A 72,089-nucleotide genomic window follows, 5' to 3' on the forward strand; every position below is an offset into this window, starting at 1 on the left:
TGTCTGACAAAAGCCTGGATTTTTGTAAGGAAAACTCCCCTAATTGGGGAGGGGGTGCCCCTAAGGCGGAAAGAATATTTCAAACTGTTTGAACTACATCACTACATCGCGATGTAAGGATGGCGATGCATCACGATGGAGAAATTCCTACATCGCCCTGCCCCTACTTCGAATATAAAAGTGCTACTTCCTCAGCAGACATTGGGTTCTGGAAAAAAAAATCATGTGCCACTTCTATGCACAGTTAGATCGATATATGCTCGGGAGAAAATTACTGAGAAGTTTCTTCTTCATTGCATCGCATGAAAAAATTCCAGAAAAAAAGGAATTGTATCCAACTTATACCACAAATTTCAAAGAAAAAGTACAATAAAATGGACAACTTTAAGTTAGTACATATTTGTTCTAAAATTAGATACAAAAAATAAAATTAGATAATCTTAAGAAAAAACTTACCTTTTTCTTTTTCCAATTAATTATTTGTTTTATTAATTTTGCTTGTATAGAGAATGTTTATTTGGCCAAATTTATGTTTAATACAGGAACTTTATTATTGCATGCAATTCATACTTCATACTTTGAAAACAATTCTCTGCCAAAATTGCAAAAGGTATTTGAAAATATAAATCTTAAAAAAATGCAGATGTGAAATAAATCTTTTGGTAAAATTAATTTAGTGTAATGTTTGTTAAATAATTATAAAAATATACCTTTGCTTTTTACCCCTAAGTTTTTATTTCCAAACATGTGTAACATGAAATCAATGTATAATATACGAACATTTCGAATATTGTTATAATTATGAAAAAGTCTTCGTCTGTCCTTGTTCCGATTATCTCCGTGATGTTGGATCCATCCTAAAAAAGTTTTAAAAAGGGAATATATACATAATAAGTAAAGGTTTAAGTCCATGGGTGTATGCCCTCATGCACATGGATCTTTCTTCTATTTCGAGGAAAGTTTTACGATTAAATTCAGCAGTTTATTTCTGAAATAAAACATGTTTTTACGATTTCTTTCAAAATCTGATTTTTTTTTTCATAATTTAAAAAGCTACGATTCGCTTGTGAATTTGAAAAGCATCTGATTTATTTTTCATATTTTTCAAAATATATGATTATTTCGATGCTGACAGCTTTTTTTCAAGCAGATTGCAAGAGTGAGTTATTTTTACAGCGGATGAACAAAATTTTTATTTAGGCAGCTAGACTCTCAGTTAGTTTCTGAAATTATTTTCTGAATAATATTCTAGAATTAGAGTTTCTTCAATTTATCGAGAATCAGCATTATTTAGCCATTAAACGAGTTAATTCTTTTGCACATCAAGTCGTGAATTTTCATTTTTTTGAGCTATAAAAAAATCAAGGGTGCAAAAATTGCTGATCTATAATTTTTTTTAAATTTATTTTTTATTTTAACCGATAGCCAAAATGCACCGTTTTTTTCCGATTTTCGTGTTCCGTTTTCTTCACGAATGTTTTCGGAAGTACTCCCTCCTACCCAAATTAGTTCCAATAAAGTACTTATGAATTAAGTAGTACTGAAACTGGTGATTATGATTTTATTTTCACTTTTTTTAGAGATTTTATTGTGCTATGTTATCAATAAACAACATTTACTTACTGAGCTTTACCTCTTTAAACCACTATCAAATTAAAGTCAAAAACCCAGGGCTCCAACACTCGAAGCCACGCTCCATTTCATAAATTAACTAGTAATTAAAGCTATCTTCTAGCTGATAGTTAGGGATTTAGTAGGAAAAAAACTGATTTTTCTGCTATACTGGGGGTAGAGTACTTACAAAATGGGGCGTAGCTTAAGGGCGTGTGTACTTCGGATTTTTTTTAACTCAGCTAGTAATGATTTTAAGAGGGAATGCTTGCCAAGTAAAGTTGTTAGTTGATAGTATAGTACCTTGAAATCTTTAAAAAATATTCGAACAAAATCATAAAATCATCAGAATCAATCACTAGTACAAAAATATTCAAACGTAGCTCTATTTACTAGTTTGGGACGGAGACGAAGGGAGTATCACCTTTTAACTAAGCATGTTTGATTTTCAAAATATGCAATTTTCACGCAGTAAATAATAAAAAAAACGCCAAGGGAGAAGAGCTGCCAAAGATAGGGGAAACCCAATAACAAAGTGCATTTTCTTGTTTGTTTGTGTCTTGAGAACTAATTGACTGATATCAATGGATTTTTTTTCAAAGGTATATAATGAAAATAGGGACTAGTGTGGTGAGCAAAGCTTGTTACATATATAAAGCCTAACATAAATTTTCATTATCCTTTTAATTTTTCATAGATTTTCCTTATCCTTTCAATTTTTCAATTGAAGTTCGGGTAAATTTTGCAGCAAAATCACAACTCCAACTGAAAGATTTGGATTTATTGGAAGTTCATCTATAAAACGCTTCTTAGTCTGATTTAATGTAGACCGGGATTTCTCACTTTTTGTTGACAATATCTTGAGGCGGCAAATATGGCAATAAAATTAATGCTGCATTTATTTTGGCTGTAGAAACTATGTATAATGGAAAAATTCATAATTGTAACAAATCATGTAACACAAATTGACATAGAAAAACTTAGTGCATGAAGTGGGAAAATAAACAAAAAATGCTTATTATTGTTATTACAATTTTCAAACATGCTATACTATCTTTTCTTTTTTTCTTTTTAAATCGAGGTTAAACATTAAAACTTCACTTCAATAATTTATTTTAATTTGCGAAAAAATTGAAAAAATATTGAAAATAGTCTGCTGAAATATAAAGCACAAAGACTTCTTCATGGAAAATAATATTTTCTCTATTTTAAAATGATTTTATCAAATTAATATTTACTTTACTTCATGTTTTATGCAAGTAAAAAAAAAAGGCTTCACAAATAATGAACATAAGCACTTATTGCTAGAAACATCTGCCGCAGGGAAAGAGATTATATAAACAACGTGGGGTAAACTGGTAAGCATATTGGGGGATTGGTATATAGTATTTGTTTAAGAAAATAAAAATGCAGAATGAAACAAATTTGAACTATTAAACTAAAAAATACACTTCGTTTAACAGAATTATTTTTGTAAAATTCATGGAGAAGAATGAAAACACATAACCATGTAATATATTCCATGTTGAAATTAAAAGCATCAAAGTTCTATGCCTTTTATAAAAGCGCTGTGTTTATCATCTGTGTTAGTTAAGCTACGGTGGAGGTTTTTTTTTTTTTTTTTGTAAGTTTAAATTCGTACAAACTCTTTAGTCATGTTTATTTTTTTTAACGAAATAAAGGAAGTACGCTTTTGGAAACAAATGTCAACGAACCAACATTTTCCTTTAAATAAAAAAAAAAACAACGCTAGCTAAGCCTAACGTGGAGGTGACTCAAAGTTAACACACAGAATTCTAAACCTAATCGAACCGTTCGTTTTCAATTTTAATGTGTTTTAAATACAGCTATAAACACAACACTAAACAAAAATGTAACAATACATAAAGGAAGGCACATTGCACTTACAAATTTCAATAAATACTAACCTTTTTTATGAATCCTTTAGAATAATTGAGATAAGATAATTTAACGAGCAAGTACAAGATTGAAACGAAAACTCCCAGAATGCACTGCAATGTGACGAAATCGGGGACGAAATAATTTCATGAAAAATTTGAGATTTCTGGTTTCGTCAAATATCACATGATTTGGTGACGAAAGGATCGTCGAAAATAACGAAATAGTGCTCGAGGATTGCCGAATAGTCAAAATTGAGCGTTTCATTTTTGACAGTGAAGGAGCTCAAGGCTATGGGAAGGAGTAGTTCTCATGACACTAGTGATAGTAATAGTAGCCATCCTTTGTACTTTGGCGAGGCAACCCTCAGCCGTAATGGTACAGGTTTTACCCCACCAGGCAATTGCCCCATACGTAACCGTAGGTACAATTACTCTAGTATAAACCCAGTGAGCGATTTTTAGAGAAAACCCCCAATTAATACCAATTGCTCGTCTACAAGACCAAAAGATTCTCTTGGCCTTATCGGTAATTTGCTTAAGGTGAGAATTCCATGTCAAAATTTTGTCAAAGATCACACCCAGGTACTTGACCTCACCAGAGTAGGCAAGAGGCGAACCAAAGAACTTAATTATCTTCAAGTCTTTGAGACGTTTACGAGCGAAGGGAACCAAATAAGTCTTATTCGGATTGACCGTAAGACCTGCCTCCAAACGCCACTTTTCAATTTCCTTAAGGGCAGACCCCATGAGATTTGTAACAGTTTCATGGAACCTACCCCTAATAACAAGGGCTATGTCGTCCGCATAGCCAATGCAGTGCAGATCTCTGCGACGAATTCTTTACAGAAGTTCATCAACCACCAGGCACCAAAGCAAAGGGGAGAGAACGCCACCTTGTGGGCAGCCACGGCAGTTACCAACCATCATAGTTCTGCCCAGCATGCAAGCTTTTGCCATACGGGTTGTTAGCAGACTATTAACCCAGGTACATATCATGGGATCAATTCCCTTGTGTGCGAGAGAATCGTTAATAGTCTCAGTAGGGACCTTATCAAAAGCTCCCTCAATGTCAAGGAAAGCAGCGAGAGCTACTTCTTGTCCATTTACTGCATTATCCAGAGCTGTTGTTAGCTCATAAAGTGCAGTCTCAGTGGACCTTCCAGGCTGTATAAGCATGCTGGCACTTAGAAAGAGGGTTGGTTTTCAAAACACAATCCCTGAAGTACCTATCAATCAGTTTCTCCAGAGTTTTTAGAAGAAAAGTGGTAAGACTGATGGGTCTAAAAGGCTTTCGCCACATTGTAGTTTGGCTTACCAGGCTTGGGTATAAAAATTACTTTGCAAGTTTTCCAAGCATAAGGCACATAGCCAAAAACAAGACAGGACCTGTAGATTAGGGTGCGTCTTATAATGCACTTTTTGAAAAATTTTTGAATTTCTTATGGGGCACCCCTTTAATTGCTTCCTTTTGATGAAAAAACACTCACTTAAAAGTTTCATAGAATTTGAACAAAATTTAGAGGTTGCTACCAGCGATTAAAATTACATTCATTGCGAAAAAAGAGAGAAAAAAAATATTCCCAATTTTTCTATTGCAATATTTGACATCAACATGAATTTGGGTTGGTTAAGGTAGAAACATAACCCAAATACTTATTTCCTATGCATACAAAAAAATAAGCACTTCATGGTTGCTATGCTGTGTAAAAAATCATGCAAAAGTTCCACTACGCCATTTATATCATTGGTTTACAATTTCACTCTTTTACATTCACCAATATTGTAATTGTTTCCCCTTTGTTTCTAGTAATGTGAAATATACAAGCCTTTTTCTGATTGCTACTCATCGTCCAAACTATTTGATAATATCTCTTCAAAAAAAAAACTTGATGAAAAGACCTTAATGGTGAAAAATCTGAATGTTAGTAATGAAATCCTCTATTTTTTTCCTTTGGTTTTAGTTCTACAACATCTGATGTTCAGTGTTTCATTGGAGGAGTTATTCTTTTAGGTCTCTTTAAGAAAGAGATCAATCTGGAGTTTGTCTCTTCAGAAATGACACGTAGATGTCAAATAAAATTTTTTGAAGCAAGTTTCTTTCTTGTAAGTGAAAATGTTTTTCAACAACAAAAGATAAAATCTAGATAAAATTTATTGCATATTCTTGTTCTTCAGAATCAAAGTACATTCAGTTACAATAGAGGCAAAATAATAATAATAATAATAATTTCACTACAGTTAATTCAGATTCTTCATGATTTTCTTTCTTTCAAAATTTCTTCTTTTCACGGCAAGTTCTGTAGCCATTTTAAAAGAGATTAATTTGCTACCAATTTCGCCTTGTCCTCCTAGTTTCCTTTCAGTTAGAAGTAATTTCTCACCCGGAAGTGAAATCTTGCGTAAAGTATCGTCAGCAAGAGCTAGGGCAAGCAAATAATCTAATGATGGATTCCAATAATGTTGTTTTTGATTATTGAAATAGAACTCTTTTAATTTTCTTTTTGAGTTCCTAACTGATAACTTATGTTTTTTTGAGATGCTAACCAACAGTTAGTAAAGAGGTTGAGAGTTGATTGTAGCTACAATTAATAAACGTGATTTAATAAAATATAAAATAATTTCAAACTCAGTAACAATCTAATTTATTAGCAATTAAAATTAATGAGAGAAAGATAACATAAATAAATATTATAATAAAAGATGCAAAAAAAAAAAAAAAAAAAAAAAAAATTTAAATTTTGCAACAATGGTAGCAACCTCTAAATTTAATTCAATTTTTATTTTTATGATACGTGAATTTTTTTTTCATCCAAAGGAACAAAATGAGAGGGTGCCTCATAAAAAATATCATCTTCAAAAATAAGACGCACCCCTACTATAGATCCTACAAAGATGTGGTGTGATAATATCCACACCCTTCTGCAGAAGAGCAGGTATAAGTATCATCCGGTCCAGCAGATTTAAAAGGCTCGAATGAATTAATGGCCCACTCAATTTTACCATGGGGTCACAATTTCACTCGCTAGTTTCCACCTTTCCTTACTACCACGTAAGGGGTGTAGCGGAATATCAGGATGACTTTCGTCATCTTTAATTATAGAGCCAGGAAAGTGTACCCTAAACATCTCTGTTAGAGTACTTTCCCTATCATCAGTAAAGGAACAATCTTCCTTTTCAATGGAACCCAGTTGACAAAAATTGTCTCTAGAGAGTATTTTCGTGAGATTATATAGCAACGCGAGAGACGCTGTCCAAATGGCAACAGAACTGTCTCCAGTTATCCTGTTTACTGGTTCTTATAGTCTTATTGTAATTATTGCGAGCTTCATGGTACAAAGACCAATCGCCCGTCTTCTTGGCTTTATTAAAAAGTCTTCTGCAATTTTTTCTCAATCCACTAAGATTTTTACACCACCAAGAAACTCGTCTTGGTAAACTAGTGGAGATTGCATAGCAATTATGTTGATAAGATTAAAGTATAGAATGTTGAAGTGAATTAACTGCTAGTTCCAAATCTAACAACGAAGTAAGTTTGAAATACTTACCTGATAGGAATCCCAAGATGTTCGTTTGGGATTCCGTTCCTCCTGCAGTACGCTTAGTGCAGAACCTGAAAAAGTCATAAGGATTAGTCTATGGTCAGATAGGGTAATCCGGTCTGACACCTGCCAATCACTTACGCAGTTCAGTGCTCTATCATTACATATCGTTAGATCAATGACTTCACATCTGTTTCGGGTAATAAAAGTAGGTTTATTACCTCTGTTGAGGATATTTAGGTTGTTACCTAACAGGTATTTTAAAAGTTCCTCACCTCTCTTGTTGCAATCACTGCTTCCCCACACAATGTGGTTAGCGTCGCAGCCAATAATGAACTTCAGCCTTGCCTGCACACAGAATTTTACAAAATTCCCGGCTGAGATCGCTAAAGGAATCTCATCCTCATAGGGTAGATAAGCCGACATGAAACATGCCGAAGCACCATCTTCATTAAATACTCGGATGGCGACATTATCACCGTCAAGAAACCGGTAGGCAGAGAGCATTCAGGCGCTTGTTAACAACTGCGCAGGCTCTCGATCTACTACAAGTCAGATCATAGAAGAGATTACCACAGCTACCCAGACCGAGGATTTTCCTGTGGTTAACCCAGGGTTCCTGTACTAGGGCGATGTCAATTCTTCCTTCAGCCAAGTCTTTACTGAGAAGAGCAGTAGCAGACTGGCAATGATGAAGGTTAAGCTGCGCAACTATGATGCCAGGCATCTCCATTGCAGAGAGCGGGGACCCGCTAAGGGGCAGTTTCTTTGTTAGGATGAGTATCCTGTAAGAGGGTCTCATCCGTTAACGTGACATCGGAATCTGCATCCGAAACGTCAAGATTTTCCATAAAGTTCGTAATCGAACTTGTAGTGGATTTAGGAGAGTTAGAACCATTATCTTTGCTCTCAATACTTACGGTAGGAGTGGATTCAGATGGTGTCCCCATCCACCGAAGTTTCCACCCCTTCCATCTTTGCAGGATCTTGAACATTGCTCCCAGCAGGAGTTTCAACTGCCTCGTAATTATCCTTGGGCTCCAATGAAACATCGGAGTCCTTGGATGAGGCAGTTTCTGCACCAGGAGCATTTTGTGTGTTGGGATCGTGCAGGATCTTACACAGACCCTTGCCAAAACCGCCAACAAACAATTCCAGGTTGGACTTCTTAATGAACTCGGCTGAACCAGAGTCCACATCGAAGATCCACCTGACATAATTGTCCTTAACGACTGTTTTGTCTCTAGCCCTCCAGCTGCTCGTGTTGAGGCCGGGGTTGAGACGAGCAAGTCGTTTCAAGACTTTATCTTGCTCCAGGTGTAGATATCCCTTGTCTTAAAGGCGATCTTCACCTGTTTCACAAGGTCTTTAAAGGGCAGCACTGCAAGTTCAGAGTCACCTGCAGTGCGCCCATTGAAGTGCAAATGTACCCAATCTGCAGCAAAGTCATTGGTGCACTGGATAACCAGCGCACCATTTGAAAGACAGACAGCTGCAAATTGAGGTACGTTGTCGTTGGGGGGGGGGGGGGGGGATATCATCAATGATTGCATCGATGTCCCTTTGGATACCAATGGCATCATCCGGGGAAAGTTGATCCCCCGGGTAACCTTTTTTGGTGACAGCCAACTTAATGGCAGATGTAGCCTGGCTACAGGAGACTCTAGGTCTCTTGACTTGGGCTACATTAGATGGTGAAGGGGTGGAACCCTCCGATAGGACCCTCTTTGTAGATGGGGTGCCCTGCTGTCCATGTTCCAGGCGCTGTTGAAACTTGATGGCTCTCTGGTGGTTTCTTCGTTGCCGGCTGGACAGTTTTTTGGAGGTACCGGATGGGCCAGTACTTCAGTGTTCATTGTTGTTGCAGGAGGTTCCTGAAAAACAGTTTTATTAGTGTTGTCTGCTGACCCCTTTTTAGGAGCAGAGACAGTTTCTGTGAGGGTTGGCTGCGTCCGGATATCCCTGGACGAGTCAACTTTTTGTTTTGGGCGGTTTTCACCGCCAGGTTTTTGTTTATTTTTGTGTTTACCCGTGTTTAGGGAAACGGAGGGTAGGTAAACGGTCACCGCCCGAATTGACCCTCTCTACAGGCGGAAGGCAGAATTCAACGTGGTTTGCCAAGCCACGAGGGACCGTTTGTGACAACCTATAGCCCTGGTTGCCATATGGTAAGCCATATTTCCATCGGCGCGGTTCCATACCTTAGATTTGGGTTGCCTTTCCTGGTTGGTCGAGAACCTTTCGGCTCTACTGACCAGCACCAGTTATGCCATGGAACTTTTGACACCCTCCTCTTTTCTCATCCAGGCTTGGGACCGGCAATGGCAGAGTTATCAATATTTAAGAAAAATGTCACAATTTTGCTTTATTTGCAACAATTTTTTTGACTGAAGGTGAAGCTGTTGTGTTGGGCAGTCGTGGAATGCCAACTTTAATCGATGCACGTGTCGGGAGAAGTTATAAGAATGCTGATTATTTAAGAAGTCAAAAACTCCGTTACAATTCGCATGGATTGCAGAAAATCATGCACCCGGAAAAGTTCAATCTCTGCAGCAACGTGAGGATTTAATTCCAAGGCCAAATACTTCAAGAGTAAGTCCTCCTCGTACTGTAGCGCGATTAAGTGAATTTGAATCCAGCTCTTGTTTTCAAAAACGCTGCTTATTTTGTGGCTGTGAAGCGGATGAGAAGGCTGTTGCCATGGGTGTAAGACCTTCCGTCTCAGGACGGATTTCCGTCTTGGACAAAATTTTCGAGACAGAGGTCGGGACGAAAAGAAATTCGATGACTTTCCATCAGTTTTTACTCAAAAAAGAAAAATTGAGTGTTAGAAAAATATGCTTAAAAATTACTGTACCGTTCCATAACCAGGAATTTACATCGACATTCTCTCGATTTTCAGATATGGACTTGTTTTGTTTGCAACGTGCTTTTGGAGGAGTGGCTATTAGACTCGCGCCGTTTAACTTGTTTTAGGTTGCTCTGTTATTTCTAACTCACTGCATTGCAGACCGCGGAGTTGCTATCACTATTCTCTCTGATTTATCGAATTTACCGTCTCTATTTGAAAATTTAGCCTTTTCTCTTTCTATTTTCGATCATCCTTTCGTTTTTTTTTTTTTTTTTTTTTTTTTTCATTTGCGTTTTTTTTTTTTTTTTTTGCAAAAAAATCTTAGAGTTGAATCTGAGTCACCGATTGAGAGTGATTGCTGACGGGATGAGGGATGAAATGTTTATGCCACAGCAAAAGGCGTCCACGTACCAGGCAAAAAGGGAACTCAGGGACTTCATAGATTTTGATGAAAATGGGAATTTTGGAAAGAATGGGGGGGGGGGGGGATTTCAAGCTAGTTTGAAACATTGATGGGCAGTGGCGGATTGGTTGAAAAAATCGGCCCTGGCATTAGGAGATGTAGCGGCCCCATAGTTCTCATAGATATTAAATTTTACGTAACGATTGGGATATCACTTAAATATGAGGAAATTATTCTTAACGACTAAATATGTTTTATTTAAACGAAATTCAACAGATAGGGATACTTCTGCGCTTTAATGGTGAACAAATTGATACAGTATTAGCTAAACTTATTTTGGGGAGAAATTTGTGATTGTAATTGTCCATTTAAGTATTTTTACAATGCCCGGAACTTGATTGAATATTTCCGTAATGATAACACTGCTTGTTTAGTATGTCCTTTTCTGCAGTCATAACAAGTAACTTAATTGCCCTGTTTTATGAAACTGATCGAGCGATGTTTCATGGGTAAAAGACTAGGGCCGTCTTAGAACGTAATGGGTCCCTCGACACAAACACACATTATTAGTCCCTGTCATAAACATTCCCTTTTTTATACTGCCATACCCTGACGACCCTCCGACTCGATATGAGGCCAAAAACCTGGTGGGAGGGGTCGGGTACGAGTTTGGCAGCCCCTTATTTATTTATTTATTTTTTCAAACGCATGTATCAATACAAAGAGAGAAAGTGAATTTAGCTTTCGGGCTTCTGGGAGTCATTAAAGTATTAGCATTATAAACTTAATGGAAAGATTAACATTGGGTCTGAAAAAGGGGGGTCCAGAGGACCTCTCCCCCGGGAAAATTTTCGAAATTGTTGTCGTAAAAACTCAATTTTAGGCAATATTTGGTGATGTCAGGGGAGCGTAGGTTCATGGTTTCTCCTGCAATTTTTCGGAAGTGGAAATCCAAAAACAGAATTTCAAAATAATCTTCGAGTATATGCTATGAAAAGCGGTTCCGGGGGCTCTGCTCTGAAATTTTTAAAAAAATTTTAGCTCTGAAACCGCAGTTTTAGAAGATCTTTGTCGATTTTAAGTCGAGATAGATTCCGAGGCCATCCACCAGAAAATTTTCAAATTGAAGTCTTAAAAGCTTTTTTTGGTAAGGACTAGGGCACCGACAGTTACTCGAAGTTAAGTTCCAAAAACGAAATTTTTGCTGACTTTCAGTTATGTTAGGAAAAAGGAGTTTTTCAGGAGGCTCACCCCGGAAAATTTTCGAAATTGAAGCACTAAAAACGAGATTTAAAACGTTCTTCATTGATGATGCCGAGAGAGAGAAAGGGATGGGGCACTTTCCCAGAAAATTTTTGATACTGTTAATTTAAAAACACAGTTTTAGACCATCTTTGGGAATGTTAAAAAAATGGGAGAGGTTCGAGTGCAAATTTTCGAAACTGGAATTCCATGTTACGGCGGGAGTGGATTCGGATGTTCTCTTAGGAAGTTATTCAAAATTGAAGCCCAATAATTTAAATTTTACACGATATTATGAGGGAAGGGAAAGGTTCTGGGTACCCACAGGAATTTTTTCAACATTGGTTTTTATCAACTTATTTTCTTTTTAAACTGAGGACTGAGGGGCTCGAAACCGTGAGTTTGTACAGCGTACAGAATACTTTATGTTTCGTCAATAAATGTTTGAAACTCACATTTCGGCATCTTTTGGCCTTCGATTTGATAATCTTAATAATGTAGAGTCTTTCATGCTCCACAATGGTATTTTAAAATTGCATTTTTTAAAATAATTTTGCGGAAAAAAATATTTTGTCACTTTTATTCCAATTGTTATAAACAGGGTGCTGAGAGCAAAAAAGGGAAAAAAATGACATAGGTCAAATTTTTTTCACAGGCCCCCTTCTACACCTTTAGCCATTAGGATAGTTTACTCTCTGCACGAGTTCAATTCCGAGCCGGGACCCTATTCTCCAACTAAACTGACATGACCTCACGTCAAGGGCGCCCATATAGGGGGGCAAGGGGGGCTCCTGCCCCCCTTTGAGATTAGAACTTTCTTGCTTTTAGTACTTTTTTCTTTGAAAAATATAAAAACATTTCTTTTCTAGTCATTAATGACTAAGTTATTAAAAATGTTAAATTTTAATAACTCTAATTTGTGCTGAAATCGGTTTCCATGGGGAAAATATCCTGCTAAACCATGGGGAAAATATCTGAGCCCCCCCTTAAAATATTGCCTATGGGCGCCTATGCCTCACGTCGGCCCTTGTTGCAAGTTGCATTTTAGAGCAATTATGAATTGTCATTTATAAATAAAAGCGTCAAAGAAACAAGAGTATTTTAACTTTTTACGACCTATAAGGTTTCCCTGTTTTTTTTTTCACTTATTCATTTATTTTTTATTACACTACTAAAAATATATTGGCAGTCCCAGGGCCCGGCTAACTAAAAGTAAGACTCTAGGCCCTCATTAATTTGGAGCCCCCCCCCTGAAGACTATGCAGTGTTTGATTTATTTTTAAAGCACGAATGCACTTTTGGAGGCCTCTTTGTCTAATCACACAACTATGTATAAATCACTTATGTGCATTTATGAATCCCTTTTGGGTCCCCTCATAATCGTGACCAAGGAAATTCGTTACTGGCAGAATGATTAAAAATTCCCCTTTAAAGAAGTTTTTTTTCAATTAATAAGTCATAATTATTTACTTATTTTTTTTTAAATACATGTATTTTTCATATCATTGCAATGCTATGCATAATTCTTTGAAAAATGTGGAGCCCCATAGGAACCTGGGGCCCCAGACCTAGTCAGTCTGTGTGGTAATCAGGCACCCTTCTTGGTGACGGCCCTGCCTCCCTCCACCCGCAAGCTTTAGCCCATGCATAAAGAGAAGCTGAGGCTGTGTTTTGCGAATTTGCGTTATTCTAAACTCATGCGCAAAATTTACATTTTGCTGTTAGTAGACAGGCCCGAAATACTTTGCTGTTAGTTGATCGGCCCCAAGCATGACCGGCCCACCGGGCAAATGCCCGGTTGCCCGCCGGCTGTATCCGCCACTGGTGGACAACTGTTCCTGCATTTTTGACATGTTTCTTGTAAAATATTCTAAGACGTGAGGAATCACTAAATTCCAATGTCTTTCAATCTAACTCTCGCTAGAATGAAAATATAGGGGGGGGGGAGATGAGGAGGAGACGAGAAAAATAACGGCTGCACGAATTTGCGAAAAAACGCTGCTCTTGCAAAGAGGGTTAGTCCTCAAATCAACCCACGATACTGAGGCCCTAAAACGTTTGTATTTTGGACAATCTAAGAGGTGGAGGGGGTGGAGCTACTCAAGGGCTCCATAATAAAATATCGAAAAACTGAATTGAAAGTCATTTTTTGAAGCTAGGCGTGGTTCGGGATTTTTCCTCTGCAAAGTCTTAAAAATTAAAAAGTCAAAAATGTTTAGGCTGTCTTTAATGATGTAAAAGTTGGGAGGGAGAGGTTTTAAAAAAAATCGGAAACTGGAATTTTAAAAACATTAATTTAGGCAATCTTTGGTGCATTGATGAGAGATGGTTTTGGTGTTCTAACCTGAAAATGTTTTGCAGCTGATGTATTAAAAACTATTTGAGGCTATACTTAAATTTCTTAATAGAAAGGGAATTTGGGACTCTCTCCCGAAAAGTGTTTGTAAGTGAAGTCATAAAATTTTAGGCTGTCTTTGGCAATGTCAAGAGGGGGGGGGGGGGGGGCTCTCTTTAGGCGAAATTCCGAAACTGGAGTCGTAAAAGCGAGAACCTTTAGACCATCTTGGGGTTCGGGGTCCCCCTTCCCCCCCTCAAATCAAAGCTTAAGCATACAGAACTCAGCTTAAGATAACCTTTGAGGGTCTTAAGAAGAGGGAATTCACATAAAGACTTTCTTTCAATAAATTTTAGAACTTAAATTCTTAAAACTTCGGTGATGAAAAGTGGGAACCGCAAGTGTAAGTCAAATTTAGTGAACTTAGGGGAAGGAGAAGGAGTTCTGGGGGGGGGGGGGATCTCTTCCCCGAAAATTTCTCCATGCTGAATTATTGAAAGGCTATTTTGTCGTTTTTTGAGTGCGTTAAGAGCTAGGGAATTCGAGGGTCTTTCTCGGAACATTTTCTTAAAACTTTGGGTTGTCTTTGGCGATGTGAGGAGGGGAGTTGCTCTTACAATAGAATAATAAATCTGAAACGCAAACTTACACTGCCTTTAATAAACACAAAGAGAGCGGGGGGGGGGGGGTATTCCTCCGCCCAGCCCGAAATATTTCCGTTTCTGAAATTTTAAGAGCTCTGTTTAGGACTATCTTTGGATGACTTAAGGGGGAAGGGAGTAGGAAGTTTCTTTCAAAAGTTTCCGAAATTGAAGTATTAAAACTTTAGGCGGTCATAAGTCAGGTTTATAGGTAAGGGGGGTACTGTTCGTAGAAAAAAAAAAAAAAATAGAAACTAAAGCCTTAAAATTCAAATTTAGGATATTTGTGGTGAATTCAGAAAAAGGGGTTCGGGAGTTCTCTTCCGAAAATTTTTCGATGCTGAAGTATTTAAAGCGCCACTTTAGACTATATTTGAGTGTCTTAAGAGGGATGTGATTCGGGGGCCCTCCCTGGGGTGAGGATTCAGTTCCCCTATTGCTTTTTTTAAATTAATGAATATTTGAAATTGTACCTCGTTTAAAAAATGTATCTACCTCACTGAAGTGGTTTTTTTTATGGCTATTTTCACCACTTGCTATCTTATAAAAGAATTCTTTTTGAAATGAAGACTGTGTGGGGGAATGGTGCCAGTTTATTATAATTACTCGCGCATACCCTTCTCCCACCTTTCCTTCTTTTCTGGTTTGTTGGCGCTACCTTGAGTAAACTTTACGATAATAACTGAATTATGTTGCCAAAAGTGAAAATCTTATGTCCCAAGCGATTTTCTTGCTGCAATAAAAATGTTTACGATCGGCAAAAAACTAATGGCGGGGAGCCCCAAACGCTTTTACCCCTAACATTATCCAACATCGTCTAAAATTGCGTTTTTGGAACTTCAATTTCGAAATATTGCCGAAGGAGAGTTTCTGAACTCCAGCCCTTCGATAATGCATTCAAAATTTCCCTCTCAAACATTTTCATTTTGGGCGCCCCTGATGATTGGCAGTTATAAATAAGTATGAATTAATAAATTATTAATTGTGAAACACATATACTTACTGACGTAATTTAAAGACATCAAGAGAGAAAAATTGTTTCAGTAACAAGTTTTATAACTGAGCATTTTCTAAGTCATGGTCTTTACTAATTTTTCTGCGTGTGACTTCCTTCTAAGTTTTTTTCACTTTTGCAAAACCACGGGCGCCCCCCGGCTATAGCCCATCGGCCTTCGAACCTATATACTTTCGTTTTTTTTTGCACCTTCAAGCCTATGCACCCCTTTGGGAGTCAAGGTTGACGCCCTCTTGGAGGACCCAGTCTGGCTCTGGGCAAAGCTATATTTTTAAGAAATTAGTGTTCAAATCAAAGATATTGAAAATTATCGGCTTTGACCAGAAAAGGAAATTGACTTAATCATTACACCCCTTCCCTATCCTCCAATTGCGTTTTTTTTCTCTTGCCTAAAGGGCTGTTGCAATCTATTCTAGTTGAATTTTGCTTCTTCGTATATACTAGGGTGCCATTTTTTTTTTTCAACAAGCTGGTTATTAATTTGTTTTTTCTCCGTGATGTGCGCCCTTTCCGGCTTGCACTCCTAGGCCAGGGCCTATTGGGTAATCCGGGCCTGTGTAGAATACCAGTGGTGGATTCGGACTATTACTTTGAGAGTGGTCATTCGAAGTTTTTTTTAGCAAACTTTCTTTGGATGTTTGTCCTATTGGTTATCTCTCAAACAGTGCTGGATCATTGATTTCTCCAAAAAAGAGACGAGTGATTTTCGTTTATTTAAGGAACTTTTGTAACCTTTATCATTTTTTCAAATGTGATAGCTCTTAAATAGTTACATCCTTTATAATACAGGGTACAGTGCAGCGGGATTTCCCGTTTGTTCTAGATGCACTAGGTAGTTTTTTACATTAAATGTCTGAGGAAGATTTTTATCCTTTGAGTAGCTGAAGGAACAACAAATCATGCAATATATGAAGACCTTTCAAGGCGAGGAAAAATCTATATACATAAAAATGAATGTTTGTCTGTATGGTATGTCATCCATGAACTCAAAAACTACCGGCAGATTTGGCTGAAACTTTCACCGTTTGTTATTTTTGGTACTGGGAATGTTTATAGACCAGTTCGAAAAAAAGTCCGATCGATAGTTCCTTTTTTATTCCAATTTAAGTCACAATCCATTGGATAAATACGAATAAAATTATTGGCTGCAGAAATTAATTCGCGTGAAAGATCTCATTGATAAGAAGTTAGCTGTTGCCATTTTTCTTGAGTTTGAACAAATAAATTCTTTCTTTATTGCTTTGTGGCTTTTCATGCAACGGGGGGATTTAAAACTTTTTCTATTTGATATTTTTAGCGATTGATTGATCTTGCAAACTGCGTGAGTACAAAATTTGAGTATAGTCACGGCTTCACTTGATACCTGGACGGATTATTATGAAAATTGCTATATATATGTATTTTTCCACGGAGAAGGTGCATAATATGCTCATTGAAGCCACTCGCCACCAGGTGGCACTGCAGAGCAGCAACTTTTGCCCCGTTCAACAGATTGTCATGAAAATCAGTATAATGATGTATTTTTTTGTTGGCGTAGCAACGCGCGTCGGGTACAGCTAGTAGTTAATAAAACAACTGCTCAAAGGGCATTAGATAAATCAAGTTGTAATAAATGTACGCATTGTGGCACCAAGTATCTTAAAAATATTTTCTTCTTACATATTTTTTAAACAAAACGCTCCCACCACTTGATGGTTTATTGAAATTTCTTTTCAATTTACAAAATTTGAACAGAAAAAAGTCTGTCGGGTCCTCTAGTTTTAATATGTAAATAGTCTGAATATTGCGTAAAATGTTTAAATTTGCATAAAATTGAAAATAAGTGAAGGAGCTCATTTCTCTTGAGCTCCTATATGCAAATTAAGCTCTGGTTAAAGTATAAAAATGAAGTAAAGATAATTATTATCTTTGGTGTCTCAATTTAAATGAGCTGATGTGTGCATCACATGACTTCCTTTTACTCGACTTTAATGTCATTTCCCCATTACTGGCAATTTTAATGTGATTCAATAGTTTACTCTCTAAATATCACCAACAGTGGTCAAATTAAAACAGATTTAAAAATAATCGCTAAGTTGGCGACCAAAAAACTGGCCATATATTGGCAAGTGTCCGCAAAATTATGACGCTACTTGAGTTTGCATCGAAATTAACAATGATTTCCCCCCAAAAAGGGGCAAAAGACCCCTTTAGAAACACCCGAATGCAACCAAAAGGGGAGGTGCCCAACTAGACCCCACTAGGAGTCTACATACCAAATTTCAACTGTCTAGGACTTACCGTTCTTGAGTTATGCGACATACATACTCACATACATACGTACATACAGACGTCACGAGAAAATTTGTTGTAATTAACTCGGGAATCATCATTATGGGTTTTTCGCGTGACTATATGTTCTTAGGCACTTATCTACGTGTGGTCGAGTCGAAAAAAAAAAAAAAAAAAACTCAATATTCATTCGGGGGTGAGTAAAATGGAAATTAAGGTCGATTTTTCATTGGAAATCTTATCGCGAATACAATACTTCCTTTTTTGTAAAAGGAAGTAAAAAGAAACCTTCAAATAATAAAAAGTTTGCAGTTTGGGACAAGCCATGGTAATTAGTCACAACTGTTAAATTTTTTAATATTGAATTTTTTCCTTGCACTTTAACTAGTGCACAGCTTAGTGCATGAAGCAATGTATTTGTAAACAGTTTAGACATGCCAGGTTGACTAGCTTACATTGGCGCTGGTTATGAAAATTGGAAGGGGTGCTCTCACATCCAAGTCCAAAAAAAAATTCTTGGGAACTCCAGGATTGTTTTCGAAAATCAGTTTATTGAATAGATATTAAATGAAACGATCTCTGACCATTTTCATGTGGAACAGAAAAATACATAAAATGCAATTTAGCGTTGAGTAAAAAAGCCTATTTGATAAGTGAGAATAAATTTTATGTAAGGTGAGGATTTTTGGCTTTAGTGCAATTCAGGGTTCATACTCTATTTCGATTAAAAAATTCCATGACTTTTCCATGACTTCAATAAAAATGTTCATGACCTTGTTATACAAAGATTATAGCACTATTTCAAATAAAACTTGCCAATTTCTGGAAATGAGCATTAGCAAAACTTCTACATGAATGCCACTGCATCATTGAAGCACTTACTCACAAAGCGGAAAAAATATCAGTGTACACTTAAAAAACTAAACTACTCTTATTTGTCTTCATCATATAAATTTAAGTAAAGTAAAAATGCAGTGAATCAAATATGATTACAGACGTGCCGAGTACTCGGCCGAGTTACCAAGTACCAATTGTTTTAAGAAGAACCACCGACACACATGTGATGAATTTTGAACTTATTGGAATAGTAGTATAGGCCTCCTTGTCCATATAATAGTTTTTAAAACTAAATTCCTACTGAAATTTAATTACGCATTATATAAACAATTTTGTTTGTGTCAAAAATTTTACAAAATTATTTTTAAAATTAAAAATAAATAAAAGGTATGATTAATCAAGTTGGAATTAAAACAAATTACAGTGAAATCCCTCTAATGCAGACACTAACAGGACAATTTTTTTTTGTCCGCAATGGAGAGGTGTCCGCAGGACAGGGGTTTAATAATGTTATTTGCATTGGAACTGGGGAATTAAAAATTGTCCGCATAAGAGGGGTGTCCGTTAGGAGGGGTTTCACGGTATACCAATCAATTATAGTTCTAGTCTGCCAAACATAAATAATTTTTAAAAGCAGATAAAACAACGGTGCAGGGACACTGCAGACACGTGTTTCTGACCCCCCATTACAAGGAACGTCTTTTTCAGTGCATAACATGTGAGCTAAAGAATGTAAAGATATACGACAAAAAAATCCGACTTTTGTCGGATGCCTTTAAATCCACGAGCTCCCATTTTGTGCATTGAAAAAGAAATTCCTTGTAACACCAAAACATGTGTCTGCAGTGTTCCTGCACTGTGCTTTTAACGTTGTTTTATTTCCTTTTATTTTTTAAGCAAAGGTATTTTTATATTTTTTATAACTAATTTTTGTTTGTAGCAAAAATCCATTTTTAATATAAAAATTCCATATTTTCTATACTTACCTTTTTTGCATAATTTTTAATAAATAAGTTTTATTAACTTTGGGGACATTAAAATAAAGATTTATTCCATTGAAGCATTACAAACTTCATTTTTCTCAAAATTTAAATTTGACTTATAAATTTTAATTGTAAATGATTGCAGAATATAAGCTTGCTCTTTTTTTAAAATAAATTTTAGTATGTGTCTTGGACAATATTCAATTTTTTGCAACTACTCGGTATTGGCCGAGTACTGAGTACTCGGCAAATTGGCCGAGTAGTTATCGAGTACTCGGTACGTCTCTAAATATGATGATGCTTATATGTCAAATATGTTTGTTACAAACATGCAGAATAATAATGAATGGGACAAGATTAAATGAGTCATCACTAAGTTTCAATAAATTTGCTTCAAACGTTGCCTTTTAGTGTCAACAGTGCATTTAACCATCCACATAACTTGACAGTATTTTGGTTCTGTAAAGTAAAGCTACATAGTTTAGTTCTTTATGTTTCAAAACCAGATATTTATGTAAAAAAACCTTTCAGTAGTGAATAAAAATTCTGATCCAAAAGTACTTTCTTTGTTTATTAATTTGCACATTTTAAATTGCATATAAATTAATAGGTCCAGAAATTCCAGGACATAATGTTTGATTCCTGACATTGAACGTAGCAGTGGGGCGCATGGATTAGTTTAGCTTGCTGTATGTATGGGCACTAATGTTTAGAGTATTAGAATTCTCCTTTTTGTCTTCTATCGCCTGACTAAAGATCTTTATTCTCTAAAACCTTCAACAAATTAAGATAAACTCTGATAAATTTAGCAGTCAAGTTTTTAAGAGTGATGGAAACGAACTTTGATGCAATTGAATTGCGTTTTTTGAGTGGGCGTGGCTAAACCAGGAACGTGCAAGTTCGCTACTATACAGAATATAAAACATAAGAAATGTTGAAAATAATAGTAAATTAGAAATGAGCGATGATCAAGCAGTAAAATCACCTCGCAAAAAAAAAAAAAAAAAAAAAAGTTTTGAGTGGTTGCAGCAGAAGTGGATGTAATGAAATTTCAAAATTCAGGTTTGATTTTGGGATCGTTCAATTCTCCACTTTGAATAGCTTTTATGTGTTATATTGTTAAATCACTCACGATTTCTAATGCTCTTTTAGTTACTGTTACTTTCTCTTTGTCCAGGATATTTTTCCATGGCTTGAAATAAATTTCCATGACCTTCAGTGAAAATTTCAATTTTCCATGACTTTCCAGGATTTCCATGACCCATACGAACCCTGGCCATTACAATGGGGGGCAGGAAGAAAAATGCAAGCAGTTTTCTGTGGCAGCTGATCTTCAGTCTGCAGGTCATCTTTATTAAACGACTTATGTAAAATATTGCAAGGAAGACTTTCTATTAACATTTTCATTTTGTTTACGAAAAAGGTAAAAAAAAGATACTTTTAATTTTACAAAATGTATATTCGGCATCATTTCATATTGCAATGTCTTAGTAAAATTCAATTCAAACGAAGCATGAGATAGCAGGACATTGGTTCACAGAATATTTAAAAATAATTGATAATTGCCATTTTTCAAATCGCCATTTTTTTTCAGCATTCAGCAGGTTTGGAAAAATAAGTAAATTAAAAAAAAAAAAAAAAATTAAAAATAAAATAAAGACAAGCACTAGATATTAAGAAATTATTTAATTTGACTACAATTGAAGCAAAATAGAAATATTAAAAATATGAAGCTTAGGAATCTGTAGGTTTTCATTAGATCGCTCTCTTATTGATAGATTCCTATTTACAATTAGAAATATAATTTCTTTGAAAAATTATTTTCTCTTAAATATTGCTAACAATTTTTACAAGTGCAAATATATTCACCATATTACACAACAATACCGCAGGTTAAAATATCCCCGCCATTAAACAAATATGCTACAAGTTACGATGCAGTCAGCCACATGATTGCAGGGCAAAGAGACTAAGGAACGAAGTCTTGAAGAATCATTATCCTTTTCTTTTACAGGCAGCCAGTCACGTGACAGCCAATGTTATTGGTTTTATCTATTTACAAGCAAAGTTTATGTTTAGTTCAGTTTGTTATTCTGTCACTTTTATGCATCTGAAAGACAGGATCAACAATGAGCGACATTGTTGGAAAAGATTCCCGAATCCAACTGGATGTGGAGAACAGGTTGACTACGGCCAGCATCAGTCAAGTTTGTTCTATTTTGGGGCGGGGGAGGAGGAGGCAATCGTCTCGTGCTTTGCTTCTGTCGGTTCACTGTAAGAGATAAAAATTGGATCAATACATTGGAATTTGGGATGTCCAAAACAGATTTTAATACCGTATTACCCTGTACTATACGGTATGCCGCAAAATTCGGGAATCACCAGATTTTCAATGACACTTGCCTGGTCCTTTCCGGCAAGCCGGAAAAATTGAGGTTAGGAAAAAAAATACTATAAAAATATTACCGTATTACCCTGCACTATACGACATGCTGCAAAATTTGGGGGTCACCAGATTTTCAATGACACTTGCCTGGTCCTTTCCGGCAAGCTGGAAAAATTGAGGTTAGGGAAAAAAATACTATAAAAATATATGTTCAGCTTTAAATGAATATAAGTTGACTCCCGATACAACGCGATCCGACTTACGCGTCTATAACGCATTTTTTTAACCGGTAAAGAATTTTAGACCTAATGCAAATTCCTCGCCCGCAACACGCACGTTTTCTGAAGGGAATCGCAGTGTGTAAGTACAGTGAAACCTGCGTAAGTTGACCACTTTCGATGCACTACTTTAGTAGTCAACGTATAGAGGTTGAATTATATGATATAGATCTAATTCTATTGACAATAAAAAAAAAAGCTGGTCTTCAACTAATCACAAGTCACAAACCTTCATTAAAAAAAAAAGTGTCATTTTTAAAATTTTAAGCCTGGTTGTGCCATACCACTTCACTGCTGCTTCGCTGGGACTGATAATAACTCGGGGGGTGTTTGGGTAAACACGACATATGTATTCATTGCCGCTAACAAACCAGGGGGGGGGCATACGAAGGACTACCCACTTTGGGCCACCCTCCCCTATGCAATACATTTTTTTTTTTGAAAGAAGGTTATTTTCGGGATTTATTAATTTTTTCCCTTACAGTAATTTGCTGTCTGATTGCAACTTAATGGGGAAATTTACTTTTGTTTTGTTGCAAAATAAACCTCAAAACATCCGGCATGCCAGAAAATTCGAATTTCCCAGCATGCTGGTCAACCTCGCTTTTTTCCAGTATGCCGGGTAATATGGGGTAATATGGTACATTGTGAAACCGTGAAATATGAATGGGTGAGAACGAACAGCAGAAAGCTTAAATGGTAAAAATAGCAAATTAACAAAACAAACAAGACAAAATGGAACTCAGAGTCAAAATTTATTACACTATTCTTTGAGGAAAAACCGTTAAGCAATAAATTTCTCCAAAACTCCCATAACAACAAATTTATTATTATGGGAATAGTGATCCTGATTAATTGTTTTGATGTGTACGAGAGTGGCTGAGATTTTTGAGTTACAAAATTTAGAATAGTTATTTGAATTTTCTCATATAGAACGTTCAAAGCAGTAAAAGTATACCTGACTATTGTAAGATTTCTGACAATGGAAAACGTTTTAATAAACAGGGATGAGAGTGGTCAGAGAGCAAAAAGGATGAAATCCAAAAAAATTTCGTAAAAGGGATGATAACCAAAACTGCATCAAAATAGAACCTGAGAATTCAACAAAAAATGACTAATTTACCAGTTTTAAAGGTAATACCTATTTAATTAAGTGTAAGTAACAATTCTGTACAATAAGCTGCATTGTACCATTTCTTGCAAGAGTGTTTATTCTTAAATAAATCTGAATTTTGATAAAGAGGCAATAATTCCAAACCCTGAGTCCTTGAACAAAGGGTTGGAGGAGCCAGAGGTCAATCTTCGCTGCATCACACAATAGTGTCAATTTTTAAAATTGTTTAGAGAAAAATACATTTTTTTCATTAAAAACATTTGAGTTTACAGTGTTAAACAAGTGTGAAAACTAATTTTAAAAGTAGGTCTGTATGTAAAGGAAAAATCTGGTAGGACATACTTTTCATAGTAAGAATTGAAAATAAATATATATAGGTATATAAATGATTGGTTATCTTTTTCCTTGCATTGGAACCCAAAATTTGTTTTTAAAAACTTCCTAATACGATTTCGGAATCAAAAGAACAACTTACAACTGCTTTATTTAATCATGAAATCCCAAAACTTTTAACAGACTGTAAAGCCTAAACCATTTGAGATTCACCATAAATATTTTTCACACTTTCTTAAATACACACAAAAAAAGGTAACCACGCCAAATTTCAATAAAATTTGAGACTGTGGGTGCTAAGCCACATTTTTTGATCGACTTTTGCATTTTTTCTAAAATAATATTATTGAAATGATGAATAAAATAAGCAGATATAAGGTAACATACAGTAAAAAACCATCCAACATCAAAAATAATTGAAATACTAGCAGGATGCAAAAAGATTGAAATCTCAAACGAGGCGTGCAACTTTCGGCGCAGTACGTGTTTGACGTCGTTGGCATGATTCCAAAACATACGTTTTTAGCAGATATTGCAAAGGATGAAGATTCGAGGGGAAAAAGTAAGAAATCGAGGATTAAAAAAATAAGAAAAATTGTATTCTTTTCCGATTTTTGAGAAAAATAAGGCTTGAAAGAGGCAAAAAAAAAGGAGGAATAGGAGGAAAGGTTTTAAAAGCCAACAGAAAAAGCCGGAAAAATCTCATCCCTGAATAAAGATCTCGTTTCATTGCAGAATAAGAAATTGAAAGGATATTTCTTATTTTCAGAAGTGATATTAAGTGGAACAGGCAATGCCCCATTGGAAAAACCTTGAACCCATATTACAATTTATTACAGATAAAAGTAGTTAATTTGCATACCATTTTCTGTGTGAATAATTGTTTTAATATATTGTATACATGTTATTTTAAAAACAAAGTTCAAAAATAGAAAGGGTAATAATTTTTTATCCAAATAAATTAACCATGCTCCAGAAATGACACTTACGCATAATGACAAATATGGCTACCTATATTTTAATTAGACAAAAATCTAGATTCAGTAATAAATTAATGTTTTAGCAAAAACTGAACCATTTATTTATGATTTTATACTTTCTAACAATTAAATAACTTACAGCATTAATCAGATAAAAGATAATTTTATTTAAATTTAAGATAATTTTTGACAATAGTTTAAATTCCACCTTTTACAGCAATATTTACTGTATTGCTCTATCCAAAAATTTTAAATTTAACTGATTTGTCTAGTAAAAGACAATAAAACAGTTTCTTTAATAATAATAATAAAAACCCAGATGAACTTATAAACAAATTATAAAAATTTCACAACATGATGCTTTAGGATGAAAACTAATGTTTAAACTGAAGAAAGAAGCTTAAAATGTAATTATATTACACTTACATTTGCTAGGATAACTTTTCTGAATGTTCATGAACTTGTCAGGTTTTGGCAAATTTTGTGCTGGGCAAAACATAGATTTAAACCTTTCTTCAAAATCTGTTTAAAAATTAAGAATACATAATTAGCATAGTATCAGAATTGACCTTAAAAATTCACATAAAAAAAAACATCAGCTCTATGGTATAATAGGTAAAAAATAATGCTTTGATGATATGCCGGAATAACGATTAAATTGTCCGTCACACTTTTTTTCTCTTCCGACATCATTTTTTGCTTGGCCGTGAAAATTGTGATACTGAAAATGTTAAAATATTCCTGATTTTATGTTACCTTTTTCGGAAACTCTGCTTAATAATTTAACAAACAGATGAAAAGCCTTTTTCATCTACAGGACTGATACATACGTTTTCTTTTTTAAATTTTTTTTAGAAGACAAATTTGTTTTACAGCTGTTTGAAGGTACTCGGGCATTCTTTTTGTTACGTCTTAGTGTCCTTTGTCAGTGAAAGAAATTTTTTCCCACCGTCAAGTCTTCTTTTACAAGTATGGCCTCAACGCAAATTCTTTTGATTTGGATATAATATCCACTCCTGATGATGGTAATGAAGACAAAGAAGAAATAATAGAGGATGTTCCCACAGATGATCAAGTTATTCAAAGCATAAAAATTTAAAACAATTTTCATTTGCAAATGTCAACCAAAAAGCAAGTTTGCAAAAAAAAAAAGTTGTATAAATGAAATTGCATTGAAAAACAAAAAACAAAGTTACACATTTGGTCCATTAGTTAATTGGGTAAGTATCAATTTTTAAACAATATTATACCTGCCAACCCTGCAAGGAAAAAATCCTGGAGATTTTTTATGATCCCTTTTAGAGACCTTTAGTACAATCACATCTTTGCATTATATAATTCATTGAAACACAAAACGGAAGAATAAAAGTTAAATTAATGCTTAATACACAGTTAAAATTTACTTTTGATCTGACTTAATAAGCATTCATAATGTAGCTAAATTGGATAAGCTTTCAAACCATGGAGTACATACGTCTGGACAATCTTTACCAACACAATTTTAAAGGATTTTTTTTCACAAAATTCCTTAAACAAAGGGATTTTTGCAAAGATTTATAAAATTCAGTAGATTTTTAATTATGTAGAATTGGGAAATCGAGAGAAATGCTCAAAATCCAGAAAACAACTGGAAAAACCAGTAGAATGGTCAGGTATACGAAATGCTTAGATTTTCAACAATGCCCTAGATTTTAAAATTTCCCACTGCGTACATTTTTTATCACTAGTCGGACAGGATAAGTAAAATTGGAGTTCCACTGTACTTTTTTTTGCACATGTAAGATAGAGGAAAAATTATAACATAAAAAATAATTTCATGTTAAAGCACTGGCTTTTCTAGTTAGGTGAAATTCAATGCACAAGAATGCAAACTATAATGAAGTTTTTTTATATGAATGATTAAAATTTGCATAACATCAAATTGAGAAAAGTCGATTCTTACCAGCCGACTGTTTCATTGAAGATACCCTAGTTGGCGGCGTAGGTGCCATGTTAGTTGCTGGCATTGCTTTCAACTGTGATGGTGGAGCAGGGTGAGCAGGAAACTGGTGCTGTGGTGGTGGTGGAGGAGGAGGAGCCGGTGCCCTTGGAGGAGGCGGCCTGACTGGCGCCGATCTGCTATTCACCAATGCAGCTCGATTAGGAGGCGGGGGAGGAGCAATGTTCATTTTATTCCAGTGATTGCCTGGCGAGGAGTTTGTGCCCATTTGATTGAGATCATTTGGCGCACTATTGTTCCTTGGGGGCGGTGGGGGAGGCGGAGGTGGCCCTATGCTTTTGGCCACGGGCTTAGGGGCAACATTATTGGCAACAGACAGTTTCATGGAAGTAAATCGTGAATTGTGACTTTCCCCGGTTCCGAAGCTCTGCCTCCGGAGGATGTTCGGAGGCTTTGATGGTGGGGGAGGAGGCACAGATTGGGGTGGAGCAACGGGACTGCTTTTGGGGGGTGGGGGAGGTTTCACATTGGGAGGCGGGCGAGTAAGGCGAGGTCTCTGTCCGAGGTTCGTCTGAGATGCAGAGCGCTTGACTGTCGTATGCTTCACGGATGAGTCCGGTTGCACAGAGGGTTCGACTTTCGTGTTGGATCTGAAGACAGGTTTTTGACTGGCTGGTGGAGGAATCGGAGCAGGACCTTTGAAATTGACATCATTAGGAAAGTTTGGGTTTCCACCAGATGCATTGAAATTTTCTTTAATTTCTAAACTAGGAGTCCGATAATTTGCAACACGCGGCTTTGATACAGGACTAGGAGGTTGTGAACGACTTCCACTCAGTTGCCCGACCCGCAAATGATCCAAAGATGAAGCACTACTGCCAGACTTTATACTCTGAATAACTAGAGATGATGGTGCACTGTCACCTAGAAAGATATTTTGGTAAATAAAAATATTCAAACATGATAAAAACACTTAAGATCATATAATTAAAACCAATTGTCTTTATTTAAAACAAAATTTTCAATAGAATATTTAAGTTTCTTGAAGAGCACAATATAACTGTGATATGAGAATGTTTTCAGAAAAGTATTTGAAGTTCAAAAATCTTGTACAGCATATTATATATTTGATGCCAACATGGGAACAAGGGCAGGCAATTATATGAACTCCATTCGAAAATTTTTGCAACACGGTTTCATAACTCTTATTTAAGTCATTTATTTCTTTCCCGTATGAGAAACTCTACAAAAATGTTTTATAATATTTCCCTCCAACATAGTTCAGTAAAAAAGAATTGAATATTTGAAAATAAAGCAATTTTTTTTTTGAAATGGCAGGAGTTAATTGTTCATTTGCTTTAAGAAAAATCTACATTTCACCTGTTTTAAATTTAAAAGTGATGCAGTACTTGGAATTGAAGAAAATAGAAAATTGAAAATGGAAAGTTCCAATTAGTTACATTAATTTTGTTATTGGTACAGTTAAAAAACTTTTTACATTTCATTTTTTTTAGAACCAGAGTAGGTACATCCAAAAACACAACGCATTGGTGGTTTTGAAAATTCCCTTCTGAATCATCTTTGCACTTCAATGCTGGTTTCGGTATTCCGATAAAATTTTAGGACAAACTTCCTACATTTCTCGCCATACTGTGATTAATTAATCACATCTTCAATACGAAAAAGGCAGCATGTTAGGGACAGTTAAAGTGTGAGTACATTTTTTTCAGAAAACCTGAAGTTTTGAAGCACATTGTACAAATGAAGGTGTATCGTTTAAGGAGTAATATTTGCTTTCACATATAAAACTTGTTGTAAATAAATATGAGTGTAAAGCTTATAGAATTCTAAGCCCTGTTCTTTTCAATGTAATGATAAATGATTTAATGGGCACTACTTCAAGAATTGTCGCAGGCATAAATATTTTGCTGTTTACTGATGACATAGTAATGAGTGCCACCAGATCTGACTTACTGGCTTGGAAAGTGTACTTCAACAGACCTTAAATATCCTGAGCACCAGGACTTATGAAAACAACATGGTTCAATTGTTCTCCCTCAGTACAAAACACAACATCCAACTTCATTTGGACCCAAAATTAACTTGGAAGAAGCATATTGTTACAGCCATTGATAGAGGATATTCAAGATCAAGACTACTAAAACATTTAGCAGACGTTACTTGGGGCTCAACTCAAGATGTTTTGTGTACTGCCTATAAAAGCTATGGTTGACCTGTTATTGAATATGGAAATGAAGTTTTGATAACTGCCTTAGATTCTTTAAGACAACACGTTGTGATTGATTGCTGGGGGTGCTCTTAATGGAGCTCCAGACAGAGATAAAACCTTTCAGTCAAAGATGCCGATAAAGCACCATAAACCTTGTTGAAAAAATCCTGCACAGAAAAAATAACTTTCTACCTTATTATAGACCAACAAGTAAGAGATTAAAATCACATAAGTCTTTGAAAATGCTCATATCCATTTCTGTAGAATGAAACTATTTCAACTTATGAAAACGGGGAAAGTGTTGTGCTCCAACGGATTCCGAGTCATTGTGGCATTTTCAGAAATAAGCTGTGGATCAACTTGCTAAGGCTAGATCTCTGTTGGCCTTACCAGATCTGCATAACATTAAACGAATTGTTTTTAAAAAATTAAGAACATGATTTTTTCATATAGTGACACAGCTATGGATAGAGAGTGGAACTCCGTCATTCCTTGCTCAATAAAAGTAATAGAATCCAAAATTCATTGCTTTGATCTGTTGAAGTGGCTTATTTTTGTGTTATCATTGGACATGACTATTTGCAAAAACATCTGCATAGAATTGGAGTGAAGGATTCGTCCTGTTGTCCTCTGACTCGCTTGGGTGAGAATGACGGTGATCATCTCAGGAACTGCTTCATTATTTTAAAGTTTTTAAACAGCAACTCAAAGAGCGCTTAATTCCCATTTTTATACTTCATCAAATTGGGCTGCTCATTGATTAATGGCAGAAAAACCGCAGATAGGCGTAGGATTAAAAAAAAAAAGAAAAGAATATTGTGAAGGAAAGCAAAGCAGACCCAATTTGCATTTGAATTGCCCCATCCCCCCTCATTTTGATTTCCCAAATAAAAACAATAAGGAATGAAGCTATTAAGTTATAACTAAAAATTAAGCTGTATAAATATGTTTTACTTTGGAGTGTCTAATAAGGCTGAATATTCCGACAGATTATTGCAATTGCCTGAAAAAAATGGCCAGATACCACTGCATTTAAACATACAATACAATGAAAATGTAACTCATCTAATCTGTTCAACATAACTAAAGAAGTTCACTTCTGCATTCTCATTAAAATGAAGTTAAAAAGTTGTTTTGCATAAAATTGGGAATTTTACAATATCATATTAGCAAGTTCCATGACAAAACACAATTTATTTCAAAGCAAAATTCAAAAGTGAACACATATTAATTTTCAACAGTAAACCTTGCTGTTATGAAAAAAATATTTACCATTACGAGGAGTTGTAGGCCGCAATTTTGGAATGCCTTGGGCAAATAATCCCCCAGGAGGAATAATTGGGAATGGGCCATTAGATTTACTATCTACAGTTCTTTTATTTGAAGTACTTGAAGATGTTTTACCTAATTAAACACAAACAAAACATTAAAATAGCTGTAGTTGCTACTAAATAATAACAAAGAAATGGCAATAAAATAATCTTTCAGTAATTTAATATTGTTCGATTATGTTTTAATTAATTACTGTTCAATTAATTCACTATCAATAAACATGCACTTTTGATTTGAAAACTTTACAAAATTTTTTAATGAATTAAATAACAGTTATACGAGTAAAATAAACAGCAGAACTTTATTTATCCAGTCACCAGTAAGCATAATTTATGATAGCAAAAATGTAACTAAAGAACAGAAACATTGTTTTTTTTTTGATCTGTAAATAATTCAGCATCTGTGTGCACATGCTTCTCTTAAGTGCCACATGTGTTTGAAACAGGAGACGGTAGATCAATTCTTTGTTAAGAAATGATGGAAATTTTTTTATATCTTTAAGAATGTTATAAAATTTAAATGTAATTTTTGTTATAGAGCATGATTTTTTTATCGTAATGAATGGTAAGTCTGCTTATTTAAAAACTTTTTTGCTATTATTCCTACTACTCAGATTTTTGATTCTCCGAATAGCTTGAGGTCCCAGTTAGTCTGTATAAACAAACTGTATATTGTATACAAAATACCAACAGTCCAGTAATGCTATTCAGAGACTGCAGTTTCATCCTTGTTATGAACTTATTAATCTGGAATAGACAATAAGCGAGCTGGAGGCAGATGTCATCTCATTGAAGCTGAGAGTGCCAACAAACTGGTAGCCAAAAGAAATTTGGCACACCAGCGAGAGTCTGCTAAAATGGTGTGGTTCAATGCATCAACTGAGGCAAAGCTTGGGCATCAAGCACTAAGTTACCACTCTTAGGCCAGCTAGGTAGTACTACATGACGACAAAACTACAGTCTGGATAGCCTAACAGGGCTATCCGTATTTTGTATGTATGCCTTAGTCCAGGTTTAAGGTCGGTAACTTACTGCTGTATATTGTATGGTAGTAATTTTTATTGCAACAATCACAGTTCACACCCTCCTTTGCATGAAAGGAAACCAATATCCTGAAATATATTGTAAAGTTGATGCCAAATTGGTCTTAAATATTTCGAGATCTCTCCCAGAATTTTCAGCTTGACATCGGAGGCAAAACGAAAAGAGCAATACAGGCTTAAAATTAGTTCAAAACCATCTGCACAATTTAAAGATTTTAAAACTTTTTTAAATTGAAAATACTTCGTTGAAACCTAATTATCAATCAACACAATATTAATAATAATAAAAAGTTAACTGAATAAAACACATGTGAATTTGTAATACACATCAATCAATGAGAACAGCTAGCTTTTGATAACTAGGAATAAAAATGGCTTACCACCACAGATATTTTTAAAAAAATAATTTAAACATTTTAGATACACTGCAAAAAAAAAAAAAAAAAAACGTATTTTTAAAGCAACCATAGTTGTTTCCATAGGACATAACAGATGAAAGTCGTTCAATAGTTGTGGATACCTCTTAAAAAAAATTACAATATTATAAACATAAAATGTTTTTAGAAGATGACACAAACTTAAAAAAAGTTCATCAAAGAGTTTAAGTTTAAAACTTTTATGACAGTCAACTAGACAATAAGATAAAATTAATTCCAGATTTAGGCAAGGCTAAGGTTTTCAGGTTGTTTGAAAAAGCCAATATTAAAGCAAAGCAGCAGCTGGTCTCAACAGTTGATACACCTTGTTCAAACATTTATTACGGAACTCTTTCACGATTATCTGGCTCCTACAAACTATCTTCTCTTGTTATTTGAGGTAATTAAGTAGATTTCAAAAGCTTTCAGTTTTCTACTTAATGAGCAAGATTGCAAATTAAAGAAATTGTGTTGACTGGAGGGACTGACAATGCCAGTGCTTTTTTTCTAACAAAAGAAGTGCAGGAGCATTATTGTCCCTACAACTTATTTTTATGTGTAAATAGCCTGAATTTTGCCTAAAATGTTAAAATGTCCATGAAACTGAAAATAATTACAGTTCAGTTCCCGGGAGCTTCAATGCAAATTAAGCCCTGCAAACACTAGCCCAATTTAATGCTTAAATTTCTTTAATAAATTTGAAGTATTCTTTACTTCCTGAGTCAGGCAGAGAAAAAAAAGATTTTCTTTTATTGTACAGGTTTCGGTGCAGTTGACAGGTACGACGTAACCATGGACAGCTCTTGGCATAGCCTTTTCGATTAAAACAATTCAATTAAAGTGTCAAACTACGAACAACATCAATAGGCGCAAATAAGATTAAAATAGGCAACTAGTTTCAAAGGCAATCGCCCCATTTTTCAGTTCCTAGCAAATAAAGAAAGACTTGTCAGAGTAACGTTGAAATACTTAAAAGACAGTTTCAAAACAAGTCAGGCTTCAGCCAGGGGTCTGGCCCAGGGGCGGCATTTCAGCATTTCTCTCTGCACGAGTCTCTCATATGGGACATACCATCGTTACACTGGGAACACAAGTATGAAATATTAAGCCTATATGAGGAAATGTCTTCTTTAGTTAAAATTAACCATGTTTTTCTATCAGCTTTCTATGTTCTGAAAAGGCCGGAAAATACTTCATGAATTTCTAAGTCATCATCCAAATAACGAAAAACACTTTTTCTAGTCTGGGAATATGTCGAGTTTCATCAAATAATAAATGAGAACCAGCGAGATTTTTTAAAAATGAACATTGATTTACGACTTACATAAATTGAATTCATTCATTTTCTATCATTCTATTCAAAAAAATTGTGGGTGCGACTGCCCCCTCTTGACCCCCCTATTTGCCGCCCCTGGTCTGGCCGGAGGATATTTGGGTCCGTTAACGGACCCTTCACATAAATCCGATAAACTAAATTAGACCTTTCACAAAATTCTGATAAACGGATGTTTCACAAATTGTTTGTTGAAATAGCAAATCGGAAAGCAAAGTAACGCATATTTCCGTGTATAAAACCGATAACTTTTGGAACCTTTTTTAAAGTCAAATTAGAGGGATCAGCTTATACAAAATCTGCTAATTTTGCAAAGAAAAAAAAATCTCTCTTGTGATGCTCCTGCAAGCGATAAATAATTGCTACTGCCAAATAAATATAATGCTTGTTGTTTGTTTCTTGGAAAGAAATTAACAGCTGAAAATAAGTTTCGATTTAAATAATTTTGTTTTTTTGTTTTATCACAGCTAATTAGCAGCGATGGTGTTGGGTGTAGTGGGTGCTGTCCTTAACTTTTTGGAAAAGATGTTGGTAAGCATTTTTCTCCTGGTAAGCACTTTTCTCCCACTCATGATTTAATAAACAATAATAATATATATCAGCCTTTTTATGGGTGGGTGGGTGGGTGGGGTGCGATGTTAAACTGTTATTTTGGGAGAAAATTATATGGGTTTGAGTTTTCGATGCTAACAAGGATGATTAACTTTAAATAAATTCTTTTAGTTACCGTTTTTTTCTTTGGATGTCTACATTTTGAAAAATGGCATCTTTTAATATCCAATGAAAGAATTCTATTTTGTTCTTTTTTCAAGCTAACTTCGCTTTATTAGGATGCAAATAAATGAAAAGTCTCTTTATTTTTGTTAGAACGCTCGTTTCAAGTTTTGAAAGCAAAATTCCATTTTCTTTTATGAGTCAAAAGTAATAATACTGAATCGATGGTTTAATTTTTTTTGCTTCAACTGTGTCCACAGATATTAATGATATGTTTATTATAGGACTCTAAAATGCAATTTTAAAATGATTTTATCAAAAATATTTCTTTTACAAGCCGTTTTTATACTTTTGATGCCTTTACTTTGAGAATTGCAATCTCTTTGCATCCCCTATAGGAATCTGATTTTTCAAATTTTTGATGTTTGATCGCTTTGTTAAGAGGTAAACAAGTAAAATCTCTTTGTATTTTTGTTAAAATCACAGAATTTATAGGTTCTAAATGAAATTCTGTGATTTTTAAGCGTGTCTTGGGTCAAAAAGTAAAATGCTGAACCCTTGTCTGAATTTTTTTTTGTTACAATTATTTTAAATACTGTACAGAAATATTTCTAGTATAATTTAATGTAATGTAGAATTGTAGATAAATATTGATACTTGAAAGAGCGATGCCATCACTCCCCCTCCTCCCCTCCCCCGCTAAATACTAAAAAACATCACAGAAAGATATTCTCAACATAGTTTAAATGATTCAGTTTGTGCCATCTCTAAATTCTAAAATTTCGTTTTAATCTTATTTTTTTTTTGCAAAATTATTTGAATTTTCACAAAATTAATTCATTTTTCACAAAACACGGAACCTGTGAAAAATCCTGGACAGACCATGCTTTAGCATTTGTTGAGTTACGATTGTCCGTAGAAATATTAGAGAATGCAAATTCAAGATCTTTTAGAGGAATCGAAATGTGAGAAACTGTGAAAGACTAATACAAATGTGTACACAAAAAGCTTCCGAAAAATCCAACCCTCTAAAAGTGGAAAGTCTGCAAATAATCTAGTTTCAGAAGACTTAAATCTGTGATCGAAGTTTAATCTCTAAGAACTTGTAATTTTTTGTTGCTTCACATAATTTTCTAGCAAGCCTAATAAAAAATTAGCCTTGCTGTTTGAGTATACACACAGTTTTGAACTTCAATGATATTAGGGGACATGATTCAGTTTTTTAAATTTATCAAAACAAAAGATGTAAATGTGTTAAATTTTTGTACGGAAAGCATGACCAGGGGGTCATTGTTTTAGGCTATTGAAATCTGAAGCTAATTAGGAATTTAGGAAAAATTATTACTATAGTAGAGTTGTGGGCACTTGAAACAGAATACCGGGAGAGGCCGTAATGAGTAAAGAGGTGGATCGATAATTTTAAGGGAGCCATTGATCTTCATTAGGGACGAATAAAACCGACTAGGACAAGACTAGCTGGGCCCAATGCCTGTTGCTGGTCATCTCATTTGTATTTGTTTGCCCCATTTTTTCCAATATTACATTCACAGATAATGTAATAAATACAGGGTTGCCACTGAATTTCATTACTAAAAATTGTAGGTTTAGTAGCCTACAATATAAAAAAGACTCCAAAATAGTCGGTCGATGCAGAAAATAGTTTCTAAAGCATTTTTTTTTTTAAATAGCATTTATGCCATAATAATGTAATAAATTTTCAAAAAAAAAAAGAAAAGAAAAAAAGAAACTGTAAAACAGTCTTGATTTTTTTTTTCTGAAGAGTAGGGAGTAAACTGACAACTGAAGATTTTGCCAAAGGAAAAAAAAATATTACTACAAGTAGTCACTTTTTCACTGTAATAGTTGCTGTTTTTCACAACTGAATGAAAAATAGTTTTCGCCCAAATTTGGCAAAAATAGCCTTTGCTTAAAATAGTAAATTTCCCCCTGATGACCAAATGATAGGAGCAAAATAGGAGCAAATTTATCTGGTTTTTAACCATGGTTTTTTATGTCAGGTCAAAATAATAAATGGGGGGAAAAGTTATTAAAGTGATATAATTTTAGACTTGTATTTCAATAGGTTTACAGGATAACTATTACTAATAATTATCAACTTGATCGCTGAAAGATTGGAGTTCGTTAAAAATAGCGATTTTTTTTCAGAGGTGGAGAAACCGTAATGAATGGTACCCGATCTCTGACATTAATGCATGAAAAAATATCATCAGAACACAACTAGACACAACCACCCAATTAAAATGCACAAAATATTTTTAAAAAATCATAAAATTACCTTCAATGGCTGGCTGACTTCTGTCATTTGTCTCAGCTTTCTTCAATTGTGTTCCCTTCCTGATCTGTGAAAGTAGAGCATTTCGATCAGGAGGTGGTTGAGAGTTGCCTGATTTAGCCCCAGTTGGCAGCTTAGGCAACGGTGGAGGTGCCGGCGGAGGGGGTGGTGGCATATTTAAAATGAAAGATCACACCACTTTAGGGTACACTGAAAAAGCTAAAAGGAGAAGTGATATTAAAATCTATCTAATCAAAATAAATGGGATACACAAGCAAAAATAAATACTCAACAGTTCAACGTTTCATTCTGTTCGGAACATTTATGTTAAGTTCTAATTTATGTAAAAAATGTACAAAGCCGAACACTTTTTTTTTTAAAATACAGTAACAAAGAACATTTGCATATACCAAAAAAAAAAAAAAAAAAACCATAGGTTATGACAAATATGCTAGATAAAGTCCCTGAAAATCCATTGCAATTGTCATTAAAAGGTATCAAAACAGATTTGGATAAATTTGCTTTTATGTGTGAGACCAGAATTTCCTGCTATAACACAGTAAAATGTTTTTTCGTTGAAGGTATTCAAAGCCAGGGGTCGATCTAGCTGAGGCAGGAGCGACAAAGGAGGGGGGGAGGGGGGCAAGAGGGGCAGTTGCATCCCCATTGCACCCCCACGTTTTTCACTAAGAATAATAATGAGTAAATTCAATTTAGATAACTTACAAAATCATTTCAGAATAGAAAAAACTGATGGAGAACAATTGTTTGCCTTAACTAAAGAAGTAATCTCTTTATATGGGTTAAATATTTTAAAATTGCGTACTCTACAGGGGTGCCTATCCCGCACAAGCTCAATGGCACAAATCCCCCCCCCCCTAAAAAAAATTTCTCCCTTTCAAATGAGGTCAATGTTAACACTTTTGGAGTTTCTAATTCCTTTAATATTGCAGAAATTAGGTTTTTTGAACATGACTTAGGAAAAATTTAAGTGGAACAGCCTCTAAACCTCTCTTCCTAATATCATAGAATATTGCTTCCATTTTTAGGACTTAAATTTTGAAACAAATTCCAGCGGAAAGCTCCACACTCCTCCTCCTGTAAAAATTTCCAAAGTTATCTACAATTGCATTTTTGAAGTTAAATTTTAAAAAATTTAAAGGAGAGGAGAGAGAAATTGATTTCTATCTATTTTTCAAAAAAAAAAAAAAAAAAGTGCCAGAGTTCCATCTTTTATTCTACCGTCACAAAATTATTGAAATAAATAATAGATTCGGTTTTATTATTAGTAATAAAATATTTACTGTAGCATTTGTTTTTTTTTTTTTTTTTGAAAAATCTTAAGGATAAAAAAATTTTCTCGGAAAAGATATACTTCAATTTCAATTTAAAAAATATCTTTTCCTTGCAAATAAAAGTTCAAAGAACATATCCAGGAATGTATCTTAGTTACCCAATTTAAAAAAAAGGAAGTAGTGCAGTCTCAGAGACCTGACATCCCTTATTATGTCCTAGTTTTTTAACTTCCCTGTTACGAGAAAAAAACTTATTTCAGCATAAAAAGTTGTAAAACTTTTCATTGTAGGTATGTGTTATGCAAAAACAAATGAAACTTTACCCAAAGAAAGCGTAAATAATTGTCAACTTTGGCACCCCAACAGAAATTAACAACTAAGACACTGACACCTATGGCAACTAAAAACAACCAATATTTCTTCATGAACACATAACTTATCAATGTATTAGCACTCTAATAAGAACAAAATGCAACAAAGAGTTCGAACGATATTTTCATTCAATTCAGAGCTTGATTGAACAATAGACTTTAGAAGAAAATGCATTTTATTTTGTGCATCATTAATTTGTATTGAATGATTTAAAGCTGCTTTAAATCAGTAAATTAATTAGGCAAATAATTTCAGTTTTGCAATTTTGCACATGAACATTAATGGAATGTTGATTATGGTAACTACAAAAATAAATTATTAAACGCAACTTGAGGTAGATGAATCACAATACCGAATTCAATGAAATTTCTTTCACGCAAATCTAAAGAAAATGTTTCACAGAAACCGACAAGAAGGATTATTATAATTGTAACCAAAAAATTAAACGCAAGAAGTAAAAATGAATAGTATGCACAGGAAGTGTTATGTGTCACACATTTCTAAGTTTCTATATCCAGGAAGTTGACAAATCAAATCGCGGAGAACAAAATTCAAAGATACATTTTAACAGATGAGTAAGTGTACAAAGAATTGCATGAAATAAAATATTTACCCATGTAGACAACATGAAAATAACTCATTTTTACACGCAATGTTTTTCTGCAGTCATAAGAACTATTCATGACACTTGAGAGTAAATACCATCTAATGCATTATTTAGAACATAACATTTGATTGCAACTTTTGGAAATCGGTAAATTACATTTGAAAATAACGATACACCTAAATTTTAACAAATTTAATAAATATTAGAGCTATATTAAAAAATATATTTGACTTATTACAGAAGCCTAGACCCATTTCCCATTACATATCTTATCTGCTTACAACATTGAAGATTTTTTTAGGTGATGCCAAAGGTCAAAAAAGTGAGTAAAAAATTGGAATTTGATACAAAGGCTTAAATTCTTTCGATGTTTACATTCCTTGCATCCCTTTTGTAATAAATATGTTTATTATGTGATGAAATTCTTAATTTTATATATATTTCAAAAGCAGTTTTCAAATTGCGTAATATTTGGATGACGACATAATGGTGAATCATTCATTCACGCATCAAACGTTTCAATGACCTCCTTTTTATTGCTTATGATAGTTCAAATAAATATCAGCAGAAAATAAGTCTTCACGCGTACTTATTCATTTTTAAGATATTTTATGAGCTTTACCAGTTTCATCATTATTTCATTTAAAATTCGTTTATTTAAAGGGGAAAAAAAATATATGTGTGATAAAAACACTGTGGAAGAAGAAAAGAGATCTATTTTCTTGTGTTTCAGCCTTTGCTCATCAGAAAATTAGCATTGAAAAACTGAATCAAAAACACCAGCAGATGAAAGATTGAATGGAACATTGCCACAGACCGAAGTAACATTGAAACGTTTCTTTTACGTTTCTTTTACGTTCAAATTATTTCCGTGTGTCGGAAGCAACGCATCAAAACGTTGATTTAAAGATTCGTTACAAAAGCATTTTTGAAACGTTGCATAACGTTTAAAATTTACTCAAATTAAAGCATTATGAGCCAGTTGAAAAATAAACGTCTCAAAAAATTACTAATCACTATTCGCTGCCTCCTGCCATGTATTCGGCAAAAACTTTGATACCTTGATTTTCAGTAATAAACATCGTATTATAGCTTGTTGTGTCGACATTCCTGCTATGCGGTGATCTCTGGTCCTCATTTGGTTATGAAAATATTTTATACTAATACTGGATCACTTATTTTTGACTTTTAGCGGTAAGTACTTTTAATTTTTTCATTGATGTATTATTCTGTTGATATTCTTGTTTATTAAAAGAGTTATTGTACTTTTTTTTAATGAAATTCGTACGTTAAAACTTAAAAAAAATTAAATAAAATTTAAAAAAATAAAACTTTAAAATTACCATCACCAAAGACTGTGTAAAACTGCGTTCATGAAACTACAAGTTTCGCAACTTTCCCGTTGGAGAACCTCCCCACTCCCGTCCCCCATCAGCTGAGTTTTTTTCCCCAAGATGCTCCCCTAAAACTATTTTCTAGTTGCGCCACTGATTGCTAAATGCATTTTCAGAGCAAAGGAGAACCCGTGAAAATCACTACTTATGCACAAAAATATTAAAATAGCTTAATCACATAACAAATGTATAACTATTTGCCTGAGAATTTTACTTACAATTCCAATTCTTGTAGTAATCATTCTTCCTGCTTATTTCATTTTAGCCCAGTCAATAAAGGTTTCGTGTCGCAAATAATTTAGGGAAAGCCAAATTTTTGCAAGTTGTTAATACATAAAGTGTACACTAAAAAAAAAACAAAGTCCCAACCCCCACCCCTCTTGCTTCCCTCCCCACCCCCTCCGAAACATTATCAGAGCAGTACTATGATTATACGCTTTTCGTGTTGCAACTACTTCAGAGAAAGCTGAGTTTTGGCAGGATGTTTACATAATGTATTCTTTAAAAAAGTACAAATTCCCGACCCCTACCCCTTTCTCTCCCCCTTCCTTCCCCACCCCTTCTGAAACATTGCAAGAGCAGTACTATGATTACGCGCTTTTCGTTTCCCAACTAAATAGGGGAAAGCTGATTTTTTTTCTAGATGTTAGTATACAAAGTATACACTAAAAAACACACAAAGTCCCTTCCCCTATTGCTTCCCCCCCGCTCCGTCTGAAACATTGCAAGTGCAGTATTATGATTATACGCTTACAGCTAGAAAACTAATGATGATAGCGGAGTATTCTTTTTATTTCACTTCTTACATTATTATAAACCAGTGGTGTTCAACCGGCGGATGCCTACGGGTCATATCCGGCCCATGAAACTGATCAGTGTGAACCGTTGTTTTGCGAAATGTTACAACTAGAGGACTAAGTTACAGCTAGTTTCTGAAAAACAGGTTGCATTCAACAACAACAACAACAACAACAAAAGGCATCAAGTTATTATAACTACAATTTTTTTTTATAAGGGGTCATCTAACAGTTTGTTGGCTCGGTCTGAAATATTGTTACGATGCGTTCCACTACAGTATTCACATATAGACGTACAATGGAACTCAGTTTTACGACAGCTACAGTTTGTAACACAATATTTTACAGTTGCAAGGTATGAGTAGGAGAATTTAACTTGGAGCAGAGGTAATTGTCATAATCTTAGGAATCAGTCTAAATATATTTACAAACCCATTGTTCTGCTGGAAACTTAAAACCTAACCAAATTTGAATAAAAGTTTGTGAAAAGCAAGTAATCGCAAAAATGTCCCTAAAGTCCACTTTTGATTTATCAAAACTTCCACGAACTTTAGACGTCACTCTACAACATCTTTTAAAGGTTTCCACCAGAGTTTTTTGGGTCAACACCAGATTCAAACTTGGTTAGGTTTTAAACGTCCCCCAGAAGAGTGGGGTTGGCATTGTACTTCAATGCAAAAGACTTATTCCTAAGTTCATGAAGATTACCTCTGCTTCAAGTGAACTTCTCCAATTAATATCTTGCAATTGAAAACAGTATGTGTTTCAAACTGCATCTGTCGTAAAGCTAGGTTCGATTGTACGTCTATGTGTGGACACTGTAGTGGAATGCACTGTAACAATATTTCGGACCAAACCAACGAAATATTAGAAGATGGCTCCTTATACAAGACTTAAAAATAATAACCAAAAGCAATATTAAACGTTAATAATATCTGCTGCAAGAAAATAATCTCTGTTCAAATAAACTGTTCTTGATTTATTTAAAGCTTAAATAGTTAGCGAAGCATTAACATAATTTTGTAGACTATCGCCAACACAAACAAATTATAAACTTTTGTAACAAATAATTGCATTATGGTAGTAAAAACTTTAAGTGAACGTCATTACATTCTTGATCCATTTGAAGAAAATGATTATTATCACATTATTATCTATAAATTTTGTTCAAACATTTCTTTCCAAGTCCAAGACGTAATGATAAAAAGCTATTAATTTGTTGAAGTTACTTTTTACTTTCTTCTATATCTAATACAGAGAAGAAAGTATTGGATTCGTGCAAATTTTCGAATTTCGAATTTTGACGGATTCGAACGATTTGAGGTGTGCTGAGTCCATTTCGACTATTTTTGGAAAATGTCTGTCTGTCTGTGTGTGTGTATGTGTGTGTGTATGTATGTGTGTGTGTGTGTATGTGTGTGTGTATGTGTGTGTGTCACGTCTGTGTGTGACCAGTTTTTTGTGGCCGCTCTACAGCAAAAACTACCGCATGAAATCGAACGAAATTTGGTACACATATGTGCCCCTATGTGAACTTGTGCCCATTGGTTTTTGGCGCGAATTCCTCCAAGGGGGGTGGAGCAATGGGACGTTTTTTGAGTTACGCGTGCTTGCTATTCCTCAGGAAGTAACTGGCGGAATCAGACAAAATTTGGTCCATATGTTGTCATTAACAGGAACAGGTGCTGATTCAATTTTGGTGTCAATAACTCAAACGGGGGTTGAGCTATAGAACGTTTTTTGTCGTCGATTGTGACTGCTGTATCTCAAGAAATAATGAACAGAATGAAAGAAAAATTTATCGGCAAGTAGTCCTTAGTGGGTATAAGAGCTGATTTTATTTTGGTGTCAACAGCTAAAAAGGGGGTAGCGCAATCGCCCGTTCTTTTTTTCCATTGTGAGTGCCCTATCTCAAGAAGTAATGCTGCGTTCTGGTTGAAATTTGGAATATATGTGAATCCATACGTAAACAGGCATTGGTTCAATTTTGACGCCAATCGCTCCAAGAGGTGTTGATTTTTTTTTTGAATAAAAATAGCTTTATTAATGCAACAATAAGAAAGATAAATCGTAATAGATTGTCGTCTGCGTATTTCTCGTGATTTTAATTGAATGGAAATGATCGGAAATATTATCTCAATGATTTAAAATTTTTAACTGTTGCCATCTTATGTTTGTTAACAAATAAAATATTTGTAATTAATTCAAGCAAGGCTTTTAAAATAACTTTCAATTTTCGCTCTTTGCTTTGCTTTTAAAATAATTCAGACATTGGGATGGTAGTCAAGTTTTTGCATGTGTAATTTTGTTTTTGTTGGGAATATTGCTTCCTCGTCAAGCATGGAGAGGGATCAGAAAAATATAGAAGAAAGTTTCGTGATGGCCACAACATACTAGTTGCTTTTTGTTGTGAGTCTTCTGCATATGAATAAGTTGGTAAAACGGTGAAATGAGCTACCTACATAAGAAGTGTAGGTTTCTAGCGTATACTTTATGTACTAACATCCTGCTAAAATTCAGCTTTAATTAGTTGCGACATGAAAAGCGTATAATCATAGTACTGCTCTTTCAATGTTTCGGAGGGGGTGGGGGGAAAGCAAGAGGGGTGGGGGTCGGGACTTTGTATTTTTTTAGTGTGTACTTCATTTGCTAACTTCCTGCAAAAATTCAGCTTTCCCTAAATTAGTTGCGACAAAGCCTATTTTTTTACCTTCATTGACTGGGCTATTTTGTCCAATACGAGGATTGATAAAAAAAGAAATGTCATCTTGATCTTAAAGTCTTTCTTTTGCAAGGACAAAAGTATATTGATGACCTAAATCAATGACAGTTAAAATAGCTTCCGAGTCCTCAAATGAATCAAAATTTTTTAAGCTAAACAATACTTCCAGAATTTTTGAAAAATTCTTCTTTTTTTAAAAAACTTTTTTTGTGCTCGAAACACTTTTTCACTTCAAATATAATTTAAAAAGCATTAACCCATATGCCTCATGTTTCCTTTTTTCATGCCTTTTTTTTTTCCTTTTCATGTCCCCCCCCCCTAAATAAATGCACCAATCATTTGCCCCTGCCCCAAATAACGTCTGGATTCGACCCTAACTCGCCCTTTGAGAAAATCTTGCTTACACCAGCATGGATAAAAATTGATCTATACATATGTAGTATGCAGTTTATACTATTTTTTATTGAAAAAATTGATGAAATTATTAAGAAAGTAAATTGTGAATAGAGATTAAAGAGTCTGAAACAATCCAACCCCCTTGATTATTTACCTTTTGTTTATGACAAAAGGTTTTGTTAGTAATTAGACAGTGTTCAGCTAAAGACATTATAGGCTTGATCATCATAAGATTGTGGGAAAATTAAGAGAGTATGAGTTTATAGTGGAGCAGTTTGTGAGGAACAAGTGTTAAAGTATAACTTATCACATTTTACATGCACCAGTTACACCAATTGCAGAAGAAAGAACTATCAGCATTTTCAGTACAATAAAAAAGTTAAAAAAATTCACAATAAAAAAGTTAAAAAATCTGAGAGTGTATAAGCTCCAATATCTATCCTATAATTAGAAGCAGCTACATTACGAAAGGAGAGACAAAACAAAAAGAATATGAACTAGAAATGAATGAAAGAGCTATTGCACAAAAAAACAGCAATTACAGTGAAACCTGTGCAAGTTGACCACTCGCGGTTCAGTACTTTGGCGGTCAACTTAGACGGGTGGTCAACTTATAAAGGGCAGTAATGATTTTTTTTTTGTCATTTCTTGCACCATGTATTCATTTTTTGAGGAATTCACCCTTACTCTTTCTGTTCAACTCACTTTCATTGTTTAACGTTATTGAAAGTGAAACAATAATTAAAAATACTATTCAAATAATTGCTATTTTTTCCTTGTTTTTTAACTATATTAGACACTGCAGTTTTAGAAATTCCATATATGCCAGCTAATTTTCTTTGGCTTTCTCCATTTTCAATTAGTTTTAATATTTCATACTTTTTATTAATCTCAAGTTCAACTAACTTTATTTTGAAGCCTTTATATGCAAAACTTATAGCACAAAGAGCAACACGCTCGACTCTCCCAGTTCATAAAGGCAAAAATAAAATGTCCTATCTCTTAATCCCTTGCTCCAGAGACATGTAACTTTACTCATTAGCAGGGCCAGATCTGCGTACCCGCAGTGCGAGGGACCCGCTTCTTTAAAGGGGCTAACGGCCCTAGAAATTGAAGAAAAAATAGAAAAAAAAAAAAAAAAAAAAACTAGCACTAAGACTTATTCACTTTAGTAATAGACACTTTTGGCCACGAGGGAGAGGTCCTATATATTTTGTTGCAGGGGGTCCAAAATGTATAGATCCGGGTCTGCTCTTTTTAGCACAATTCCTGTGTTGTCACAACATATTGCAACTGAAAGAAAAGACTGAACTTTTCTACTGACACCTATTTTCATTGAACACAGTACAAAAAGCTATCTCAAATAGAACAACAAATGAAAAACAAGTTTGGAGAATAAAGAGCAGCGTAAGCTTTACGCTTCTGTTTAGTTAGTAAAATGCTAGTCTGTCATCAAAGCATTAAAAACATTCTTGGAAAGCTATCAAATAAAATAAAATAAAATAAAATAAATAAATAAATAATAAAATAAAATAATTTACTGAAGAAAGTTTAATAAAATAAACCAAGTCGTCAACTTACAAAGAGTTTTTTACAATACTCCAAACCAAATTTGGCGTACATTAGTGGTCAAGATAGACAGGTGGTCAAGATAGAGAGGTGGTCAAGTTACAGAGGTTTTCCTTCATTATATGACATAGGACTAATTCCGTTCCTGACAAAAGCGGTCAACATAAACAGGTGGTCAACTTACAAAGTGGTCAACTTTACAGGTTTTACTGTATTTACTAATGAAGACTTTCTTAGCCAAATAATAGATAATTTATGCAATTCAGATGACAATTCAAAATAAAGTCTGACTCTGAAATGTTTGAACAAATCCACAGTTTTCTCTTAAAGTGACAAAAACTCGTAATTAGTCCAGTCAATGAGTGCTCTAAACAGGGGTGTAGCGTGCATGGAATATGCGATAATTTTTGACTTCAAAATAGTCAGGGGGTCAAGTGTTAGGGGTAGTTATTAAGTAAACATATTAAAAGTCCCCGCCCTTAGGGGTGAGCTAAAGGTGGGAGGGAGGGGGGGGGAAATGTTGGGTTTTTCAAGAAAATGTCGGAAACGGTGGAAAAAATGCGTTTAAAATAAAAACTGAAGCAAAATAAACTTCGTACGAAATTTTCTAAGCATATTTGTCAACTTTCCAGTAATTTTCCGGGTATATATTATGCAAAATCGATGACTTTCGGAAAAATTCTCTCTTTTTGTCAAACATTTGCTCCTAGTGCCTCCCAGGATCAGTATTCATGAAAATTGTCAATAAAAAAGTTGTAGAACTTTAATTTTTTTTTCAATTTAATATGCTATTTTGTTATATTTTATTCAACCAATCAAAAGTTACAGAATTTCAAACATGCACTTTCATGGCGAAAAATGGAACACTTGCCACTCACAAATTTAAAACTGACTCGAAAGGATCGCGCACTTGCTCTTTCCTCAATGAATTCGACAATCTTTATGGACAATAAAGAAGTACTATTTGTGGATTACTAGAACACAAATGATATTTAGGGGGGTGGGGGTGGGGGGGGGGGGTTGCGAAATTGTGACAAGGGGGAAGGAAAGAGTAGGAAGTGTGACATCAAACATTTTTTTAAAAACAAATATGTTTATGAAAATTAGTTTATGAAAAGTACTTTGACAATTGGGGAGGGGTCAAAAACGTCGAAAAAAAAAGAGTAACTTCATTTATGGACAGCCCCTTACTTAGAAATTGGACGAAGATTTTCAGAACTACGTGTATGTAGTATGAATTAGCTCCCATACTCATGGCATTATTTAAAGAAAGTGATATGAGGAAGTGCAGAAAGCCAGCACTTCCTCAGTACGAACTTTGTTAGAATTTATTAATAAGTAAATATACTGAAAGACTCCGACCCTCGTGGGGGGGGGGGGGGAAGGGGAGCGAAAGGTGGGAAGGGGGAGCCAAATTTTGCGACTTTCGATTATATATCGGAAACGGTAGGAAAAATATATTCCGAATTAAAGTGAAAGTTAACTAAATTTATTGTGAAATTGTTTTCATACATATATGTCACATTTGCAGTGGGTTTTTAGGTATGCGTTCTTAAAAACCCATACTTTTCGAAAAAAAAAAAAAAACTCGTTCTTTTTGCCTCTGTGTCTGTGCAAAGCAGGCGCTCAAAGAATCTTGTGCAGCAATCATGTAACAAGGACCATGACGGTGTTCTGTGTCTTGAAAATCCATCGGCTGAACTCTTGAACTGCAAATTCAAACCTGATACCAAAGAAATACGAAGCCTTTGGCCGATCACCGCGACACCCAGCTGACAAACAATGAAAAACTGTGATGCATGTACTCAATTTCGTCACTCTTATTGAAATGAATATGTGACGCTACAGCATGATGATGAAAATTTTAATAATAGAAATAAGTTAAATGTAGCTGACCGGCAGCACCTTTTTGTAATTATAGTTTTTATTACAATATTACTAATCATATTTTGAAAGTGCTTATATGAAATATGGAGTGACAGTAATTAAAAAATGAAAATATCATCTTTAAGGTGACATCTTCGTTTTATTCTGAGGCGGAAGGGTCATGTCATCAGCAGTGGAAAAGTTTTTCTAAGAAATTGGTAATGTATTGATGTCATCGCCGTCACCTTCGTCTTGGATAAATATTTTGATTCCGTTGTTGCAACTGCCCTTGCAATGCAAGCTTACCGCAGAGTAGTTTAACGATGATTTTCTACGAGTGACCTTCCGGTCACTCGTAGAAAAGCAATCGGTCAAAATCATCTTCAAGATTCTGTCAGGAGCAACATATTCAATTCCGAGAGTTTTGGCACGAGTTGGTTATTCCTCCTTTCCCAAACCCCCATTCCGGTATTTCACCATTAAGTTCCTAGCTTACAGGTGTACTTGGTGGTATGGCAGAGTTAGAGATCAGTCTTGATGTTTGTAGCTACTTTGATAAATGATCTGTAATGGAACTCGTTGAGGGACTTTTCTGTGACTAGAGCACCAGACCATGAGAGATACAAATGACCCCAGCAGCCTCAATAGATTCAGGGGAAAAATAATTGTTGATATATTTGTTGATATATATTTTAGATACATGCTATATGATTTTAAATTTCTTTAACAGCAGAACATCGTGATCAGTTAGGGATTTGGCTATCAAGAGAACAACCAGGAAGACTTCCTTTCAAATGATGGCTACCGAAGAATTTTGCCATCTGATGATAGCCGTCTTCGCAATATCAACGTCAACATCATCTTTAAGCTCGGATCGTATTTGTCGCGATTTTCAACAGTTTTTCATTAGCGGATTCGTCAGCTGACTGTTATTATGAAAGTTGGACAGAAACCGTTTGACCGTCGTTTCAATTTTCTAACTGACATTGATGTCCACATGGTTTATACAGTCATCTCTTTTTGCTTAACAGTTTTGTAGATCACCTATCCTCAGTAACAGAAAATTCAAATTATAATGAAATCATTGTCGTTATTTTTTCCTTAAACAGTATGTATAGTGCTGACTTTCTGCACGTCCTCAGTCCACCAATTCATACTGCATATACGTAATTTTGCAAATCTTCGTCCGATTCCTTGTTAAATTGCAGTCCATAAATAATCTCACCACTTTTTTTTCACCCCCCCCCCCTTTGTCACAAAATTCATTTTACAAGATACTTTTTTTAAACATATTCGTATTAAAAAGTGCTTGATGTCACACTTCTTACTCCCCCTAGTCACAAAGTCACAATTTCACGACCTCCCCCCTTAAATCATTTGTGTTGTAGTAATCCACAATTTCTCTTCTTTATTGTCCATCAGGATTGTCGAATTCATTGAGGAAAGAGGAAATGCGCTACCCTTTCGAGTCAGGTTGAAATGTATGAATGGCAAGTGTTCCCTTTTTTGCCATGAAAGTGTGTGTTTGAAATTCTGTAACTTTTGATTGGTTGAATAAAATGTAACAAAATAGCGTATTAGATTGAAAAAAAAAATTAAAGCTCTACAACTTTGTCATTGATAATTTTCATGAATACTGATCCTGGGAGGCACTAGGAGCAAATGTTTGACAAAAAGAGAGAATTTTTCCGAAAATCATCGATTTTTCATAATATATACCCGGAAAATTACTTTAAAGTTGGCAAATATGCGTAGAAACAGTTTCGTAGGAAGTTTATTTTGCTTCAATTTTTATTTTAAACGTATTTTTTCCACCTTTCGGACATTTTCTTGAAAAACTTAACATTTTCCCCCCTCCCTCCCACCTTTAGCTCACCCCCTAGGGGCGGGGACTTTTAGTATATTTACTTACTTACTACCCCTAACACTATTTTGAAGTCAAAAATTTATCGCATATTCCATGTACGCTACAATGCGTTCATTGACTGGACTCTCATCAGACCATGCGTCGAAATAAAAGAAAATACTCTCGCAACTGGTGCAGACTTATTTTATTTCTATCATAAATAGCTGGCGCCAAGACGTGCGTTTTCATTTTTCATACAGTGCGGTGAAAAAAAGAGAAATTAATTATTCTACATAATCCTTCTTAGTTATTATTTCAAAACATTTTTGGTCGTCTATAATCAGATAATTTTTTTTCTGGGACGCCAAGTAAACCGGCCGGGACACCCGGATTTTGTCTGAAATTCGGGACTGTCCCAGTCAAACCGGAACGTCTGGCAAGCCTGGGCATGAGTCCCAGAAAAGCGTCAACAGACCCTACAAATTCCCATCAGTATTAGGAGAGTCCCCAAAAAATTTTTACTTTAGTGAGGACAAGTCTTTAAAAATCTTCATCAGAGTAAGGACAAGAGTCCCTGAAAATTCCCATTAGAATAAGGTCAATAGTTACCCAAATTCTCCATTTGAAAAATAAAAACACGCCTTAAAATTCCCTATATTATGATAAATACATTAGTTTCTAATGATCGCTGTTTGAATAAGGGCACAGTTTTTAAATAACATAAAGTCTCTTTTAAAATAACCGCATAAGGAAAATAGTTCCAAAGCCCCCTTTCAGAATGAAGAAACAATTTCAAAATATCATCTACATTCTCTCATTTAATCCACATCAGAGTTGGAACAATAGCTTCAAAAAATTCCCATTTGAAAAAGTTTTCTAAGTCTGCATTAGCATAACAACGTTAGTCCCTCAAAATCTACACAAGTATCAACAACTCTGAACTGTTAATGGCAAATCTAAAAGTCCCGATTAGATTAAACGTAACTGTCAAAGTCTCTGTGACTACAACTAAAATCCGAAATTATCTTCTACCAGCAGTACAAAAAGAAATTAGGAAATCGCGGGAAAATAACCAAAAAGGGAGCAAACAATTCTAAATTTTCTGATAACTGGAATATCCCCAAGCAGTTCGAGACTGAATTAAACCCTAGCGGAAAAAAACAGTCCAATTGCTTGCTTTTGCGGATGACACTGATATTATTGGGCGAACTAAGCAAGCTGTTGTTGAAGCTTTTACCTAACGATCAATGAAAATGAAACTAAATTTATGATTGCATCAAACAGAAATGTGGATACAGCCCTTCTGAAAGTAAACAACTATACATTTGAGAATGTCAAACAGTTTAAATACCTGGGTTCCTGGGTACAATGATCTCAAGCTGCAATGACCAATATATTGAGATTAGAAACAAACTATTCATGGCTAATAGGTGCTTCTATAGCCTTAAAAACCAATTAAGTTCAAATTACATTAGCATTAAAACTAAAATAATTCTATATAAAACATTGATAAGACCTGTTGTCCTGTATGAGAGTGAATGTTGGGCTCTCAACAGGTTAGAAGAAGAACTGTTATTGATTATTGAGAGAAAAATTTCAAGAAAGATTTTTGGATCAATAAAACAAGATAACTGTTGGAGAAGAGCTTGAACCATGAAATTTATAAAAAGTATGGTGAACCTAACATCTTAAAGGTTATAAAGGCATCTCGCATTAGGTATGGCTGGGACACATATTTCGATATGCAGATGCAATCCTCACAAAAAGAGTCACCTTCTCCAACATTGAAGGAAAACGCCGAAGAGGGAGACCCCCTGTCAGATGGCTGGATGGGTGGAAAAGGACTTAAAGGTGGTCGGATTGAACCGATGGAGGGCCATTGCAGAGGATAGGGTTTGGTGGGAAAGACTTCAAGAGATGGTCTTGGCCTGCAACAGGCTGTAGCACCAGCGAAGAAGAAAAAGGAATAACTTGAAGGCAAAAGCAAAAACTTTATTCGTTCACACCCGAGAAAAAATAGCAGCAAATCTTTCTTCTCAACGATTTTATTTGGGCTAATTAAAACTGAGTCAGCGGCAGATGATAAATTTCCAACTTAAAGTTGATTTTTTCTTTTTTAAAAATTAGGGTTTCCAATCCCGCACCGATTTCAGTCTCGCGGGATTTCGGGATTGTAAAGGGCCAATCTCGCGGGATCTTGACTTTATTCTTCTAAAAATTAAATTTTTATGACAAAGAGAAAAAGTCGTGCTTTTTAGGAAGGACTGCTTTTATTACTTGAATTAATATTCTTCTTGAATTCCGTACAGCAATTGTAAAGCACTACAAAGTCAGATCCTAATTAGCAACTATCTTTTGGTAAGCAAAAGTGTGCCGTAAAAAATGGGATGGTAAAGTATTTTTACTCTAAAAATTAGCCGCTTGATGAAAACACGTGCTGTGTCTCCACTGCAATTGGTTTTACTAAAATTAAATAATTTTGAACATTTAGAAAAAGTTCCGTATCAACTTCATCACCTTCTGAAATAGATTTTTCTTTTTTTTATGCTGGTTTTTTTTGCTCAAGAACTGCAAATTTCAGGCCAAAACGATGTCTGTTGGATATGTGTTTTACCAGTGGCGTAGCTAGACCCGACTTTCGGGGGGGGGGGGTTACTTCTTATATATATATATATATATATATATATATATATATATATATATATATATATATATATATATATATATATATATATATATATATATATATATATATATATATATATAATCGCTTGAATTTTTTCCTTTTCTTCTTTTTTTTCTTTCTCTTCTCTCTTCTTTTTCTCTTTTTTTTTTGAGACTAACGTTTCGGGGGGGGGGGGGTTGTCCCCAAAACCCCCCCTTAGCTACGCCCCTGTGTTTTACCGTATCCCAATTTAACTTTCATCGATAATACCTTTGTTGCTTTATTAACGTTGTTTATTGTATCAGTGAATTTGATTCATTGCAGCAAGAGGCTGCAATGAATCAAATTCACTGCTTGATTTCACCATTTCACTAAGTCACAGTCTGAGTAAAAGTGTTTGGATATCTTCGCTAATTTTACCTCTCACTTTGAAGAGGAATTCAAGAACATGAGCAGCTTAACTTACGGCACTGTCATGAGAGTCATCCTGTGTTTCATACAAGTTTCTGTCACCCCTTTTAAATTCGTACTGAATACATAAATAATGTCAGAATTTTCATTGCTTTCTCCTTTGGTAACTTAACTTTTTGTAACTTAAAGGTTTTGAAGCATTATTAAAGCTTACAAACGTTCTACAACATTGCATTCAGGCTAGTTAGTAGAATATGTTTACTTGCTCTTCTTGCAGATATACGAGGGAAAAGGTTCAAACTTCAGATGATGCTTGTGAAAACAATCGTTCTATGAGCGGTAAAAGCTGAAAAACGCTTGAATGGAAAAAAAAATGCGGTATTGAGAGTGAAATCCCGCGGGATCCCGCGGGATTTCGGGATCGGGATTTCGGGATTGGAAACTCTAATGAAAATTATCATCTGCAAATTGTCTGTCAAGTCTTCAGTCTCTCGCCCTGATCCAGAGAACAATGACAGCGACTGGGGCTTAATGATGGGGGGGGGGGGGGGAATAACTAAAACCCATGGAACTTTTAGCGGCTGCAAAAAATGAAACTATTGAATATTCTCAATTCAACAATTTAATAATAACATTTAAACAATGGATACATAAACTTAAAGTTATTGCTTGTGCTTAATAATGGTTCGTAAACAGATATACAAAGTAAAACAAACAATTTTGTCCCGAAACTCTTGACATTTCTGCTTTTCTTATATTACTAGTTTTGGTTTCTAATCGAAAAATAAAATTAATCAATTAACCATAAAAAGTAAGGGGGCGGTTAGCCATCCCCCTCCCCGCCCTGAATCGCTGCCACTGGCAGAGAACTAGGATTGTTTGGAGCAGAGAAAATTTGGTTAAGGGCTGTCGATAAATGATATCACACTTTTTTTTCAACATTTTTGACCCTGCCCCTCCCCCCACTTTGGTCAAAATATGTCCATTTCACCTTATCCCACGTCACGCTATTTTTCATAAACATATTTTCAATAAAAAGATGTGTGATGTCACACTTCTTGTCCCTCCCTCTCTCCCCCTTATCACAAACTGTCACACTTTCGAGAGCCCTACTCCTCCTCAAAGCATGACACCATTTGTGTACGGTCTCTTCCTTTGATAACCTATAAAAGCAAGTCTTTAGCTGACAACCGACATCAGACTTCATGTACAATGCTCCAATACAGTAAAGTCTCGATAATCCGGGCACCGATTTACCAGATATCAAGTTAACCGAATCAGACAAGGACCTTGCTTTATTTGCATTATACTCTTTTTTTTTTTTTAATGAGCAGATTTTTTTTTTAAATCTTTTTCACACGCATTAATTTGTGTGTATACTTCCGTTATTTTTTTTTTAAAGTTTAAGATAAAATGTTAACTTTTTAACAGGCCATTTGTGAAATTCTCTTCTGTAATTGCTAGTCCTAAGCCTGGAAAAGGTGAAGGGAATTTATCTAAAAAAAAAAAAAAAAACCCATCGCCATAGAGGGACGAATACAGAAAGTTTTTGGAGGGGGCACAGGAGAGTAAAAAGTGGCTCCCTTCAATTCAATATTTAATAAAAAGCTCTAATGAAGTTCTTTTAAAATGATTTTTTAAAAACACTCAAAGTCAAGTAATCTACTTTGAAGTACAGATATATTATTTACTAAGTTACGTTAAATGCAGACGTAAAATATCTTTATATCATTTTAAGCGAATTAAATACTAAACCCTAATTTCCTCCAAGTTCTGAACAATGAGCGGTATTAATTAGAAGCATTGCCATAATAATTGTAACACAAGGACTAAGTTTAAACAGACCTATAGCCTCATGTTGAGTGTTTATAACCGCTTGGACAACAGGTCGTTGAATTTATCCTTACTATAAATGCAAAAGTGGCTTTATTAGTTACCTTTTCATGCCTTAACTGCTCAACGGATCATCATGAATTTTTGCATACACGTGCTCAGGGGCACCGGGCTGAACATAGAGTAGGTGCCTTTTGTTTAGAAAATAAGTATTCCATGATTTTTGTTCCAATTTTAAAGAAAACCTTAAATTTGAGAGTTATCGCATCGAAAAAAGGGTCATATTTGTTTGATTTTTGTAGTGCGTTAAAGCCCATAAAATGCTGCACAAGATGAACTTTACATTAAGTTCCAGGAATAAATAGAAGATCCCCTAAATCGTCATTTTAAACTTGTTTTCATATTCTAAAACGAGGTTTACCTTGATTTCTAAATACTACTTATATCCACAGTAGTTTACGTTGGATCTTGACCAAACTTGCCTGAGGGGTACTTTTACACCGAAAATGGGTCGTAGCGGGAGGGGGGGGGGCGACTCCGAACATCAAAAAGTACCGAACCGTTCGAATTTTAATTTTAATAACCAAAAATGGTTTAAAACGGCTTTTTCTATCCGAATTAATTATCAGATCGGTTCGATTTTAGTCTCACTCGAAAGCGCACGAAAAATATCCCAATAATGGTTATTTCCCCTGATATTTAAAACCAAAAAAGGTCTAAAATCACCAGGAAAAAGTTTCAAGCATTTTTAATAGGGTTTCCAATCCCGAATCCCGCAGTATATTTAGCGGGATTGATCCCGCGAGAGTTCGCTCTCAATCCGCAGGATTCCCAATCCCGCAATTTTTTTTCCATCCAAGCGTTTTCCAACTTTTACCGCTCACAGAACGATTATTTTCACAAGCATCATCTGAAGTTTGAACCTTCTTCCTCGTATATCTGCAAGAAGAGCAAGTAAACATATTCTAAAACCCGTTGAGTAGCCTGAATGTAATGTTGGAGTACTTTCGTAAGCTTTAATAATGCACTCAAAACCTTTAAGCTACAAAAAGTTAAGTTACCAAAGAAGAAAGCAATGAAACTTCTGACATTATTTATGTATTCAGCACGAATTTAAAAGGGGTGACAAAAACTTGTATGAAACACAGGATGACTCTCATGACAGTGCAGTAAGTTAAGCTGCTCATGTTTTTGAATTCCTCTTCAAAGTGAGAGGTAAAGTTAGCGAAGATATCTAAACACTTTTACTCAGACTGCGACTTGGTGAAATGGTGAAATCAAGCAGTGAATTTGATGCATTGCAGCCTCTTGCTGCAATGAATCAAATTCACTGATACAATGAACAACGTTAATGAAGCAACAAAGGTATTATCAATGAAAGTTAAATTAGATACAGTAAAACATATATCCAACAGACATCGCAGACATCGTTTTGGCCAGAAATTTGCAGTTCTTGAGCCGAAAAAAAAAAAAAATCTATTTCAGAAGGTGATGAAGTTGATGCGGATCTTTTTCTAAATGTCTATAATTATTTAATTTTAGTAAATAATACTGTACCAATTGCAGTGGAGCCACAGCACGTGTTTTCATCAAGCGCCTTATTTTTAGAGTAAAAATACTTTACCATCCCATGTGAACGGCACACTTTTGCTTACCAAACGATAATTGCTAATTAGGGTCTGACTTTGTAGTGATTTACAATTGCTGTGCGGAATTCAAGAAGACTATTAATTCAAGTAATAAAAGCAGTCCTTCCTAAAAAGCACAACTTTTTCTCTTTGTCTTAAAAATTTAATATTTAGAAGAATACAGTCAAGATCCCGCGGGATTGGCTCTTTACAATTCTGAAATTCCGCGGGACTGAATCAGGCACGTAGCTAGAACTTTGTTAAGGGGGGGGGGGGTCCAAGGTTGCACGAACTTCAAAAGAGGAGGCATGCCAAAGCAGAATTAGTAGCTGATAATTACACAAGACTAAGATAAATCCAATTAAAACTGATCATTATAATATGATAATTAACTAAAATTAATTAAATAATTGAAATTAATAGAGTCTTTAGTTAAAATTAGTCAACAAAAAGTTAAATGTTAAGTGGTAAATTAATTATTGTCAGTTTGTAAATTAACATTAAACTGAAAGTTATCACATACAAAGTTTCCAAATATGGGTGAACCTATGTCCTCCTGAAAATAAGTGATAAATTTTCTATTAATAAAAAGGGCACAATAAAAGAAAAACGGAAAACGAAAACTGTTCTAGAAATTACTTGGAAAATGCATGCGATAATTTAATAAAATATTAAAGCTTTGTAATATATTTCAGCAAAATATGTACATTTGTACTTATGCCATTTTATTTGAAAACTAGAAAGTCACCCGTCAAGACATGACGGGTGAAAATTGCTTCAACTCTTCTTCATTTGAACGAAGCAATTGCCTGTTTGGTGATATTTTGATAGTTGAAATTTTAACTCTAACACCAGTGGATTAACCCTAAACTCCAGTAGATAGCGTTCATTGTTTTCGTTTCTTCATTCCTCTGATATGACACAGTCTTACCAGTAAAACTGTTTAAGTTACCGGATCGAGTTCAGCCTTGTCACAAAGTCTTTCCTTGCATGTTAAGCATTACTAAAACATATTATCGAATTACATATCATGCCGTGGTGCGAATTCATTGTTGAAACACGCGGGTTACTCGATCATCGTCATTATTTATATGAGGATAAATATATCTATATCTATGGAGTCGAATGTATACGAATGTTACATAACGTAATACGTAACCCTGCCGATTTGAACAACATTTCAGGCAAAATCCCACAACTCTCTCAACGAAAATATTAACAAAGTTTCATTTAAAAAGCTTGAATTAGTTTTTATTCATTTACATTTATAATATTTTTTTGATAACACGAAATAGAATGAATATTTCCAATCTTATCCGTTTTCTAATTATCATTCCTAATCATCAATTAAAAGCTTGAACAAACTATTAACTCTTTGAGGGACGGAGGCTTCCTTTGTTGCAACCATTTTTTATATATATTTTTTTTCTTTCTTCAGCCAACTGACACAGTGATTTCAGTTAGCTGAAAAAAAAAAGAGAAGCAAGAAATAAATGGTGTTCTCAAGTGAAGTCGCTATTCCTCAAAAGGTGAAAGCTGTTCGAACAAATTTTAAATATCGGAAAAGGCGTATTGCCGTTTTTTATCATTATTTTTTTCTTTCTAACGGGGCTGTGTTAGAGGCTTTAGCCTTTTGCGGAACAAGTGCGAACCAACGATATGGCATCCAGTCATTCATATGCCACCATTAAGGCGCGGATGTGAATGTCACAGGAAAATTTGATGCCCAGTTTCCACCAGATGGAGACACCTGAGCTCTCTTCAATGCGAAACTGCAAAAGGAATTTAATTTTGTCAAGAATATTAAGACAAACGACCTAAGGGATCTTTTACATGCCGATTAATGGAATGTATACCTAATGAATTAAATTAAGCATCTGTGTAATTTTATTTTAACAACATGTTGTTAATTTTAACAACAATACATATCATATTTTACGAGGCAGGTAATGATTTTTTTTCTTCAATACGATGTTAGCAAAACACTCTATTGCAAGAAATACTAAATATCTTTAGCTTGAAGAAAATAAGTGTTTAAAAAAAGGCAATATATAAAAGAAAAGCTCAAAAACATTTACCTCGTATTCACCTTTTTTGTTTCTTTGCTTGTAACGCAGTAAATAGTGTTAATTTTCCCTTAGTAATTTATAGTTAAATGCATATGTCTGTTTTTTGTTTCGTTTAATGCTAATTAAATAACTCCTTAGTACAAAGCCAATGAATAACAATCAGAAAATGTATTCCAATGATGCAAATACAAATATATTTTATGGAACAACATCGAATAAGATTTTTTTTCGACAATTAAAAACTAACTGTTTTTCTTTTGGGATCATAGAATCACAATTCAGTAATATTTAAAACTAATAATTTCTAATAAATTACTTATTACATGCGTTAATACGACCGAACTTGTAATTTCATAAACTGATCACAGTAAAATATTCAAGTAATTTTCAATTTAATTTTTCTATAAAACTTTGATACCGTAAAAAGTTTGTTACATCAACTTCAAGTTTTATATATTCATTTATTTTATTTATTTTACCCTCAAACACGAATTGTTTTTTTTTTTTTTTGGGGGGGGGGGGCATTTAATATGTTTCATGATCATGCTTAAATATTGGTGGGAAAACATCATTAAAAAATCTACGTAATTTGTTACTCAGACAGGAGAGAGATGTTAAAAGTAATCTAAAAGTTCAAATAAAATTTTTATCAAAATATAAAATGAATCTGAAATGAACCACGCCAAAAATATAGAGTTAAAATGAAAAAAAAAATCAATAATTATTTTTCTCATCCTCAAACTCACGAAATGTGTAGAATTTCTTTTTTCGCTGCTGGCATAGAATCTAAAATTAGTTTTTAAATGGAAAAACACATTAACACGTAAAATTGCTCGTATTATCAAGAAAACTTTAAAAGGGAGCACTGCGACTTACCTAGTTTGGGTAAACTTAATTTTCTTTTGCATACAATTTTGTTTAAGATATATAAGTATGACATAGATAAAAACTGCGTGTTAAAACAGAAAAGAATCGGAATTCAATTACTGATTCACCAGGAACGCACCTCACTCTGGCTGTCTTTCGTACAACATGCGTCTACGAAATCCACGAAAATCCAAAAAGAAAAGAGAAAGAAATAAAGAAAACCACGCCAATATGAGACTGTGGGATACGGCGGAAGTGGCAATAAATGCTTGTTTTTACTTTGCCAATGGCAATTTGATGGACCAAGGAGAGGGGCTGAATTTCAAGGTCACAGGACCCAGCTGGTTTGAAAGTCGAAAGGGACATTTCCCCGTTTCGGACGGAGTAGGTGACACAGCAAAAAGCAGACGAAAATTGGGAACCTGCGGTTGTTGCACGAGGTTCTCGTGTTCTGAATTGACTCAAGCGCTGAGAAAATTGCCGATTACTGGGAATATTTAAGGAGAGAGAATGCTGCGTTTTATAAACTCATTACCTTTCGGAAAAATTTTGTTGATGCGAGATGGAACAACTGAGAAAAAAGGAGAGGGGTCTTTCGGGAAGGGGGGGGGGGGCCCGGACCCCATGGACCCACCCCTTGGCTACGTCCTTGACTGAATTCGGTGCGGGATTGGAAACCCTAATTTTCATCTGAATGATGCGAAAGCGGAAGGAGGATGTTGTGGAGGAGGAGGAAGTGGAAGACTATTTACTGTCTTTTTCGGCGGCCGTTTCTCTGCGCATTTCTCTGGAACACATTCCGGGAGGAAGAGGTGAGTACCGTTTCCCTCTTCTGCACACCTAAAAATAATGCATATCTTTCGTTTTCATGTGCATTGATTGTAATTTGTGTTCAGTGATGAATCATCACTCAAATGTTCATTTCTTCATCGATCACAATGAATATATATTTTTTTCATATGCATTAATTGCTATTAGTGCTGAGTGATGAATTGTCACTCAAATGCATATCTAACGTTTTCAATAGCATTGATTGTAATTTGTGTTGAGTGATGACTCATCCTTCAAATGTTCATTTCTTCCATGCTTCATCGATCAAAATGAATTTATTTGGGTTTCATATGCATTGACTACATTGTGTGCTGAGAGATTTATCTCATCACTCAAATCTCGTTCATTTCTTCAATATTTCATCTATCACAATGCATATCTTACGGTTTTATAAGCATTGATTGTGATTTGTAAATGTAGTTCATTTCTTCAATGTTTCATTGATCACAATGCATGTCTTACGTTTTCATATGCATTCATTGTGATTTGCATTGAGTGATGTTTCATCACTCGAAGACAGTTCATTTCTTCCATGTTTCATCAACCACGACACTTTGCTGTAAGGGCAGGTTTGCGGCAGTATCCACAAACTTTTCACCTTTGATTTCTTTGCACTTCTATTTTCTAGCTAATCTCAATTTTATTGTACAATCATACTTCCGATGAACACAAAGCACGAATATAACTTCAAATTTTAATATTTTACTGGTATTTGTGGAAAATCAAAAGCGTATTTCTTCAAATAACTCTAAAACTCATTTCCATAGATAATGCCATTTACCTGCCCATGGCAGAATAATTAACAGCTTCGAGTTTTTTTTAGATTCGTTTGGGAGGAAAAATCGGATAGACAAATGAACTTCATGTTATTCTTTTTTTTATTTTTTAATATGACAAAAAATCATGTGAACCTGTCAAAGTTCGGTCGACTAAAAATTAGTTTTTTTAATAGTTAATAGAAGTGATAACTTCTTATGGGAGGGTAAACCAATTTGTGACATAACGCGCGTAACGGGGTAAATTTAATTATAATATAGAATGCTAGGAACGCAGGATATACGTAGCTTCAGTGGCTCGACCTGAAGACGCGGGCATCGCGATTCAGTGGGCGTAGGTTCGAGTCAGCCGTGAGGCAAATCTCAAAGGGCACTTTTCGATAAAAATCCTAAACGTTGGTAAAAATGATTTGTAAGGAAACAATATATATACGCAGGGCCGCGCCAACCCTGATCGGCGCCGTCGTGCAAATGTCTCGTGACCGCCTCTATGCTCTGGCGTTCAGGGAAAATATGATTAACACCTGGATAGAGGTTTCGTAGACAAATACAAAATGGAAAAAAAAATACGTTAGGCATTTAATTCATGTAAAAAATAATACGTCAATATTTTTGGTATGTGGTGTAAGGGGCTCCGTTAAAATTTGTAGAAGTTGAAGCCTTAAAATGCAATTAAAGGCGATATTTTTTGACGTTAGAACAAGGGATGGAACTCTGGGATTCCACCCGAAGTTTTTTTTTCTTTCTTTTTGAAAAATAGATAGAAATTAATTCCCCTTCTCTCCCCTCGTATCTTTTGAAATTGAACTTCGCAAAACGCAATTGTTGGCAACTTTGAAGAGTTTTACAAGAAGGGGATTCTAGAGCTCCTCCCCCCCGGGAAATTTTTTTCAAAATTAAAGTCCTTAAAACTTAAGCAATATTCTATGAGATTGGGGGAAGGGGTTCAGTGGCTTCACTAAATTTTTCGTACTAAGTCATGTTTGAAAAACCTATTTTTTATGATATTAAAGGAAGGCGGTTCAGAGGTCCTAGCGCGAATATTTTTTGAAATTGAAATTTTAAAATCGCGATTGTAAGACCATATTTGGTAACATTAGGGCCGGCAATCTTTCGAAATTGAAGCTCCAAAAACGCAATTTTAAGCTATTTTCGAATGCAGTTTCAAGTGATGTTGTTTGGTATTCTGGGGCTTTCCTTGGAAATTTGCGAAATTGAAGATCTGGAAAAGAAATTTGAGATGCTCCGTAATGCTTTCGGGGGGGGGGGGGGGGGACTCGGTGGAGTAGCATTTTAAGACTTTCTTATTTTCAGACGAATTAGAAAAAAGAAAAGTAATGAAGAAAAAAGAAAGAAAAATAGGACGCAGGGAGACGAGTAGCTGACCAATTAGCTGTAACTATTGAAAACTTTTAATTCTAAAACTTCTTTTTCAAAATTTTAAAGTTTTACCCCAACATAATTATTTTTTTCTTATTAAAATCACTTTGCTTTCTAAAGACGAGTTTTTTTTTATTCTCTTCCATAATAAAGAATATTTTGGAAAAACATTCAACTCAGCATTCTCGAGGGAAGGGGGCATGGGGTGGAGCAAACCAGAGTGGTGTCCTGTTGACCCCCCCCCCCCTCTGGTTGCACCACGGAGCAGGAGGGGTACTGTTTATATTTCTAAATTGAAGGATAATATTGTAGAGAATAATTCCACCTTAAAATCTGAAACTAAAACTTGCCGGTATAAACGAAAAATTCTAAAATTACGGAATCGTTAAAAAAGGCATTGAATCTAATATCTGAAACAAACACATTGTCCAAAGCTTTTTCTTTAGCTTAATGCACAAATAGTTGAAGAAAAAGGGGGTGGGGGAATCGAGTAATTATGGTCAAGTCGTTACTTTTCGGAACTAAAATATTAACCTTATTTATTGTGTACAATATATGTGTATTACGCACAAGTAAATGATATGCAAATGTGCTTACCGTATTTTTTCGTGTATGATAACATAAAAAATATACGGTACAGTGGAATTACCCTCGAACAATGGTTAAAAATCACAAAATGACATATTGCACAAATCATAATAAACCACATTCATTATAAGAACCAAAATGGGGAATAGCAAATTCCTTGTGCTTCGTATGCTCAACCGTGTGAAATTATAGACATATCGAAATGGCATTGGAGGATTGCTTGTTTTAATGAGCATTATAATTTTACCGCAACTGTTAAATATAATGAAAAATTCAATTTTATTTTTTTGGTTGGTGAAGCTCGGCGCCTTTTAGACTCTGGCGCCGTCGTGCTCTGGACGACCTTGCACATAGGGACGGCGCGGCCCCTGTATATACGTAGATTGTTATATTTTTCTTATAAATTAACCGATAATCCTTATATATTATTTCTAAAGCCTGTTTTTTTGTTCCTATGCGAGAACTTCCTTATTTCTTGATCGATTTCTTTTGATTTACCCCTCATTTTAAATCTTATCGTGCAGGCTAATGACGAAAAATACACCCACGTTCTAAGAATTTTTCTGTTTTTTTTTCTTTCTTTCTTTTTTTTTGTTAAAAAAAAATCTGTTTTTTAAAGCACCGGACTGAGGTTTTCGGTTAATTTTATAAGTTTTACTTGCGCTGTGGACTGACAGAGCTGAATGGCTCGATCGGCAGAGCGTTCGACTGGTAACCGGAAGAATGAGTATTCGAGCCCAGCCCGGACTATCTGTGTCGAAAAACACAGACTAATCACGCAATACATGAATACTTAAAAATACAATAAATAACGCAAGTCAGGCAATAAAATAAATGATATTGGAATGCTCCTTGCTGTTACGAAAACTTGATGCAACCTGTAGCTAAATTGAAAGGATTTTTTTCTCTTCTGTTTTTGAAAATTAGGGCTCCGATCAGAAAACTAAAGCATAATAGAAGCGAAAATATAAGTATCAAGTTTAAGATTTCAGACTACAATAAAATAATTTCTGCTCAGAAAAAAAAAAAAATTGTATACTGAAATGTAGATTCTTTTTGCTGACATTTTTTGACCCTTTGTACAAATAAAATAATTAGTAGCCCAAATTGAAATTACGCTTTTTATTTAGCTAACCTATGAATATTTATTAGAATACGAAGCAAAACATTAAAATTACAAACAACTGGATGGGTAAAATATTATTTTTTTTCTCTTTCGGAAAAAACAAATAGCCAATCACATTTTTACTACATTCAAAAACCTACGCTTAAAAAACGAACTTAGTTCAACTGATTTTGTATTTAACCGTGCGGTTAAATGATAAACACGTGGGCCATATAAGCCATAACAGTTCAAGCAGCCTGCAATAACAAATTGTAGGAATTTTCGAAAATAAAAACACTTCTCTTCAATATCTTATCTTAGATATTATTTCTGTGGATAATTTTTCTGTCGGTATGTGAGATCTTTCTTCTTTCTTGAAGAAATTCCCCTCTCATATTAAAGCTTACCGGGGCGGCTAATGACAAAAAATGTCCTACGGTCTAAAAACCAATTTTTCGGAAACGCCCCTTGCTGCTGCAAAACCTTAATCGAAGGATTTTCTTTCTTTTTTTTAAAGTTTTGACTCCATTCAGATAACTAAGCATAATCTATCTATACTAAAAATATAAAGCAGTAGAATTTGTTTGTTTGAACGCGCTAATCTCGGGAACTACTGGTTCGAATATAAATATTCTTTTTGTGTTGAATAGTCCATTCATTGAGGAAGGCTATAGGCTATATAACATCACGCTATGACTAATAGGAGTGGAGCAGCAATAAAAAATGTTATGAAAACGGGAAAATTTACATTATAATTAAAATGTTGGTGGCTTGACCTGAAAGTGTGGGCTTTGCGACCCAGTGGGCGTAGGTTCGAGTCAGCCATGAGGCAAATCTCGAGAGTACTTTTCAGAGAAAACCTAAACGATGCCAAAAATGGCTCGTAAAAAAACATTATATGCGTATCATTGTCTTATTTTTCTTAATAATTAGCTAATAATATAAAGCTGAAGAGTTTGTTTGTTTGAACGCGCTAATCTCAGGAACTACTGGTCCGAATTGAAAAATTCTTTTTGTGTTGAATAGTCCATTTATTGAGGAAGGATATAGGATATTTTTTGAGTGATGACTTCTTATGGGAGGGTAAACCGATTTGTGACATAACGCGCGTAACGGATCAAATCTCGTCTGGCATTCCTTTCGTTCGCACATGTGACAGAAGTGCGCATGGTCGGGGAAATTTTGTCTCTTTACTTTTTGGGTCAGCTTTAAGCGTAAAGTGATAGTAGCAAGTAACAGAAGATGGATGATCGTCGCAACATAACGCAATCTCCTAATGAAAGGTGAGTTTAAGAATACAATATAATAACAATAACTTTGTAAACAATATATATTCAAAACAGCATTCAATCCTTAAATTTATTTTCAAAACAAAAACATTTTTGCAATTAGTTATACTAAAAATATCTCGCTTCATTTAGGGTTTTGAACTGTGATAAGGTGTACATATTTTAAACGAACTTCATCCCCGCAGACTCCGCAACGCGGGGGGTTGAGGACGACCGAGGAAACAAAAAATAATAAATATACGTTTAATTTGTGCATCACAGCATAAAATCTAAATTGACTTTAACTTTGAAACATTCACTCGTTAAAAAGTTAGTTATTATTATTTTTTTTTATCCAATGAAGTATGCGGTTAGGGTCCCTGGTGATTTTTGCAAGGGGGGGGGGGGGGCAAAAATGGTGATACAAAAATTATGCCATCTTTTAAACGTATTGTGCAATTAAAGCGTCAAAATAAAAGAGCAGGAGGCGTAGCAGTTTATTAGAATGATCTTGATTGCATAAATATTGTCACTCCAAATATATGGTTACATGTTAATAATGCTACAAGCTTTAAAACGGCTACACAAAACGATATTGGTGAAATGTGTTGAATTGTCTCAATGAAGCAAAGAAACAAATTATTATTGCCAACATATATATATCCCCAAACAAAAGTATTTTAAGTATTATTCAATGTATTCATAAATAGCTTCTAAACTATACACAAGAAGGTTCTGCTTCAGTTCATGAAGATTATTATACAATTCCTTTAATTTTAACCGGAGATCTTAAGGTTAATTTTGCTTCTGATCGAACTAAAAATTTACTATCGTTTCTACAATCCAAATTACAATTACAAATTATTAATAAGCTAGAAGAAGCAACTACAAGTCACGGAACTGTACTTGATATAGTATTTGCAAGATTTTTAGATAACATACAATGCAAAAATTTCGGTGCTTATTATAGCTACCATAAGCCAATTGTTACTTTCATATGATTAAATAATGATAATAATTTAATCCTATGAAAGTTATCACTTCTGCCGAGCGTTCCGTGACGCATATTTTTTTTTTTTTTTTTTAGAACTAAAATCTTACAGAAACTAGGTTACTCAGAATTTATATGATAACTCTCAGAAATTATTTGAGTGGTGCATAAAACTTTTCCCCAAACTCCTAAGAATTAAGAACTTTTGTCGGTTGAACGTACAAAACACAAAGCACTTTAATTTCGAAAGACTAAAAACTTCTAGCGAAGTTTTGGAAATTTTCAGTTACATTTTACACAAGGTCAATTTTATTTAGAATTTTGACAATAACGGTAACATCTGTTTTGAGATTTATGAGTTTCTTTACAGAGTTTTAAGTACACAATTTTTAATTTGGATTGGGACAAATTAAAATTGAAATCCACATCATCAGAAAACTTTAGAATAACTATCTCAAGTTTAAGAAGATACTTCAACACCAAGCTAAAATAAGCACACACAATAAAAAATTAAAAATAATTATTAATGTTTGAGAAGTAACTTTTAAAACGAATAATCAGCCAGCAAAGAATTAGACAACAAAGTAAAACGTTTTTTTTCCTTTCTCCCCCCCCCCTCTCTCTCCCCCCCCGGCATTGATCAAGAAAATCAACAGTAGCGATTTACCAGAGCAAATTTACTTATTTTTATTTTTATCACAGCAAATTGCATTATTCAGTTATTCTGAAGTTATTGTTTCAAAACTATTTTTGAAGTTGTTGAAATTTTATCGAAATTGCTCTTTCAAAATTGTAACACTCCATGCAATATTATAAATTATAAAATTCTGGTGATGCTGTGAAGTACACTGCCGTGTGCAGGTAAACGGCAGTATCTGCAGAAATGAGTTTTCGAGATATTTGAAGAAATGTGTGTCTGATTCAATACTAACTATTGGGACATCTTGGAATTAGACGTCTTTTTCGCGTCTTTTTTTCAACGGAAACCAGATAAGCGAGCTTGTACTATAAAGATGACGTACAATAGATGCAAAAAAATGAAAAATGAAAAATTTGCAGTTACTGCCCTTTACCTGCACACGGCAGTACAGTAGGGGATGTTTAAACATTTAGAATTTTTTTCTGTTTTAAAGTTGTCCTACTTTTATTAACAGAATTTATATCACAGCCGCCTCTAGCGGCGAATGGGGGCTGTTGAGCAAAACGAGCAGGGATGGATCCCCCTAGCCTATACTATTAAAACTTGTGCGCGTCTCTCTCTCTCTCTCTGTGTGCAACTCTACCTCCTCCGGACTAGCAATATCTATCAGGTCAATTCTGGTCCCGTTGGATACAGGACATCCAGGGAAAGCGATTGCGCCCTGCCGAGCATCCAGCCCAGAGGACATCTACGAATGTCCTGACACACTGAAAGGCATTGAAATCATCAATTGTCACCCGACGTAGGCGGCATTGAGTCCTCACAGGTGGGGGTTGGCGAGCGAAGCGAACAGAGGCACCGCCTACCTACTGGAGACAGCAGTGACAGTTAAAATAGTGAAATAGTGGTTCAAAGTTACTTTGAATGGCTGTATGTATATGAAAGCGGAAAGTAGATATTTTATTATACGTTCAAGCTCACATATAGCGAGCACGATGAGACCCCGATATATTTGTCCATTATTACAGAGTGCTAGTAAAAAACGAGTTCATGAAATAAATCGTCAAAATTCATGTATATAATGCTGTGCGTTTTTATTTTTCTACAGTACCAAAGACGTTGGTTAATTTGCATTGAGCAGTCTTATTGTGTCTTTCTTGTGTTGTTGTTTTCAAGAAATAATCATAACCCGATAACCATCCCCGTTTCCACCCGGGCTTCGAAAATGTTTGAATTTCTTCTGCATCTCAAAAGCCATCGAGTTTGTGGTGGATTGTCAAGCTTCAAATAATTCACATTAATGAGTTGTTATCGTCTTCGCATTCATTATTTTCCTTATCTGCATTAGCTCGAATTAGAGCTACAATATACCCGGAAGTATATCTAGGAAGTGATAACGTTGGCGTTAACTTTTATATGATTTTCAACAGCTTTTCTACTTTGCAAACTAAAAACAAGGCCGTCATCACTTGCTCTCAGGAATAATGAGTCATCACTAAGTTTTGATTGACTTTCGGGACGTTACAGGAATTTCCCAAAAAAGGATAAGCTCAGCTGAAAGTCAATAGAAATTTTATGAGCCAAAAAAATACTGCTAAAGCTTGACCGCGAAGAGAAGGCGGATGACCTTGAAGCAAAACCTCATTTTGTATCATTTGTAATATGTATCCCACCAAAAACATTCTGTAAAAAACTAGCCAAGTCTCGATGGAGCTGCTTGTTTATCTCTAAAAAGTAATGAAATCTAGACAAAGTTATGACAAGTCGAAGGTTCCTTACTGCGATTTCTTTATTGTTATAGTTAATGTTGTGTGACTTGGCCGTTAAACATTCTTTATACGTTAGTGGGTACAAGTCAATTTTGTTTACACGTTTTCCAAGTGGCAATTTTCCATCGTCAATGGGTAGCAGCTCTGGCGACAGATTGGTGCAATCGTGTCATGAAGCACCTGGTTTTGTACCCTTGTGTACCCTTTAACGGCTAAGTCACACAACATTAACTATAACAATAAAGAAATCGCAGTAAGGAACCTTCGACTTGTCATAACTTTGTCTAGATTTCATTACTTTTTAGAGATAAACAAGCAGCTCCATTGAGACTTGGCTAGTTTTTTACAGAATGTTTTTGGTGGGATTTCACTTCTTTTTGTAGAAACATTTAATTTGTGTAATATTCGAGTAGACTAAAGTTAGGCTAAATTAAATTAGAAGATGTGTCCCACTACGCTGGACTTTTGCAATGACAGTCGATTTTTTTATGTACCAATAGTAGAAGGGGGCATTACCATATCTCTAATACAGCTGAGACCAGCTGAGGGTTCTTCATTAGATACTTCAGACTTTCGATTTTTGACATCAAATGAAGCGGCCCACCAAGTTGAATATTTTTTGTAAAAGCGGTATGTCGATCTCTAATAGTTTGGTTGGGATCTTGTGTTTTCTAATCAGGGTCACTCCAGATCTTCGATTAGCCTAGTTTTTATAGTTTTCCCTTTATGTGGCCATTAAACCCTAACTCTGTTCCAAATTTCACCTCTCTGAGTTTATGGGAAGTACTAGTTCTATTTTGATGATCATGAGTGAGTGAGTGTCATAAATGCGAAACTTTGCTTTCGCTTAACTTCGGAACTAAATGACCTACAGACTTGAAATTTTGGATCTTAAGTATGTGATTATAGCTTACTGGATGATGAAAATTTCTGCGTTCTGGTCTCATCAGAAGGTTTTCAAATAGGGGCCTGAAAATGCGGCGAAATGGTTCCAGTAAAGGATGGTACGGCAGTGTTTGCTTCGCGCTCGACTTAGCGGGGGCACTGCCGTGCCCCCCGATAATCAGTCAGAAAGCACCTAAAATGAAGCGTCGTTCTCACCGATCCTATCTATTACAAAATAATTATCAACCTATTACAAACGATGCAAAAGATGTTTTTGCTTCAAGGTCATCCGCCTTCTCTTCGTAGTCAAGCTTTAGCTTTAAGCGGGGTTCAATCGTAAAAAGCGAGCTATGCTCCCCCAGACTTGACATTGTACCAACCAAATCTTTCTGAGTTCAGCGTCAAATCCAGCTTCTTGAGCTTTAGTGTAAGCGAGTTTGACTGTTACTGCCATTTCATTAGTAAATAATTAATGCATAGAACGTGTTAACAAATTAAAGCTAATTATTAGATTTTTGACGCTTGCTGTTTTCTTTTTAAAAAGTTCAATATTAGGATTTGTACGTAAATTAAAGAGGAAGTGAGATTTCTAATTAATTATTGTTTTTTGTCACTATTAAGAATTTAATAGTAAGTAGAGTTGATGAGCAGTAAAAGAGGAAATGAAACTGATGTGACAGCACGTGCTTTTTTTTTATTAGTTAATGAAGTTTTCACATAATAAGGAAATGAGATTCCTGGTAAATTTCGTTCATTCTTCAAAAATATTCATGGATTCATTTGACTGAAAATTTTACAATAGCACTACGTAGCCATGATAATTATTAAAACTACAAGTACTTTTGCATGAATCTATGGATTCGTTTGACTGAAATTTTTTATGGTGTCATTACGTAGTCATAGTAATAATTAACACCACTAGTTCTATGTTGAACTTTCCGATACCTCTGCAATGGTTTTCAAAATAGGCATGAAAAATTTCTTCCCGAAATGAAGTCGATTTCACTTTTATTCCTATTCGAGAATTTGGCTAATCGGTACTGCAGTTAGTTTTTCAATTTAATTTTTATACTTTTTTTCTCGTTCATATAATTTAACCTATTTTAAATTTTTACTGCTAGCGATTCTTACGAATAGTTCACTGTTACGGAAAGTAGACTTCACTTCTTTTAAACTGAAGCTTTTTACTTCCTTTTACAAAAAAAATGAAGTATTGTATTCACGAAAAAATTTTCACTCAAAATTGGGCCTTAACTTCCATTTTGCTTACCCCCGAATTATTGTTGAGTTTTTTTTTCAACCCCACACGCAGATAAGTGCCTAAGAACGTATAAACACTCGAAATATCCATTTTGACATTCCCCGAGTTAATTACAACGATTTTTCTCGTGACGTCCCTAGTTACGTATGTATTATATGCGTATGTACGGATATGCGTATGTATGTCGCATAACTCAAGAACGGTATGTCCTAGAAAGTTGATATTTGGTACGTAGACTCCTAGTGAGGTCTAGTTGTGCACCTCCCCTTTTGGTTGCATTCGAGTGTTTCTAAAGGGGTCTTTCGCCCCTTTTTGTGGGGAAATCATTGTTAATTTCGATGTATACTCAAGTGGTGTTATAATTTAGCGGACACTTGGCGATATATCGCCAGTTTTTTGGTCGCCAAGTTTTGACGCCAACTTGGCGACAAATTTGGCGGTTTTTTTAAATTTTAAATCTGGTTTCAATTTGGCCACTGGTGGTGATATTTAGAGAGCAAACTATTGAATCACATTAAAATTGCCAGTAATGGGAAAATGACATTAAAATTGGAGTAAAAGGAAGTCATGTGATGTACACATCAGCTCGTTTTGAATAATTTTAACTAACTTAAGCGATTTTGAGACACTTCTTTTGCATTTTTTCCCGCTTAAACCGGATACAAATTGTTCTACCTCAAACATATTACCTACTCGGTTGTTAAGAACACATAAAGAGTGCACGGAAGTCAAAATGTCATATTTTTTCTGCTTGAATTGTCTTCAATTTTGCAATACTGAGTGTTCGTATTATGCAAGCTATTATTCTATTTAAACAGGTGAGAAATAAAAAGGATCACGGCGAAAAATCATTCAAAAGTTTATTGTACGATGAAGAAAGACTGGAATTTTGAACTTTCAGTCCTACATTTCTCTTTTTCCCCCCATCTTAAATAGAAGAAGAAATTAAAAACCGTTGTACGATCCAGTTGCAAGCTGGGGTTACTTTGTGACAGTTTGGTTTTTCTGTTAACACTTATGGAGAAAGAACGCAGTAATAAGGTAACCCGCAAAACTTTTTTTTATCGTACGGTACAAGTAAAAAATACCTACATGCAAATACAACCCTTTCAATTTAAAATTAAAAAAAAAAAACCATATAAATAACTTTTAAATATCAGGCTTTGATAAAAAAGAATACTTATCATTTCAGACGCTGCAGTAATATGTATTTTTTTTTTTTTTTTAATTTCCAACGCAGCAGCGTTTCGGACACAATACTAACGCCATAGAAGAGATCAAGTACATACTGTATGCAAACAAGTTACATAAAAAAGAAGCACAGTACAAAAGAACAACAAAACAAAATAAAGTACTTAAGTAAAAAAAAATTCATCAGTGCACCAATGCCATAGAGGGGGGTAGGCAGGGCTATCCACAAAGCCACTAGCGCAGCCAGAAATACCTTCTGGAGGTTTTTTAATCAAAAAACCTTCTAGAGGAGGTTTTTTGATGAAAAATACCTTCTGGAGGGGGTTTTTTTGATGGAAAAATGCCATCTGAAGAGGATTTTTTGATAAAAAAATAACTTCTGAAGTTCTTTTTTTTTGATCAAAACAGCCCTTTCATACGCATAAACTAAAATGTATTAGAATTTGCATTTATGTTAAAACCAATAGATCTGGGGGGTATTTTCACCCCCCCCCCTTCGATGCGCCACTGCACCAAGCAAAGTCTATACAGTCACGTTGAGTCGTTAAACAAAAAGCAGTCATTGTAGTGAGCGATTTATCTAATGTTTTTATAGACTAAATTCTAGGCATTCTAGACTAATCAATTGAAAAAAAAACTTTCTTAATTGTTTGGGTTCGTCTATGCCAGAGGTTCCCAACCGGTGGTTCGCGAACCCCCAGGGGTTCGCGAAAATTTCGGTGCAATGGCGGATTTTTCCTAGTTTGGTAAAAAATTATAAAATATTCAATTTGCACACATAGTTACTAATTTTTTTTTTTAATTTGAAAACGCGCCAGACTCTTGTATTAAGCTCAAAAAAAAAAAAAAAAAAAAAAAAAAAAAAAAAATCTTTCAGCGGTTTTATAATCTTGGTTAAAAAGAAATTTTCTCTTCTTTTTTTTTCGATAGACAACAAAAAGAGATATCCTTCCTTCTTTATTGCGAGGCGCCATGCAGAAACGTTGTATTAAGCTGTGGCGGGGATGACCTGACACGATGACCTTAAAAAGACGCCATCGCGTGGAGT

General features: G+C 34.8%; 1 protein-coding gene across 1 annotated transcript; it reads right to left on the reverse strand.

The window, feature by feature from the left end:
- Nucleotides 1–21,298: 21,298 nt before the first annotated feature.
- On the reverse strand, nucleotides 21,299–38,562 carry LOC129235092 (uncharacterized). The gene is made up of 6 exons (XM_054868773.1): nucleotides 38,300–38,562; nucleotides 36,023–36,238; nucleotides 30,162–30,293; nucleotides 26,663–27,583; nucleotides 25,147–25,242; nucleotides 21,299–21,901 (listed from the first exon to the last, which is right to left on the reverse strand). The coding sequence occupies exons 2-6, from the start codon at nucleotides 36,192–36,194 to the stop codon at nucleotides 21,753–21,755; spliced, it is 1,470 nt and encodes a 489-aa protein (XP_054724748.1). The 5' UTR covers nucleotides 36,195–36,238; nucleotides 38,300–38,562; the 3' UTR covers nucleotides 21,299–21,752.
- Nucleotides 38,563–72,089: the final 33,527 nt, after the last annotated feature.

This window comes from Uloborus diversus, chromosome 2 (assembly GCF_026930045.1).
Source record: "Uloborus diversus isolate 005 chromosome 2, Udiv.v.3.1, whole genome shotgun sequence".
In the NCBI taxonomy this organism is placed as follows: Eukaryota; Metazoa; Arthropoda; class Arachnida; order Araneae; family Uloboridae; genus Uloborus; species Uloborus diversus.

Coding starts and splice junctions, on each gene's coding strand:
- LOC129235092 (XM_054868773.1), bottom strand. CDS start 36,194: ATGCCACCACCCCCTCCGCCGGCACCTCCACCGTTGCCTAAGCTGCCA. Junction 30,294..36,022: donor AAGTCAGCCAGCCATTGAAG/GTAATTTTATGA, acceptor GTGTTTAATTAG/GTAAAACATCTTCAAGTACT. Junction 25,243..26,662: donor TTCAATGAAACAGTCGGCTG/GTAAGAATCGAC, acceptor ATTTTTAAACAG/ATTTTGAAGAAAGGTTTAAA.